The sequence below is a fragment of the Caloenas nicobarica genome, chromosome 13 (assembly GCF_036013445.1).
Source record: "Caloenas nicobarica isolate bCalNic1 chromosome 13, bCalNic1.hap1, whole genome shotgun sequence".
In the NCBI taxonomy this organism is placed as follows: domain Eukaryota; kingdom Metazoa; phylum Chordata; class Aves; order Columbiformes; family Columbidae; genus Caloenas; species Caloenas nicobarica.
In genome coordinates, this window is record NC_088257.1 from 11593988 (window position 1) to 11654935 (window position 60948).

At 43.4% G+C, this 60948-nt stretch overlaps 1 protein-coding gene across 4 annotated transcripts; it reads right to left on the reverse strand.

The window, feature by feature from the left end:
* Positions 1 to 28781: 28781 nt before the first annotated feature.
* Positions 28782 to 58556, reverse strand: P4HA2 (prolyl 4-hydroxylase subunit alpha 2). 4 transcript variants are annotated; one of them, XM_065643922.1, is made up of 17 exons: positions 58475 to 58556; positions 57283 to 57386; positions 50376 to 50475; positions 48561 to 48657; positions 46399 to 46550; positions 44774 to 44911; positions 43449 to 43688; positions 41250 to 41458; positions 40281 to 40457; positions 36313 to 36383; positions 35980 to 36079; positions 34785 to 34838; positions 32839 to 32898; positions 32707 to 32772; positions 30528 to 30596; positions 29765 to 29861; positions 28782 to 29021 (listed from the first exon to the last, which is right to left on the reverse strand). In XM_065643922.1, exons 3-17 carry the CDS (start codon positions 50455 to 50457, stop codon positions 28951 to 28953), a joined length of 1683 nt encoding a protein of 560 aa, XP_065499994.1. In that variant the 5' UTR covers positions 50458 to 50475; positions 57283 to 57386; positions 58475 to 58556; the 3' UTR covers positions 28782 to 28950. The 4 variants fall into 4 exon arrangements, with proteins under 4 accessions (XP_065499994.1, XP_065499991.1, XP_065499992.1 ...); XM_065643919.1 differs by lacking the exon at positions 32839 to 32898; XM_065643920.1 differs by lacking the exon at positions 32707 to 32772.
* Positions 58557 to 60948: the final 2392 nt, after the last annotated feature.

Below are 60948 nucleotides of genomic sequence, written 5' to 3' on the forward strand. Positions count from 1 at the left end.
AAGGAAGTCAGGAGCCAGCTGTACCCAGTCCAAGGAGGGGAGTGCGGTGACTTCGCCACAATGCTGCTGGTCGTGCTTTTGCTGTCCTGTGGAACTCTGTGCCTCGTGTCCCCCCTGCCATTCCCCACCGCGACGGGCTGCACCGCCAGCTCCCTCATCCGGGAAACCCTCACCGACATCCAGAGACTAGAGTCTGAGGTTGTTCCATTTTCTTTGTGCCCCACATCTGACTTTTTTGAGCTTAGTAGAGAACCTGCTAATGTGATTTTTCTCAATCTCTTTCAGGGCAGCAGCAAAATCGTGCCTCTGGTAAGATCACTTTCTGGCTTGCATTGCGATGTTGTGCGCTTGTGGTGTGGCTCACATGCTTTTTGCGACGGAAGGGAAAGTAGATATTGTCAAAGCCCATTCAGGACGTCTGCAGGCTCTTACACTATAAAAATAGGTCTGAGATGGCAACCAAGCCATTCGTGGGCTTTGCAGGAGCGCTGGGCTGGAGGGAGTGAGCTCGTGCGTGCTGAGAGGTGATGAGCAGGGCTCGGCTTCCCCGAGACTGCAGCAAGATGAATCCTCCTCTATGTACAGTTATCAAAGCAAAGTTATCTCCCTGAAAAAGCAGTGTTTGGGGTTACTGCCTTCAGAACAGTGGTGTGTGAAAGCTTCCTCCTAGCCAGCACTGGTTATCTTCCTTTGCATGGAGTAGATAGCCAGAAGCGACCCTCTTCTGAAGTCAAGCGGAGGCAAGTGCCTTCCTGCCATTGGAAAGCGGGGGACAGGCTGTCCCGCTGCCTTTTCTGGAAAGAAATACTCATGTTGTGAGAGACCAATGCCAGCAATGGCATCGGCAGCTGGAGGCTGCCGACGCTCTTCAGCATCACTGCCTTCCTGTGTCTGAGTGCTGCTAAGGGGATAATCAAAACGCAAAAGTTGCCTCATTCTGCCCAGTTTCGCCTCCACAGTCTTGCTCTGCAGCTTTTGAAGGTAAAGTCAGTCTGCAGCAGGAGGAAAGCACTGGGCTGCAGAGGTGGTTCCCTACATGAAGTTTTCCAAAGTTACTGTGAAATGTTGGCCTCAAATTATTGCGCAACATTATTTCTTACAGTAGGCATTTTAACTGCATTAGTGTGATACAACCTGTGCCATCAATGCAGTACAGAAAAGACTGAAATGACTACATTTTCTTATTCCAGAACAACATGATGGAGGCAGAAGGGAACGTTATCACCTATCTGGAAAAATTTACTGAAATCCTAAAAGCCAACAAAGGGAGTTGGAAGGAGAGACGAATAGCCCTTAAACTTCAAAAAATTCAGGATGCCGGAAAGTCATGCCTTGGGTGGATGGTACGTTTGGGCTGGATTTTCTGCTTGCTATTTTATGTCATCTAGATGTTTCCTTTCTAAGAGAACATCCATTATTTGGCTGAGATGTCCCAGTGCCAACAGGGACCAGAGTCCCCCCTGCTGCCCCAGCCCTGGGGCAGAGGCTGCTCTTGCTGCTGGATGGCTGCACAAGGTGCAACTTGCTGTCCTACCCCACTATCTCTCTCAGAGCCTTTGTGGTCTTAAAATTAATTCTTAAGAAAAAACCTACAGTCAGGGAACAGAATGTAACTTATGTGTCTGGCTTCTGTCCTTTTAATTCTTCTCCCTTCTGTCTGCCCCCCAGGGACAGGAGTGGGAGCCAGTGGAAGAGGAAGATTTTTTCAGTAATTTGGAACGTTTATTAAGGTTCCTGAATCACAATGCACTTCCGGAGGGAACAGTGTAGCCTTCAAAGGAGTTTGAAGCACCCCTGGTCCAGCCTGCCAGGAGACCTGAGCTTTGCATCTCCTTGTTTGCCTATCTTTACTCCAATGAGCAAGGCTATTGGGAGCTATTATTTATTCATCTATCTATTCATATTTATTTATTCTATTTATTCATAGAAACTTCACGTTATTTATTTTCACAACGAAGAAACGCGATAATTATTTACTTTAGGAAACTGCTATGTAACGATGCGTGAGGAGGAGCTCTGTGCATCCACTGTGGGGGTTGCTGTCACACTATTTCTCTGGCACACTATCTCCAGCCCCAGGGTTCTGCCGGGACAAAGCCACTCCGTGAGACGGGGATGGGGCCATTGGTGCCAGGCTGGAGATGATGCCCAGCACCTTCACCTCCCTCTTGGCCCCCAGGACCAGCCCCGGGGCTGGATGCAGCTTGCGGCATGGCCGGTGGCCTCAGCTCTCTGAGCCACCACCAGACACGACCAACAATGGACCTCAAAGACGTCAATCTCCACAAACCCTTGAACACACTGCGTGCAAACCCAAGGCTCATACCCACTTGGAGCTTGTGAATGGAAAAATGCTTCTCACTGAGTCTTATGAGCACCCTATGACGATAAACTGCCTAAATACAACTTGGTGACTAAGAGCCTGATATGCACCATATTCCATTTATTTTTCAACCAAATGAAGTCTTCATACGATATAATTTAATGCTGTTGCACTCTGGAAATTTCAGCATTTTGTTCCTGCAGCTGAAAGTTTCCAGATGCCTTCAGATCAGTTTCACAGCTCTTTTGGAGGTTTGGGGCATTTTCAGAGGAGAGTCTTGTAAAAGAATGCAACTCTTACTTTTAAAATTATGCTTAAGTACTTACATTAACTGAAGATAATTACTATGCTACAAATGCAGTGACAATCATTTTAAAATGTAAAAAATGTGAAGTTTAAATTGTGGAAACATGACTGTTCTTACAGCTGTGTGCTGCCAACACATCGCATATATATATTTTTTTACAGTTAAATATTTGGGAAATTTGTATGCACAACTCTATGAAATGTAACCAAACTCTAACAGAACCTATGCAAAATAAATCTCTTGCACAAAGGTATAACTAGTATATCTATATTTTTTAAATTTTATGATTGTTTGTGGAATATTCTATGTAAGAAAAGTTAGATTGATTGAATTAGGGTCATCTACCAGTGAGGCTGTGGCAGTTTCAGAGGGGTTTCCTATTCAGAAATATATCAGTTGATTATATAGTCTACAGATGATTGATACCTCTCTGCAGAGGATCACCATAAGGCCCAGAACCACCTAAGACCATTTGCATTTTCAAATTTAGGTAAAAGTAATGCTTAGATAGCGAAGTGGGATTTTGTGTCTGTCTTTGCTCTCACTTCATGGTGAACATCTCACTGCAACATGTTCCTTTTCCCTCCCCGCTGGGTATTCTGATTTCAGGAAGATTTACCTATACATTTAGCAATCAGCCAGAAAATCCTAATTGGGGCTGGGATGGGGGAGCAGCGCTTGCCTGCAGCTGCGCCCGTGTCTCCACGGACCGTCGTGGCTGCTGGGCACACACCTTCCCCTCCGAGGGGATTCTCCCACTGGAATTTCACCTTCAGGAAGGAATCCCAGCCCAGCCCATCATCTTTATTTACTTCTGCAGGCATCACTGAGCACCTGAGAAAATTTCCCTCAGTACCATGATTCATGGACAATTTAGCAGTGAGCGGTGCTTGTGCAAGCCACGGTGGGATCCCCCGAACACCACGCTGCCTGCAGGAAAGGGCAGGCTGAAGAGGCAGGGAAATCCATGCCTGCATCCGCAGGGATTACTGAAGGCAACCCACATGTTTGAAGAATTAGCTAATATTTTTAATAACATCTGAAGAGATATTTCTTGAGGGCGGGGGAAGGCAGACACAGTAGTCATTGTGTGAACAGGGAGAAAAACAAAAAAGCGATAGTAGGTTCAGTCATCGCCCTCCTGCCTCTCCAAAATAGACAAGAATAAAGCATTAACCCAAACCTACAAAAGTACAGAGTGCGTAGAAAAGGAGGGTCAACATTTTTAGTGTTTTTTGGTCAAAACGGGTCATCCTGTGAGCGGGTGACAGGGCAGAAGCAGGGGGACACTGGGCACATCTGTGCTTTGGGATGAGGCCCATGTTGCCCATTAGGACAGGCTCACGAGAGCCTCGAGGGGATGTTCTAGCCCCACCTCCGCAAGTCTGGCATAAAGCCTGCTGAAAGTCTGGTCTTAAGCAGTAGTTTATGACCTCCAGCTCAAAGGCTGGAAGCTTTTTGAAGAGCTGGATCACAATCCAACACACTGCACCCAAAACAAATTGGAGCTGGGTGCAGAAGAGATGACCTGTTAGAAGTTTCCAGGGAGGGAAGCTGCCGTGATCCTGTGGGATGTGAGAAGAAAGCATGGCAAAAACTCAGTTTGCTTCCAAAGCAAGTTTTACGTTCATTAGCACAAATCTTCTGAGGGGGAGAGAGAGCAGTGGGCAAGGACTGCTGTGAGACGCTGTGGAACATTGCTCGTGGTGGGGAAGGAAAGCTGGGAAATGGTGCCATCAGAGCAGGTTGAACCCACCGTCATCACTGCTGAGTGCTTGGGGAGCGGCAGATGCACACATCCCCAGACACTACCCTCTCTATCACTTGTTAAAACGTAAATATAAATAGAATTGTTATCGCTATAAACCAGGTCATCTCACTCAGGCAACTCTTCAGGCTCATAGGCTGGGGTAAATCCCAGAGTGGGCAGCTCACCCTGCTGCAGTTACCACTCGCACTCGGGATGCGCTGTGGTTTGGCAAGTGTTTCTTCTTCGAAAAAGAGAAATTAAAGATCTGTCTGTCACTAGCAGTGGCTGTTCTCTAGGTGGCAGCCCTTGCCTGCTGCACGTCCCTCCAACGCTGCCCGACCCTTGGCATGTGCCGGGGAGACGGAGGAAAAGAACTGCTGCCAATTTGTTACTCACTCCGACTTTTAATCAATTTTTCTCAGCGTTACTCCAAAGAGCTCAGAAGTGTCACAGAAAGGTGAAGGAAGATTTCAGACTAGCTGTTTTCTGAACAAACCTGGAAAACGGCTTGTGTGCCACAGGTTCACCTGCAGTGCCCCAGAGGCATGCCCTCTTTGTACAGACTCACAGTCTTTAATGTTCATTATTTTTCACTAGTTTGGGGAATTTTCAGTGCTTGCTTACCCCAGCTTCTCAAAACTACTTTTGCCAACACCCTTGGAAAGTCTTCAGCTGGTTACAAGAGTGATCGGTCCTGTTTATAATATCTTTGTTTATAAAAGGTCTTCTTGTTACCAAAAGGCTATAGATGAAAAGGGTTTAATAAAGTACAGCAGATTCTTGCCTTTCATTACCGAAATATTTTAAATCAAAACAGAGCAGATGCAACCGTATCAGGCTAAGGCAGCTCAGAAGCTGCTGGCTGTGAGCAGGACTCGGTACCTACATCTGGCCCCTGCAGCACGGCTGGAAGATGCAGCCTGTGCACAGCCCAGGGAGCTGCTTTCTGTAAGCTTCAGCCTATCAATAACATCTTGCTGCTTCTCTCCAGCAGTTTAAAAGCTGTTTGACTTTAAGCCACATTATCTTTTCCAAGTGGGTGAGTATTAAATGGAGCAATATTGTTCCAAATTGTATCTGGTGTGAAAATCATTCAATAAATGGATTTTGTACGTGTCAGTATTTGCCTCATGACTTACATGAAAGTACAGCCCACACAGTGGCTTGCGTCTGGTGGATCTGCTTATTAAATCCTTGTACAGAATAGTGGTGGTTGAAGCTCTTCTCAGCAGCTTCTCTCGGGGCAAATGATCTATACAGAAGTGGGAGAAGGTAAAGCAGCTGTCCTGCCAGAGCTGACGAGCAGAACAAACTCCCTGGTGTTACCAAGAGATATTGAAGTTTACATAGGCCGAAGTCCAGAGGTATCTTTGTTGGCTTTTTACATCTTTTTGTGCACCAGTTTGGCACATTAAAACATGCATTTTAATGGCTCATTTTAATCAACTCTACCTCAGGTTGTTGGTTGAAAAGTGCCTGCAGATGCCAAATGCTACTTGGTGTTCTAACAGCTTGGTTGGGAAATGAGGGGGCCTGGCTACCAGGGAACCAAGGGCACTTTCATACTAGAATTTTGCCTTTTGAGAAGATGCTTCAGGCCTTTCATCAGAGAGGTGAACCAAAGCAGGGCTGGAAGGTGCAGCCATGACAATAATCTCCCATGTGGTTGCTGCTACAAGAACCTTTCTCTAGTACTGGAAAAGGTAAATACCTGCTCTGCAATCTGGAGAAGTTAAATGAACAGTGAATAACATGGCCATAGTTAACAGGCAGACTCATATTTTCTAGCAAGGACAACCCAAAACATATTTAGACAAAGAACTTAAAGCACCATCCAGTCTCATTTTCATTTAGAAGATGATCCAAAGTGAAATTATCCCTGAATCAACAGCAAAGATTTCCCTAATTGAGTCTGGTAAATCCCACCTGCCGCTTCTGCACTTCATCAGACATCTTCTATGAAATACCATATCTAAAAATCACATATAGATTTAGAATAGAAACTGGACCATATCTGAAACATTTAGGCCAGACCCTCAGCTGGCAGAGGTTGACGGGGATATTTGCAAAGCTCTGCGCTGACATGCTCCAGCTGAGAGGCTGGCTCTTCACTAATCCTTTCCAAATAGCATTTGCCAAGCTTCTGGCACTATGGAGGGAATTCCCTGCAGCTCTGTGCTGGGGTGGGAGCTGGTACCGAGCACACGGGGAGGTGAGGCAGCCCCGGGCGCTCCCAGGGCAGGTTACAAAACCTCCCATGACGCTGCCAGCTGCGGTTGGCACAAACGCTGCCGAGCAGCAATTTCCCTTTTATCGGTGGCCAGAAATCATTCCTCACTGAGAGCTCCCTTAATGACACTTCTTTTATTAATTGTAATATTAATTGTCATCCATCATGACACAAATTAGACTTTTTAAAATTTGTTTCTTTAGAGCTGTGTTATCTTAGAGTTATCTAAGCCCTGGCTCTGCAATTGCTCCGGTAATTCTGCTCTTCAATCGCAGAGTTATCTAGAAGTTAACTCCATTGTGCGTTTATTCTGCTCTTAAGCTGATTGCACTGGGGACAGCTGCAGTCCTCCAAAATCCGGGGAAAACCTGGTTCCCCTCCTGGGGGCATGGCCGTCTCCCAGCCTGGAGCACCCCCGGTTGCTGTACAACGCTCCACCACCCTTTCAGCCCTTCTCCCTTACGTGGTCACACATGCGTATAACACAAAGCACCTGATTACCTTTGTGAAGTGCTACATTAAGGCCCAAGTATCATAAACGAAACAATGAACACTTTCCCGGAGAATGAGAAACTGCAGCTGACAGCTGAATGGCGGATTTGCACAGCACTGTCATAAGAAATTAATTAGGTCAGGGTAAGATCCAGCCCTCACACTTACTACTTAGAATGAACAACCAACCTTCTGTTTTCTTTCCAGGTCGAAGCAAAGATATTTGCCATAAAAGAGCAGCTGGTTTTGCAGGGCTGCTGTACATGTCTGCATACCCCTCTGCTCCCATGGGTCTGCCCAACTCATGCCGTAGAGATGTAGACAATTGATTAGGTCCTGTGGGCTCCATCTTTGGCTGATATTAGCTCCAGAGACATTGACATCTTTAAACTGTAATAATTTACAGCAATATAGGATGTAGTCTCATTGACAGGAACCAATCAGCTTCATGGCTGTATTACTACAAGCAGAATAATTTCCTCAGTTATATGTTCTTCTTTTACAATATCTTGCACATCATTAGTGTCCTTGCACGTTGCCCTGGCTTCCATTGATGCATTGCTCTGCAGTTAGAGGCTTTAGGAAGTTTACCAGAACATTAATCATAAATGTCTCCCAGATCAGATATGCTGCTAATTCAACTGCTCAAGTTGTTGTCGCTTTCTTATTTTAATGATTTATGAAGCAGATAAGATAGTAATCACATCCTGCACTTACTCAGCTTTTCTATATAAGCGAGTTTAGTATCTGCCAAGAGAGACGAGCTTGAATTCAAAGCCTATTTCAGATAAAACGAGTCAAGCTCCCAAATAAAACACCTTTAAAATGTATCTCCACTTGTTCTTGTTGCTATTTAGCTGTGGGGCATCTGGTTACTTTCTTCCTCTGAAGGAAACACTGCATCTGCAGAACAAGACTAAATATGCAATAATTGATGAAATGCTTTGCTTACTTGAAGCTGAAAACGAGCCCATAAATGTAAATAATTTTCCACTTCCCCCTCCCCAGATTTGCTTTTTGAAATGATTTCCAATTTGTAACGGATTTGTATTGTTTTCAGGAGCAGTTCTCCACACCGCTTCACATCAAGGTAAGAAACTGTTGTTTCCTATTCTATTATTATCAGTTAGAGTCTCCGTAGGGAACTTGAGGTGTAACCTCAGGAATGGCAGGTCTGGGGATATTTAAAGGCAAGATGTGAAATACTCCCCAAGATGGGATTTGCCAGCTGGGGAGCCCAGGCAGGGGGGAGCTCCAGGGCTCGACCTCATCCCTATCCATAATTAGAGGCAATTATTCTCCTCTTGCTGTCCTGAAATACTAACATGATGGCATATTTTTAAAAGATTTGTGAATGTGGGTAAAAACCCATTCTAATTGCTCACAAAGATAAGTATACCCGCCTCCATTTTTATAGGTCCTTATTAATGCTTTTCTGGAGAAATTTCTGTTAGTGATTGTAAAGCCTGCTCTCCAAATGACTGGCAATATAAGGAAAAACGGTTAAAGCAGCTCTCTGTAAGTGTTCTACTTCCAAGGCAAAAACAAAAAAAAAAATCACATTCCACTTTAGATGGAATTGAATCAAATTCCCAATGTTGTCACACTCACCATTGACAGAGACTGGACCATTTTTATTACAAATTTTCCAGTTATAGTAGTTGTAAGTACAGCCTTCATAACATGAATTCCTAAAAGAAGGTGAAAAAAGGAAATCAGATAAAAGAAGTTAAGATTTCCAGAGAAAAATAACTGTTTGTAGTTCTTTTAAGAAAGAAAATCTTTCTGGTTGTAAACTAGTACACTATTTACTTTCCCTTCTCCTAGAACCAAAGCTGTGCACATAATAACACTGAAAAATTTATTCATGAGCTGAGAAAGATCTCTGGGTGTAGGTGTATGAAGAGAGTTGAGAAAGACATGGAAAGGCTAGAAGAAAACTGTACCATTTTGAAGGTAAGCTTTTACTACGTATTTGATTTGAGTTTCAAATATTTTCTTCTATTTAGCCATCCATCCAGCTTTTTTACACCTGGTGATATTGTTCCAATGCCTGGTAGCCCACACAGACACATTCCGAGAAATCCAGTGGTTGGAAAACCACAGACTCAAAACATAATTGTATCCATAGATATGCTGAAAAAATACCTGGAGATACCGTTGTGATTTGAAAGAAACTACCAGGCTTCCCTGGAAATTAATTTCCCCAAAGGAATTAAAAAGTCATCACCTGTCACTTAACTTTCTGCCCATTTTCTGGTAAATTCTAATTCAAAGTTTTGAGATATTTTAGCAAATAAATCATTCCTCCTTTTTATTTTGGACCAGCTGTGGCCTCAAGGAAGGATATTGAGGTTTGTTTGTCATGCAGAAATTCATTCTTATGCAGATTATATTAATATAAATCATTTAGACTTGCAGTAATGAAGATTACTAGGTGCGGCTAGTAACAACCTGTACAGCTTGTCCTTCAGGAGGAATAGGGCAATTAATAGCACAAAAGATACATAGCTGGAATACTACAGAGAAAGGAATCTGCCTTTTGAAGACAAAGGAGAAAAAGACAGAAAATAAGGGAATAGAAAATAGGGTTTGCCTGCGCTCTGCCGATGGCTGTACTTGCACCAATGACTGTGCTTAGACATTGCCCTGGAACAGAGAAGCAGGCTTTAGGAAGAAAACCAGATTTGCATCCATTTGCTAATTACTGCAGGTTGCAGAAACAACCGTGTCTGTCACCTAATCAGATGCCGAGCTCCATGCTGTGCAGCTGGAGCCTTTTCTGCCCAGTGCTAGGAATGAGTGCAGTGTGATGCTGCTGGGATCCCACGGCATGTCCTGTACCCCCGTCTCCAGGATTTACTTATTATGACAGAAATGTTTTGACCTGGCTTCCCTTCTTCCAGATAACTTTCCCACTCCAAAAAAAAAAATCTCCAGAAAAATCTGCAGTACCATGAAAGTCAAAGACAAATAGAAAGGTCTTATTTAACTAATGATTTGTAAAAGTTGTGTGAAACGGTTTGGGGCTGGTGAAGGGCAGCCAGCTGGCTTCATCCTCCATCCCACTTTGCTGGGAAAACGATGGAGAACACGCAGCATTTGGGTGGAGTTCCTCCATAACTCATGCATCAGTATCTACTCTTTTCTCTTAGAAATCTTCTTCCGCAGACAGAAGATGCTCGCAGATCAAAAAAACAAATTTCACACTATTTAAAGAGAGTCTGGAAGAATTCTTGAAATGGGTCAACCAGAAGCAATACTGCAGCAACATGGTGAGAACTGAGTTGGGTTTGTATCCAGATGACAAATGCAGCTGCTCTGACCCATGGAAATACCACAAAGGCTTGTTCTAGGGCAGCGAGGAGGCTGGGTGGGAAGGGGAGGGAAGAAATGGCTGTCACAAATCAGAATCTTTGCTAAATGTTAATGCAAGTAGGTGAATTAAAACTGTAAACAGCAATTACAACTGTACACAGCAATTAAAACTTTGTGTAATGAGCACAGCCAAGTATTGTAATTTATATCATGCACGGTTATCGAACATGAAACGTCGTTATGTCACCAGAGATCAAAGAAAGGCTTGAAGTTCGTGGGCTTTTTGTGCAAAGGGACGTAAACCCCACTGTTGACCCACAGACTGGGGCCAGGAAAGGGCTCCCGCAGGTGTGTGCTGCTGGGTCGGGATGTTCAGCCGGGATTTACGGGATTCACCCAGCACAACCCCGCAGAGCAACCCCCCGAGAGAGAGGAGACACGGCACCCATGGTTCACACCATCTGCTTCCACCCCCCAGCACTAAAATAATTGCTTTCAATTTCTACTGGTTTATGATGAGCTTGAAGTCGAACTGACTGAATGAACCTTGAGGTGTCATGTGCCTGCCACTTCAGTCGCAATATCTTCTCCTAGCATACTGAATAGCTTTTGCTTTGAATTTTCCAGATCTTTGTGGCGTACAGCATTGATACAGTTTATGACTGATCCAAACTGGTGCTGAATCACATGCTTTAGAAAAGATACAGAACATAATACTCCTCGCATGAGACCTCACATAGCTCTGCATAAACCAGTAGAAACCAGGTGCCAGGTGCTGTTTTTCTGATATATATTTGTATTTTTGCAAAACAGTCAAGTCCTAGGCAGAGACATAAAATGGAAAAAAATTTTTAAAAGATACAGACTATCACAAACTGGTGGTAAAGAGCAGTTCTGGCCACAGGGATACGAGTACTCCCAGTCTGACCAAGATACCAGACGTAAGAGGTCATGGGTGATGGGTCTCCCAAAGGTTGCTCGCCTGGTGCCTGTTATTTTCCCCACAGTGAAGCAGTGGGATTCACAGGCACCACAGATTTCAAGAGTTTTCTCCTCAAGACTTAGAGAATATGGAGAAGCCCAGACTGCTGACTTCTTTAAATACAGATAGAAACCTAATTTGTCATAAAAGTGAGCGAAAAGGCAATTGGCATGTACCATAATGAACCTAGCTGCTATCAGTTAAAAATCTGTTGTTCTTCTAAGCCCAGCAAAAGGCTGAGGCAGGAATTTGAAACTATGGTGATAAAACATGATGGAATCATCAAATGGTCTTCTAACTCAGAAATACCACAGATACTTGTTTGCAAGATAAATCTTATCTTGGTGCTTAGACTTTTGCTGCCACTGAATACACTTCATCACTCTTGTACCCAAAGCTTACCTAAGTTTGGGGGTTTTCCACAAGCATTTGCGTTGAAGTCACTAACAAACGTGAAAATGACTTGTCATGAAAGTAGGATTTATCCCACACGTAAAACCAGATATAATTCATATACACACACACCAGAAGGTTTGCACCATTTCCCATAATGCCTTAATCACCAACCAATATCCAGCCTAGAGCGGGATGGCAGAACTGATTTTTGCAGCTGACTACAAGGTGGTAAGAGGGAGAGAGAGACACAGCATTTATAAGTCAGGTGGAGAAAAACCTATCACATTTTCTTGTTTCAGTTCAAACATACGCAGTTTTCTAGCATGCTCAGAAGGCCCCGAACCACCAGGCACCTCCAGGTTAAGACAGTGATGGAGACGGGGTGGTGCAGGTCTCAGTTTAGTGTCTGCATCTTTCTGCATCCCATGCAAGATGGGCACTTTGGAAACACCCACATCGCAGTCATCTTTGAAACTTGGAATTAAAGGATAAATTGACAAAGCTCAAAGCTTATGAAATCATTTGAAGTGCCAACATGATCTGAACTGCAGCAGGGTTCTGAAGTGCCATATTCCAACAACCGGGCAAAGGATGAGTTTTTGTGGTTGTGCGTGAAATGATGGGACCTACACAAAGAAACAAACCTGCTGAATTGTTGTATCTGAATTACTCACAGCACATACAGTAAATGCAGCTAACCTTCCACTCAGAGCAGCTGCTGAGTAATACCTGAATTCGCTCATATGCTCAGCTCCACCTCACCTTCTGGAAGACTTTAGAAAGCATCAGGCTTAAAACAAACCACTTTTAAACTGGATATCTTGCAAGGTTTTTCTTTCTTGAAGCCACTGTTTAATGTTACTTATGTGTGATTTTACACAGGGTTTTACTCAAGGGGATGCAGCAATCTCAAGTGCTCAGCTCAGCCATTTCACAGAACAATTCACATTAAAACAACCAACGAAACATCTAAAACCAAACCACACCACAAAACAAAAACCAAAACAAAAAACCAAACCAAACACAAACAAACTACCCCCTTCCCCCCAAAAAAAACCAGCAACAAAATAACCCCAGAAAGCAAATGAAGAGCACTTAGTTTAGCTTCATAAACCCTAGAGATGAACAAACAAGAGTGCTCCTGTTCAACCCCATGACAAAACACAGACCAAACCACAGAATTTTCCTGATGTGGCCTCTTCAAAGACATTCCTTAAAGGGCTGATGTGTACTCGCAGAATCTCACAAAATCAGTGACAACTACACCAGTCAGTGTATGAACTGGGACCATTGACAGGAGAATAGCATTATCATCAGAAAGATATTTATTTTTCAGGAGTCCGTGATTTTAAGGAGTTCTTAATGGAGAACGTCTTATTACCTCCTGTGGTCAGGTTTGCTGAGATATGTTTGAGTTATTTTGTTGAGCACCCAGCCTGTACCAGCACCTCCTCCAAGATATTTGTCTTAATTTAATTCAATTTAACTTTTAAAATTCTGAACATGATGCTTGGGCTTATCTGGGAAACTGTGGTATCCCATTGACTTGATCAGAAAGTCCTGTGGCACCCCCAGCATGATTACTATTTGGATTTTTAAGTTCATAAAGAGGCGAAAAAAAAACCCCAACCACCTACTCTTTCTCCTACTATACCCGCTCTTAACTCTAGGTCATTACCCGTGTATAGATATTTACTTTTCAGTACATCAACTTGCAGCCCTTGCATCAAGCAAGTACAGAAAATGAAACCAACTCAGAATTAAACCTTGGCCATTCAAATGAGGTAGGTCTGGCATTTTCCTCACCAACTTCATGAATTCATTTATTCTCAATTTACAGCATTTCCGACAGATGTTTCCTGTACTCTCACGTTTTTCTTTCACAGCGCCGAGCAGGGCCAGGTCACCTCTGCCAGCGCTGGCACGACCCAAGGAACTCCAGATGGTGATAGTCAATATTTCTTTACCCAGTCTTCCTCCTTCATGCTCTCAAATTATTCATGTAATGAAACACACTCTACCTGAAAACTGGGCCTTGGTTTTGCTCTTAGACCACCAAGGATACAACGGACAGAAAAGCTCCACAGCTCTGGACAGGGAAAACTGATATCCCAGCTTATTACAGAAAAATCATGGATAAAGGACTCAATAATTTAACCTCAGCTTGCAAACTAATCATATACCTATCAGAATTGCAAAGGAGAAATGTGACCTCACCGCTTACTTGCAAAGTTTCACGTTCTGTTTAATAATCACCTTCATTCCAGATCATGTAAAAAAATTCCAATATTCAAACGGAAGCCACAGCGATATCACCCATGACTCCCTGTTTAACACGCTCTGGACACGCAGGTTTGGCATCCCCACCAGCTCCAACACACCCATCATGGGACCCAGGGCATGTTGGGGACCCTATGTTGGGAATGTACTGCGTGCTACTGCGTGCTACTGCGTGCTACTGCGTGCTACTGCGTGCTACTGCGTGCTACTGCGTGCTACTGCGTGCTACTGCGTGCTACTGCGTGCTACTGCGTGCTACTGCGTGCTACTGCGTGCTACTGCGTGCTACTGCGTGCTACTGCGTGCTACTGCGTGCTACTGCGTGCTACTGCGTGCTACTGCGTGCTACTGCGTGCTACTGCGTGCTACTGCAATTTCAGACCCAAGTATTTGAAATAGCAGCATTGGTGCCCTGCCAAGAGTTCTTTAGCAATAGCTTATATGGCAAAAGAGAACTTGGGCCAATAAGCATAGCTAAAGAGAAAACATTTTATTTACCTTGATGAGTCATCATTACAGGTTGCTCACTGGATAGATTGTTGTAAATGACCACGGCTGTGCCATTATGTGAGGCTGCTTGCAGGATTTTCTCTCTAAAAGTACAGTTTCCTCTCTGTAGTAAAGCGATCCACTGCTTGGTGTTTGGCGGAACTTGGAAACGTGTTCGAGGGTCACAGCCCAGGCAATCTGCAACTGAAGTGGGAAATACATTTTACACAGGTGGCAATTTGCTTAAATAGGCAAAAAAGAAAAATACTACAAGTTTGCTGAATTGCTTAACTGTTATGCACTATGAAGCCGCCATTCTCTTGTTAATAAAGGCTAAAGCTAACTGCATTCTTATGAAACAAAGTCTTTAAAAAAAAAATCAACATCTCATACACCATAACCTGTGACTATATGCCCAAGAATTAGGCTCACTAACACAAGCTATTTTTAACTCTAGGGCAGCAAGAACAACGAATTCACATTCAAATCAATAACTGCCTAGAGGCTGAAAAACATTAAAGTATGGTTCATATGCTATTGGCATTTACAAAACAGCTGTTCATCACTCATTCTGGGGAGTACAACTTTTTTTTTCTGATGCAGTCATAAATATCACTGCAGTGTGAAGTCCAACTAAACAAAGGAGACTGTGAAAACAAGATTTCAGAGTTATCTGCCATGTGCAGGCTACTGTAAAGAAAATGGACTGTATTAAAAGCTACTCTTGTAAAGCCCCAGCAGCCAACATCAGCTTTTTACACATGCACGTTTTGTCTACAAGGAAAGTGCATTCATATTCATAGAGAAACAAACTGTTCTGCAAACACGTTGCACTCGGGTTGTCAGGTATTGATGGTATAAAGGAAGAGCAACAGAAATGGCAAGTGCCAGATGTCTGGATTCAACAGTATGCAGAGCTCTTTTGTCCTTTCTGACACAGAACCACACACAGAAGGCACAACATGCAATGCAGATGATAACTTCAACGTACGGCAGCTGAAACTGAGAGACATTTCTGTTTACACAACTGGAAACGCAGTTTGGTTTGATACACTGGTCATATCAAAGAAGTTTAGAAATTTAGAGCCAATAGCAACTTATAATGCAAATAGATTTACCCTTTCAAATGCCAGGAGTTTGGCTACTAAAAGTTTGTTGGGATAAACAGTGATTTTTCAAGGCATAAAAAACCAATTTGCATAATAGCTCTAAAAGCCATAGATCCTAAGAGCAATTCAAATTAAGTGTCCCATAAAATTTTCCTTTTAAAGAAGTGAGTTCTACAGCACAGACTATGGGATTTCAGCAAAAGGTCTACCTCAAAAAAAATAGCCAGTTTAACTTATTAAAAGTTGCTGGAAACAAAAGATCTTTTTAAGCATTCTCAGCTTAACATCTAAAAAAGAGAAAAAAATCTTTTGCTCTCCTCAAGAAAACTGTTGCAGATGAGTCTATATTGTGGCGGTGGTACAGGAAGTCATTACATCTCTTAATTTGAACAAGTGGTGCCTCTCCCTGTTCCCCTGGAAGGAGGGTGAGGAGCCAGATATAAGCACATCCTTTTCACAGTTTACTGTTTAACACGCTTTTCCCTTGCTTAGAGCATTTCCACTTAAAAATACAGAGGGCTGCAAGCAGCAGACTACAGTAGGAAGTTTCTCAAGCCTTGAAAGCTAAAAATGCCATCCATTTAAAAATACCATATTGAAAAGTCAAGGGAAGGAATGGGAATTATTAAATCATTTGTTTGAGCTAACAGCCCATCAGCAATCCATAGACTAGAAGTATGGTTACCACTGACAGTAACCTTATGTAAAGGTATAAAAGTATTTATTTCCCAGAAACCCAACTGAAACCTGAACCAACCCCAGTTTTCTATATCCAATTTCCTAATTTATTCAAATCTTCATTCAGATTTTGAAGCTTGTTAAGTACAATGCTCTGAGTATTCTCAAAAGCAATAGAAAAAAAGAGAGAAAGAAACCTGGATCTTGGCAACAGCACAGTCTTCATTCTAACAACTTCCATAAGTATTGGGCTCTCATGCCTTGGAGCATATTTTATCTGTGATACACTTCACATGCAAAGCTTTTGAATTGTTATTACTTGCAATTACATGTTCCTATTCTGTCCTCATGGCCAAGTCTGAACCTTTGGTGCAGGACAGAATTCAGCAGGGAGCTCCTTGGCTGAGTGGAGTTTTAACCACATACCATGAGCAAACAAATACAGAAATACCAGGAAATTCCTGTTCCTGCCTCCCTCCCCCTCAGCTCTAGCATCTGTAAAAGCACCATCCACATTATCTTGCTGACCTGGCTGCCAGGAATCCCCCTCCCAGACAAGCACAAGGCCCATCCTACCCAAGTCAGCACTAACCCACACCTTTGGGTACAGGTAACTTGCATCCCCTCCCCATAAATCCAACATGTATTTCAAACATAGCAAAATAATGGTTGGTCTTCCTCAGTTTAAATATTGCCTTCAAAAAATTGCATATTTCAAATAAAATGTGAAAAAAAATTCAACAGCTAGAGCCAGAAGGCTACTGGATGCATCTATCTCCAAATTATATCATAGCGATAAGCTTACCTTTTTGCTTCATTTTTGTTGACAAGATGCTACACACAACAGAGTCACTTGTGATCGTTTACTGAAAAACACAGCCTGTGATGGGAGGGCTTTTAAAAGTATTTTAGTTTTTGACAAGTTATAGAGGGAAGCTTATTAGCTAGAAAATAAAAAGAGGTGTGATACAGTGAGTGAGAGCTCTCTGATAGACACACGAGATAAGGCTGTGGTGGAGGAGCAGCAGGAGCCGCAAACGCAGGCAGTGGTCATCGCGCTGCCTCAGACACTCTTCGTCCCCAGAAAAGAGGCATAAAATGAAATTAAAATGATCTTCAGTTTGAGACGAATGCAGTGCTGCTCAAGGGTTAGGGATGGATAAACCTGGGTGAGGAATTCTGCATCCCAGCGATGGGTCCCGCCTTCCGCCACCTTCCCAACCCACAACACCATGACCTGCGATGCCTGCCTGGCCCTGCCGGGCAGGGGCTGTCCTGTAGCATCAGGTCCGCTCTGCTGAGTGGCAATCCCACAGAAAGCAATGCAATTTCCAGAAGTTCAAGTGATTTTTGAGATCTGGAATTCTCAGCAGGATTCAAATCAATCGTTAGAAACATCCTTTATCCTGTTGTTACTCACTGAGCTTCTCGGTTCTGCAGAATGCATCCTTAACACAGCAGCTCTTCTGCAGCTTTCCACTTCCAATAACATACCTTTATCTGAGTTAAAATACATTAAAATGCAATGCTAGCTACTAACTATTAGCGCTAGGGCCAGCATTATTTATTTGTTAGGCAGTTTAAGTCACAGTTGATCAATTCAATAACTCAGCGTACTTGGTAGTCACGTCTACAAGCAATGCACATCCTGTGGAAGGCTTTGCCTATGACTGACACTTGCAGAAACAACAGCTGCTCCACCAAACATTGCTACTATGACACCTAGTTTTAACAAGGGCTGTAGCTGGTCCCAAGTAGTTTCTACAAGCACTGCTTCTCAGCTGGCACAGACCGCTTTTATACTCACAAAACAATAGCTCTCAACAGTAAACTTTCATTTTAATTTCCACCCAATTTAATGGAATTTTAGTATCAATTTCCACATGTAAACCCCAGCCAGGCTTAGAAATTCAGCTGCAGGGCTGCAGCAAGCAGCAGAAGTACAGCTGCTGGGAAAGGACAGGACTAAACGCTTGCAGAAGAGCAGAAAGTTTCCTCTTCGGGGGCCTTGGCCAACCCCACGGAAAGCTCCCCCGCCATCCACTGTCCCTTTGCCCCGCCTGAACGGGGCCACCTCACCTCCTAAACATTTAGTTTTGTCCGAAGCGTTAAACAGCATTTTGTCGGTACTAAGCCAAAGCAGCTGCAAGGTCCTCATTACCCCTGTATTCCAGGAACGCCGAAACGAGGCAGGGCTCATGGTGAGTGATGCTCTCGCTGAGGGGGGGAAAAACATCGTTAAAAATCAGACTGGGATCTGCCTTGCTTTAATGTGCTGAACAAGGCAGGTTTCAGGTGCGCCTCCACCGCAAGATGACTCAGATCACACCCCACAGCCCTCTCAGCTGAGGGCAACCCTACTGTGAGTTATAAAGGCTGCTAGAAGTGGGTAAAGCGTCCTATATTTGCTACAGGTAACAGTGCCACAGAGACAAGGTCCCTTCTGTTTCCCAGCCCCTCTCCAAAAGGATATTTCATCAAGTTACTGCGTATACAGAGCATGATTATTTGATGCTTTGGCTGGTCCTGTGAAAAAATGTTTTTTGCTGTTGTGCAAGTCACAACTGTCACTTTGTGCTTTTGCCCTGGCCAGAGCTTGAGGACATCAGGGCACACTGACCCGCTGCTCCCCATCCCGAGCACAGCGCTGACTCCTCACAGGCAGTCAAGGGATGAGCATCAGGCACGGGTAAGTCGTCACCTTTTCTTAACAAGGAATTCAGTTTTACTAACACTTGGCTTATTTTAAAGATGTTTTAAATTTTAAATAAGAGTACTTCAAATCAAATAAAGAAGGTTTCTAGGAAACAATCCAGCCCTGACATGGTCAGACAGTTAGACTAGATGATCATTCCAGGTTCCTTCCAGCAGAACAATTCTAGTAATTCCCCCTCCCAAGCACTGAACACTTTCTCACACTATTTGAGCTGCAATCTGCAGCCAATGCTCTGGCCAACAGCTCACCCAGCTGGATGCAATCAGCCTCCTCACTCCCTGCAAAGCTTTCGAGCAGCGCTTGTGTTCATGTGGCCGCCTGAGCTGGGGTTGGTGGCACTTGTGCTTACAGATGGGCTTGCGCAGGGGCAATCCCGCATATGCAAGGGTCACTTCAAAGCTGTCTGAGTTCAAGCCTGGGTGAGGGGAAGGTCCGACAGTGCTGGCTCTAAAGAATTTCTCCAAATTAAAATTTCCCAAAGAATTAAACCCAAACCTCAAACCCATTGTGACCCATAGATGGGTCAAGTGTTGAGCTGGCAGAGGCTGTTACTTACGCATTAACAGCCCAGAAAGTTTTTCTTATGACACTAGCATGGTTAGTTAAATCCTTATTTTGAACAAAGATTTCATGGCCATCTGTGTGATCTAAGACATGTGAGGGATTTGATCTGGCAAATATTTAGAAGAAAAGCGTATGAGCGCAGCGCTGCCGGGGTAACTCAGGGTTATTTACAGGGCTGAGCCTCTACCTGCTTCCAAAGCCTGCGGTGAAACTGCTCGGCCTCTCCAGGCCTGGTGTCAGGGCACAGGATTTATCTGACACCCAAATCTGTTTGCACTCTTGGGTCTGCACACCCAGGTCGTGATACTGAGAATGACCAAGTTTTCCCACCTGTAACTGATATAGGTGAGAGATGCGGTTGCCTATATCTGTGTATCAAGCCCAAGAGCCTCACTGGGACGTTTCTTGGAGAACATTTAGTGCCTATTGGTGGTTGCTTTGAACAACAAAATCTGTTGAGCTGCCTTTAAGCAATAGTTCTTAGAGGCAAAAAGCTTACTCATCCATTTTATCTGTTTTCAGCTCTTGCGGTAAATTTTTGTGCAAGTTCAGTAAAACCTGGACAGCTGTCACTGAATAGCCATGGAAATGGGGGAAATGATTTATGCACAGATTAGGTAGAAACATTATGTACTTGTTTACCCCAGCCTGCCATTATCATTTCTGATCTAAACAGAGGGTTCCCTACAGCTTCTACGTAGCGCGGAAGGGTCAGATTCAGCCCATCCTGTAGTGCTGACTCCAGCAAGAGCTGGGGATTTTCTGCTCTGCTAGAAGCTGCTGAGAGGCCCCAGGAGGTCCCAGCTGCTGTAGATGGGTCACAAATCTGTGATGCAGGAGGGAGCAATGGCAATGCTGACACCTCCTGTGATGGAGATGCTACAAACGTGGTGAGTACAAGCCCTGTCAGAAGCCCTGCCTCCACCTCAGCCTTGAATCCATGTCTTGACTCATGTGGGCTCCAGGACTCACTGCCCAGACTCCTCCATAGCCAAGAGAGAGGCAAAGGATGATGGCAAATACGATGGGACATGTGCATCCTCCCATGCCCAGCACGAGTGCTGAAGGAGATCCAGCCCTTGTACTAAAATCACCCGCAGAGCTGGGGGAGAGGAGCACCAACCCTGCTCCGGGCAGCAGGGTTCGACAGGCTGGGGTTTTTAAAATCCCACCTCCCAGCTGGGTACGAGACATTTCTGACTTTCTGAACTTGGAGCTGCTGTTTCTGAAACACATGAAAGTGCAACCACAGCCAGAGCGATGCCTCGGCAGGAGCTGAATGCCAAGCGTAAAAAAAGAGGCATCAATTACAAGAATGTTAGTGAGCGGCTTCTGATCTGTGTGAAGCTTCAAGTTTGTGGTTTCCCAGCTATGAGCTAAAAATGGCTTTAAATCATTAATCGTTTCCTCCTAACTGCTCTCCAATTCTTTTATTGACCAGAGACAAAACTTGATCAAACACCTATGCAAATCAGCCTGTTTAGCAGGTTCACAAGGATTTGCAGGGTAAGGACCAGAAATGACTTGTAAGAACAAACAAAAACAGTAAAAAACCCAAAGAACAAACAAACAAACAGTAAGATCTAGCCACACAAAGCAGAAATCTGCCTCCCAGAAGCAGTATCCCAATGTTGTCAGTTAATGTTGCTCTCACATTCCTCAAGTCTCCCTGCGAGCAGTGGCACAGCAGCGGCTAATGCAGCATTAACTATCCTGGTGACCACCCAGGACACTGCTGCTTCCACTGCACCCATCCCTTGTCAGACACAGCTGGGCACCAACACGCTGCCCCAGCCTTTGGTTCTGCTGCCTGTGGCCATCGAGGTCAAATCAGAACTAACCAGGATGGAAATATTACTCTGAACTCCTGTAAAAATCACCCACTGGCACCGGCTCCGTCCCTGGGAAGTGCCAGCTGAGGGGTGCCTGGTGGGTCCCAGCAGCTCGGGGACCACACGCACACCACTGCTGCTGTTATCCCAGCTGGTGCTGCGAGACACAGCTCTGCTCGCCGAGGAGGCAGGTGGAGCGAGCACAGCCTTCGGCTGCTGTCCTCCACCTCTAAACACACCCAAAGTTGTACAAAAGTTTGTGTACCACTTCAAAACCAACTACAGCTTGCTATTTCCTCCTTCCTGTGAGTAAACTCGTACTTGTTATCTAGAAAATCCAAGTTATCTTTTGCTCAGAACAAAACACAGACACGAAAAACCACAGTGATAAAGCCTGTGCAAAGCTTCTGACTCAAAGTGCCGGGGGGCTGTTTTTCTATCATGGGCAATGTGAACACGAGTGAGCTCTTCTGGGAAGGAATATTCAAAGATGGGACCATGTAACAATTCAGATGCTTGAGTCTTACTCAGTTACCATTTTGAGTCACCAAGCAATCTGAATTTCTATGCAACAGGTTAACGCAGAAAACGTATTTTAAATTATCTATGCGATGCGCAAACTTTCTAGCTTGAATGCGACATAGTAGGATGTTTCCACACAGCAACAGTGCACAAAATCGTATCAGACCACACTGCCGTAATCATACGGCTCTTCTCTGCACACGCAATGTCCCTGAGCTCCTCCGCATCCTCCCAGTGCCCAGGAAATCAAAATAAAACTCCACTGGATGCAAATTACACTAAAACTATATTAAGCAGGTAAGTTACAAGATCTGGCCTTTCAAATATAAAAAGTTTTCCAGAGAGAGACATATTTCATTACAAGGTGAAAAGACTCAGTTAAAGAGAAACTCCTTCTCACTGTTGTTAAAAGATCTGGTCAAATAAGAAAAGGTTGTGCCATGCTTTCTCAGCCTCTCCTCATTCACAGGAGCAATTCTCATTAAAGTTCTTGCTCATTTTTTTCCAGACAAAGACAACAGGTGCCCATACCCCACTTATGCCCTCTATTGCTTATTTTGTGTCCATAATGTCACCCCAAATGAGAGTAAAATGCAGATCTTCATCCATTCTCCTTGGACGCAAAAGATGATGACCCTGTCGGGGAAGCGCAGGGGCTCTGGCAGCCCCTCTGTGCACAGGGACACCCTGGGTGAGCACCCACCACACAGCCCCCCCAGCCTTTCCGCCCCCTCTCAGCCCCAAACAAACAGAATAGATACTCTGGTAATGTACTTACACACAGGAGAGCCTGCAGCCCATCTCCTCCGGCAGCCTTGCTCCTTCAGGTGCTTCTTCAAACCGTGGAAAAGCAGCTGGACCACGTCTCAGGCAGTTCTGGGAGTGCAGGAGGGCAGGTGGCTGGGGCAGCCTGACCCACAGGACTCCGCATCCCTCAGCCCCAGGAGTGGCCAACACCGCAGAATCACAGACTGGTTGGGGTTGGAAGGGACCTCTGGAGATCATCTGAGTCCAACCTCCTGCTAAAGCAGGTCACCCTGAGCAGGTTGCACAGGGTCACATCCAGGTGGGTTTGAATGTCTCCAGAGGAGACTCCACAGCCTCTCTGGGCATCTGGCACCAAAGTCAAGAAGTTTCTCCTCATATTCATACGGAACCTCCTGTGCTTCAGTCTGTGCCCATTGCCCCTCATCCCATCGTTGGGCACCACTAAACAGTCTGGTCCATCCTCTTGACACCCACCCTTGAGATATTTGTCAGCATCAATATGATCCCCTCTCAGCTTCTCTTCTCCAGGCTGAACAGACCCAGCTCTCTCAGTCTTTCCTCATAAGAAAGATGCTCCAGACCCCTCATCATCTTTGTAGCTCTCCACTGGGCTCTCTCCAGTAATTCCTTGTCCTTCTTGAACTGGGGAGCCCAGAACTGGACACAGAACTCCAGATGCAGCCTCACCAGGGCAGAGTAGAGGGGGAGTGTAACCTCCCTTGACCTGCTGGTCACACTTCTTCTAATGCCCCACCTGCACCTTTGGCCAAAACAGACTGTGATGGTCCTTAAGAGGTTTCAGCTGTGACACTGCTGCTGTCAACTCACTTGCTCAGCTCAGCTGCACCGTTCCCTTAATGTCTGTGTCCTCACACCGAGCACCAGCCCCTGGACCCACTAGTGCCCTTCACCAGCTCCTGCTGGCCCAGCGCCACCACCGAGGTGCTGCTCTGAGCCAGGAGCACCCAGCAGACACTCATCTCCCCACCCTGTGCACAAGTCTAGGTGCTCCCCACCACAGGGGCACTAACAGGTCCCAGCTGCATAGGAGATCATGTGGATTTTTGCAAGAGGGGGAGGTTGGTCAGCAAGCAAAGCCTCAGCTGGGCCCATGGGCTTGTTAAGAGATTTCCACCACTTATTTTGCCAAGGGTAAAACTACATGAATAAGAGATTGATGACCTCAGCTGCTCTGTCTGTTAATGCAAAATTGCTCCCTCTCTCCTAACACAGAGCCCATGCGAGAGGCAGAGCTGCACAGAAGGCGGCATCCAACCCCCACCAGCTTGTCCAGAGAAAGAACACATGCTCCCAGCTGCTGGAAGAACAGGGGAAAGCCATGCTGAAAGCAGATGGAACCTTTGCACAGTAAAGGAGGACACAAGCATGAGTCAGACTTGATTACTAACAGGGTGACACCCCACAGACACATGCAGCAAGTGCGGAGCTGCCACTGGCTGGGGACAAGGGGACAACCGCAGCCAGCACCCCATTCCTTCCCAGAGACACAGGTGTGTTGCACATTTTGCGGTATTTCTCCCACCAAAATACATGTGTGAGACCAGAGAACATGAATAAATTCACACTTTTTAAGATGTGAGAGCCTAAGGCCACATGTGGTATTAGGGCTTACAAATTCATATACCACACTGAGTCAGAAATGTTTCATTTGGTCCCCCTCATTCAGGAAGATCAAAGTGGAAGAAATCAATGCAGAACCAAGCAAAACCATTACATTGCAGGAGGTCCTGGGAGACATCTCACTGCCAGTGCGCCCGAGGGGCAGCAGCCATGGCCACACGCTCTGCAGAGCTCAGCAGTGCCGCGTGGACACGGGTGGGTGATGCTCATCAGCTGAGCGCACTCCAACAAAACCACATACAACTGCTCCATGGCCAAAGGAACATGCAGTCCCACAGGCCCAACTCGTCTTCTGCAGAAGACAGGGTAAGTATCAGCATCAGCCACTACTCCAGCTCCTCTTCCAGGTGGTGAATCACTTGGAGACTCTTCTGTCCTGTTCTACAAATGGAGGTGGGGAGAGGATTGCTGAACCTCAGGAGACCATGGCTGGGTGATTCACTCCAGCCCAGCCCAGCCAGAGGAGACTCAAAGTTCATCAGATCCCATCAGGTCGGTTTTTCTGTTAATCTGGGTGTGCAACATGATACGCTCAATCTCCCACCATCTCTGCAGATACAAACTGCAGACACCGTCAGCAATATCCTCTGCAGCTACAAGAAATGATAAAGTGCCACAAAGCCCTGAGAGATCAGCAACCACACAAGGGGCTTTGTGTTTGCTCAGCTCACTCCTGTACATTTTTACACCACCATCAGGCTTCAGATGCTGCAGGGCTTCCACCCCCAGACTGGAGTACGAGGCTAAAAGGGCATTTTGAACCCAGGCCCTGTTTCACAGGTGAAGCATTGAAGGAGAAACCACATCCAAGTCTGCAGTCAAAGAGATGACCCCTCCTAGATTCTGGGCAGCATGTCCCATGACAGAACCCAGAAAATCCTGACAAAATACATGGAAGATGAGGTACCCACCTCTAACCCCATGCTGCTGGCACATCCATGCAAACGCCTCGCAAGAGTTAAGGTGATGTTGTAGACAAGAGGGAGAAGAAAGACTAAAACAGGAGTCAGAGAAGCTGGAATCAGATCAAACATAAGGGCTCCAGGGGCTGCACCAGTCTGGAAGCACTTAACTGGAACTATTCTCCTCTTCTGGTTCACCTCAGCCTCAGAGGGACACAAGACAACCATCCCTAAAGGGCAGCACTGGGGCAGGAGCCACATGAGCACTTAGGATGGAATTATCTGAATCACTACAGAGGACAAATGCTGACCTCTGGTTAAATAAACACAGAGTCAGGGTAGGCTTCTCCCAGCAGGATGAGAGAGATTAAGGACTGAACACATGACATGGGTCTCTCTAAATTCACATCACCTGGAGCTCACAGGGGTCAGGTTCTGGCCCTTTCCAGAGTCCCTGACAGGGATCCCTCTTGCCTGGCCAAAGGAGCGCATGTGATGGTGAATGATGTCCCAGCACCATCCCTGGTTACAGGGGGAGCAGAACGAAGGGGCCTGGGGGACAGCTGTACCCTCAGCTGCCTTTTACACACCCCCACTCTCATCCTCATCTCAAATCACTGAAAGAAGCCCCTTCCTCTTCCCACATTAGGGATTTTACAGCTCAGCTGAGGTACACAACCTGTATGTATAATAAAAACACAGTTCCCTCCCAGCAGAACACCCCAGTTGCTCTCTGCCACAGCTTGCACAGCCATTTCTCCACTCACACTACAGATTTTAGTTTGGATGCCCGTTCTCCCCTCTAACATGATTAGATAGATGATTTTCACATTTTTTCACTGTAACAGGAAAGAGAAAGAACTTCTAATGCAGACAAAAAGATGGTAAGTACTTCACTGAGTCTGTGCAGCTGAAGATTAACGTTTTAGGTGATTTCCTAACCCAGTTGGAGAGCTGCATAATTGCTCAGTGACACAACGCGTGTCCACACAGCAGCATTAGGGCCAGGGGTTAGGAAACCACACGCTCAAAGTGGATGTGGATTACTGGCATGGCCTGGGGGTGGTTGTTGTTCTTATGACTACAGAAACCGCGATAAGAGCCCATCTTTCCAAGAGAGTTCAGAGAGTCTCTGCTTTCATCAGTGCCTGTTAGGCAGAGCCAAGCCGCAGGGCCTCAGCAGCAAGCCACCTCCACCAGGTGTGACCCGAGGGTCTCTCCGAAAGGTCCCAAAGCACTTCAAAGTGTCTGGCAGCCGCTTGTTCACAGCAAGCCTTTGTAGTGCACATAAATACCTGTACTAAGTACTTAAACCCTGTGAAATAAAGAAGAGTCAGCAGTATATTTCAGTCCAAAAAGACTTAAGTACTTACCGTAGAAGTGATCCACTAGCAGAAGCTCCCTGTGTCTAGATGGACCATTATTTGTTCCAGCATGTGAATCTTCTCTCTTTTAGGTCTGCAATTTTAGGCTGATGTATTCTGTTCATCTTCTAGAATGATAGAAGACAGAATAGGGAATAAAATCTGCCAGATTACACAAACCTGTCTGGCAGGTCATTGAATGCCCATGAGTCACATATGCAGTTTTCTCTAAAATAGCTATTGCTCTTCAGATCAGATCAGCAGCAATCAAACCCTGCATGCAGCACAAAAAGCAGCTGAGCATTCGAGCAGTTCTGCACCCACACTCATCACATCCTACTTCAGCGACAGACTGAAGGAAGGTGGAAGGCAACTCAGAAAACAGGATAAGGTTTTTTCCCAGAAAAAATAAGCAGGTAAAATTATCTTTAGAAGTTCAGTATGACATAACACAGCGAACACTTACTTCCCAGCCAACTATGCTATTTCAGGAGTGGGATGTGCAGATTTTTGGCCAGAGTCCTGACATGAACTTTATCTGTCAACATACCACGTTGATATAAAGTCTAAGATTCCTCTTCCTCCCCCTGAAATCCAAAGTCTTCCAACCAGAGACTGTGGGTTTGGCTCATTATCAGCTGTTCTTCACATCTGTGAGGCTGCCTCATGTTGAATGCTTTGTTATAAAGCAAAACTCCTTTTGTAAGTTTGTTGCACTGAGAGATTTTACTAAGAAAACCAGAGGTCAACAATGAAATATTCTGAGCAGCCAGCCAACAACCACAACATTCATGGCAAGAGAAGGAGCACTGCGAGACATTAGAGAGCAGCTATCGAGCTGTGCTGTGCCAGGTCATTAAAGCTTTTAGGGGAAAAAAAAACACCTTGCAAATCCTATAGCCACCTGTTATAACTGTTCACACAAAGCTCATTTACAAGACTAGATGCTCCCCTCATTTCAGTATCACTAACAACCGCAGCTCAACAAGCCTCTGGGCAATCCAAGACCTCTTCTTCAACCAGTTGTGCATGTTTAACAGAAAAACTAAAGCTTTAGTGAATACACATACTTACATGCTGCATCTGAATGACCGAACAAAACAATCACCATTAAGTTCACTAATTGCTCACATGTAAAATTCCAGGGCACAGGAATATCTATTGCTTTGTTACCAATACAATAAATTGATGACATCCATTACACCCAACACAGAAAACCCATCTGTTCCACTTGTCTTTCCAAGGAGGACGCCAGGTTTATCACTCCTAAACCTGCCTGACAGTGGTTTTAGGCATCACCTTGTTCCACCTTTGCACAGCACAGGGCAATGAACTACAGAGGAAACCAGTATTTGTCATATGACAAACATGACAGCAACTGAATGTTTCAGTGTAATGGAAATTTCTTTCACTTTCTCAAGCCAGTTACATATATACTTTTAGAATGAAGAATTGTCAAGACTGTTTAGTCTTGAAAGTGTTCAAATCTCATAATTGCTTGCATCAAAAATAGATAGTACCCCACAACAGAGAAGTTAACATCACAGGGAAAGTGTAATAATACTGAGATCACAGTTGCCATCGGCCCAAAGTGTGCAGCCTGCCTGCTCCCAGCATACATTATAATTTCAATACACAAATTAAACCTTTTCAGCCTCAGTAGAAGGTGCGACAGTTCTGTATCATGTGCTGGAGCCTTAAATAAAACACTGTCCAAAACCATGATGTATTTTGTACAGAAAAAGAGCAAAGCGAAATGCCCTCAATAGAGGTAAAAGGCCCACTGCTCCGTAAAACCAAGTGCTGATACACCTATAAACGACACAAAGAAAAATCACTTTATGGAAAGAACATTTATTTTTGTTTCAAAACATGTGATCCCTAGAAATACAATAAAATCAACATGTACACAAAACTTTAAAAAAGGCTTTGGTTCAAAGAAATATTTAACATCTAAATCTTCTGAGGTACAAAAGGCACAAGACCAGGCACCAAACATTCCACATCACCCACAGCACTGTTCGCACCACTGGTACAGAGAACGTGGCGAGGGTGGAAGGCAGGTCAAGGGGGGATGGCAAGGGGAACATGGAAATAACAGCAACCAAAACACAAGTATGTGTACAATGCCATTTACTTTCTTTCACAGGTGTTACATATCTTGTTCTTTTTTTTGGTAAAGTGCCAGGACTCTCGAAAAAAAGATGGATCATTTCTTAGAAATGAACTGGAACAACCAACAGTAGAAAAGGAGACAGAGAAGCAAAGGCCTGTAGCAGGTTGGGTTTCAGTCAACCTCTGTTCTCCCACATGGTCTTAAGAATTCGTTTCCTCTTTCGTGAAACCATTTGTTTGAAACTGTGGAACACGGATGTGAAATACATTACCACCATGTAATCACCGCAAGTGTATCACCACAACTCAGATGGTTACTTAAAGTAAAATCTCATCCCTCAGTCTGAGGATCCCTGCTCATGCTTCTCTGCCCACCCAATGGGAAAGACGCAGGAAAACACAAAAGGGCTGGGGAAGAAAAGATCTTCCTAATTGCACAGTTCTGGGGCCAACACTAACAGAGCAGTGTGTTCTGCATCTGGTATCATTTACGGATCAGAATGCTCTGACATGCCCAGCCTTGGAGGCTGGGGAAGGTGGTATTTGAATGGATGACACGAAGCTTGAGAAGCTTTCAACAGTTATCAGAAATTCCCAGTATCCACTCACATTTACCTCACAAGGAGTTCTCCTCCTTTTGCAGTTAAAACCATTCACAAATCTTTGTAGGAACAGATCTGGTTTTAGTCAAGTGATAATTCGAGTCATGCTGATGCTGACGCATTACACAAACCAGTGACATTCTTACACACTTTGTGTTGTTACTGACACACAAGAAACTCACTAGAAAAGCTACAGCTGAACCTTGTAGCTACTTAATACTACATGATATTGATAGTGGGAGTTTTCATTATGGCCAAATGACTCAATAGTCAAAATGGCAACACCCAGGTTATTAAAAGCTGTTGTACGGGTTCAGGATATCACCAGCTTTGCATATATATGACCCTTTCTTCAGGTTTTGTTCCTAAAGGAGTATTACTTACCCCATTTACACCCTACTAGTACTGGACAAGCTGCATGCCTCGTTCTATAATCACCCTCACCACTTCTGAAAAGATTGTACCAAAACACTGCTGTTCCCTGAAAAGTGAAATCAGACATGGGTTAGTCAGAACCTAGTCAATATAACTATTCAGGTTACAGTAAGGGGGGAAATGTCTATGAATTTAGCTGCAGGCTCTTAGGAAGCACTTGAACAAAAGTCACCACTGATGGCATGCACAAAACCCCTATAGTCCCACTCTATTAATTCAGCCACAGTCAGACTAGAGAGGAGTTCTGCCTGGACACAAGTTTTTTGTTAATACCCTGATTCCCCAAAAATAAGACTTACCCAGAAAATAAGCCCTAGCATGATCTTTCATGATTTTTGAGGATGCTCAAAAAATATAAGCCCTACTCCAAAAATAAGCCCTAGTTACAGTTCATAAAAAAGTCAATTTAAATAGTGTCCAGGCAGCTATACATGTAAAAAGAAATAGGTTTTGGAGAAAAAAATACAAGACCCTGTCTTATTTTCAGGGAAACAGGGTAACAGCTCCACACAGAAGCTGTTCACAGTACACATAGTAAAACAAAGGACACAGCCCTGCAGTCTGCCAAATTAGCTACAGCTGCCTTGATACACAGCAGCCTGTCGATCAAGGTGCCACAACAGCACTTTGTCACATTAGCCAACTTTTACATGGATGCAAGACTGTGCTAAGGAAGAGACAAGAAATCAAGCAAAACACAAACAGACTTTACCTTCTTGGGCCATATTGCTGCCCCAAAATCTGGGAAAACTGTAGCTCCTCCAGCTTCTACATCGCTCATCTGAGAAAACAAAGTCCACAAACTTTAAACACTTTTTGCACATGCAGCCCCACAAACTAAAGTGCCCCAGGCCTTAACGGAGAGAGATTTCTACTTGCACCTTTACGAGAGGCACTGATGAGGAAAGGAGGCATTTCAACTAGCACGAACCGCAAAAGTTAATACCTGCTCTTGAAGGCTTTAATTTCAGCTGAAGGCTTTTGTTCAGCACTTCATCTAGATTATATATAACCCATTGCACAGAATTAGCCATAAGAAGTTCTATACCTGCGGTGTTAATAATCTAGTACTCTATAATAAGGGAGAGGACTTCAGAGTAAGTCAGTTTCAAGAATTTCATTCCAGTTTATGATTCAATTAGGGGAAAAAAAGCATCTGTTAAACCACACGTTTCCTCATAAATTGAAACCATGTCTTTGGAACTGATTTTCACAATTTAGTTTATGCATCTTGGTCAACCACTTCAAAAACGAGACAAACTATTAGAAAAACCTCATTTTCTGCACTGTTTCTATGCTGCTCACTAGTGATGTTACACCACATCTCAAGCTTTAATACATACAGCTATGCAACTCTGAAGAAAAGCATCTCTCTTTACGCTTTGTCCTTCTACACTAAAATGAATTTAGCCCTATGGAGTTCATCAGTAATGACGAATTCACTCTAAATTCTAGACTTGATGAAAAACCCAAAGTTCCTGGAAACACTCCCATTAAATAAGGTCTTTCCACTGATTTCAGTGAGTTTTTAATCAGATTCTAATTAAAAGAAACAAATGAGTCAGATCCAGCTCCCACCAAATTTAAACAGCAGAACTACTATTAATACAGTCCCCAAGTCCCCTCATTCTCTGTTGTAACTTGGATTTCTGTTTAAAGCAGATGTTATTACCACTCTTGTGTCCTCCTGCTTGGTACCTACAATAAAAGGGCATAAGATGCCACGGGTGCACAGGTTTTTGCCCCTTCCAACTAGAAAGCATGTGCATGCAACTTGGCAAGTTAATACCTACATCTCAGCAGCACAACAACTTTTTAGTAAGGGTGTTGGTACATGTATGATATGTTCTACATGGGACATACAAGGGTAAATCACCTTTGACCATGTACACCTGGCAGAGAATAAGGTGCGTATCATTCACTCTAAATCAAGACTTATCCAAAAGTCTGAGAAGGAACCAAAATACAGATAATTTCAAATTAAAGCCCCTTCACAGCAGACTGTTTCACAGCTATTCATCTTGTTCTGATTCTTGTTTCAGAGATTATTTCCTCCCTTGTCATACCAAGTTGAAAGTATTTCTGGTTCTGTTTTGAGCTGCATTCCAAACTCAAAATAGCAGCTCTGCCATGAATATTTCATCACAGAATTTTAAATTTGAAGTTGTATCACTGAAAAGTTAGACATAATCGATTAGGTGATCCTAGTTACTGATATAGTAAGTATAGACTGACAGATAAAATATTGTCAGAAGACTACGGTGAAAACATAAGGCCACTGGCACCAGTGGCAGTTATGTTTATGATTCCAGTGTACATGGTCTCCAGGCTGTAAAACACATGCAACTAACGAAACTCTTCAATTCTGCATTTGCAAACCAGTTGCACTCAGTTTATTGACTATGTCTCCTCCATTTGTTGAAGCGACAGCTACGCCAGAGTAACTCCAGCTTCGACAAACAGCTAAAATGGAGGTTTACAGACCACAGCATCAAGTGCTGTCAAACAGCGGTGGAAGAACGTGACCGTCTCACAGCAAACAGCTGATAGTCAAGTTCTCAACCAGCATACCACATGAGGAACACCCCACGCACTCGCCTTTGAGAAGTAAGCCAAATTCTCCTCTCCCACCAACAGGGATCCAATGAAGTGGAAGATTTCATAGTAGAGTGGCCGAAAGGAGAAGCTGGGCCCTATACTCAAATTTTCTGCTTTGAGGTTAAATACCACCAGAATTCTATCAACTCAAATGGGACAGCACCCGATGCTGCAAGAATAATGAAATCCCTACTTCCAGATGCCAGGGAAACTCTACAGATAACCAACTGCACAAGCTGTAAACAAGATGCTGCTAAAGTTACACTCAATGCAGAAAGGATCATCATACTTACATAGTTTAAAAAAGTGGCCACACGATTTCCAGTCCCTAACCGCTTGAAAGCATCTGGCTCATCTTTCTATAAAATTAAATGAGAATAACTGCAAACTTCAAGCTCACAGACAGCAGACAAAGAGGTACTTACATAGTTAAGAAACGTCGCTAGCCTATTTCCTTCCGATTTGAGTGTGCTGTCAAAGGGTCGCTGTAACAGACAACAACTTTAACCCCAGTTCCAAACGGGCTCACACTAGAGTTACAGCTGTGCAGCTCTGCAGAGAGATCCTTAAGCCTAATTTAAAGAGTTGGACTAGAAAGGGGACAGTTGATACAGGGCAATGTTAAAGCCATTACAGATTGCAGCCAGGGTGCACAAATACATGCACAGAGCACTCAGGTGCTATAAGTAGCAGCACTGAAGCAATTCTCAGGGCAGAGTAGAATGTTTTCAGGTCCTGTGGCACAGATGTCATCCAAGTGAACAACTGGATCACTGTCCAGTACAGAAATGTCTTAAGTCAACAGCTGAGGTGAATATGAAAAGAACCCATCTTCAGTGGGCTTTAGATGGCATACCATATTCTCACAAATGTAGTAGTGACTCAAAGAATTATTGTCATGAGAAGAGACAATGCATTTTTTGCCAGCAGGCAAACTTGCAGAATAGCAATAACAAACTTTTTTCAGGTGGTTACCTATCTAGGATTAAGGACCACATCAAAAAGATCAAGTTGTCTTTACTCTGTAGGAAGTGTTTTGAGTTTGAAGTATGAGATCACATTGGTGCCAGTTTAGAAGCAAAAAGCACATCTGGAATACCAGTGTGTCTCTGCTCCCTTCAGAAAAAAATGCAATTAAAGGTTTATTTACACTGCTAATAGGAAGTAATTTCAGCCAGGAGACACTGAGGTGCACTCTTCTACACAAAAGCAATAATCTTCGACATTTAAAGCAAATTAGGAAAAAAGCCAACCAACCAAACAACAAAAAACCCCAAAACAAGCAGCAAGGAAAACCACAGCCACCATCTTCAAGATGTTATAGTTCAATTATAGTTCAAATCTACTTGAAGCACATTTCAAGAAATAAAAGGTCTTTCCTAAAATGGGTTAATTAAAAAAAAAAGAGACAGACTTTTGCATCTGTATGTGCAAATTCAATCTAAAAGAGCCTACACAAAAGCACTGAGATACAGGGGTCTCTCTCTGCCACCACTGCCAAATGCAGGTCCAGCCATGCTTTTCTGAACTTCAATATCAACAAAATTTTTTAACTTTTGAGCAAGCAATAAAATCTCAAAATTGTAATATGCAACTATTAGAATGTCCCTGTTTGAGAACTGCAAGGCTGATCAGGAGATGGGGAGTATTTCAGTGCTGAAGTCTGTGATGCACAGAGAGCCTGGAGGACCAGCCCAAAACTATGGCAAATTCTGCAATTGCCTGAACTGGTGACTGCAGCCAAGGTTATGCTCCAAGTGGAGCTCTGCCCCAGCTGCCTAATCCAAAAGTCAAGTCCACACTGGCCAATTTGATGGCTGAGGTCCTTGAGCTTTGAAGAGATTTTAAGAGCATTTGCTTGACTCAGGAAACAAAGCAGTCTTAAAGTTAAGAGGAAAAGTCTCTTAACACGCCAAAGCTAACGAATATGAGATTCCACAGTGTTGAAGTTCAGGATTGGTTTTTTTTTTTTAAAAACAGTGCTAAATTGGGTGGCTTTAATTCAGCACTCGATTACTGGGTTGCACTCTGGCTGCAGCAATCCCTTCTACCAGCTAAAGCCACTGAGACAGCCTGAATTAAGCCAGATTCCATTGAAATGCCACATTTCTACTGGAAACAAAGGCATCAGATTTTATATTTGAAATTACCAGTCACCATAGCTCTTCATTATGATCAGCATGTTCATCAACTGTTTTAGTGTTACGATTAAGAATTTGTTCCTTTTTTCTCCCCCCTTGCAGCAAACCAGGGCCAGGTAGAGACCTCTAGTGCCCACTGCAGATCTGGCACCCACCAGCTGCAAGTTCTCCTGCTCCCTACAGCACTGCCCTCCCACCCCACTAAGAAATAATTGAAAGTGGGATCTTACCCTAGAAAAATCGAAGTGTGGCTCATACTGCCCTCCCATTCCATAGTTGGCAACCTGCAGCATGGAAAAGGGAAAGAAACATCCATTGAACTACACATGACTGCTGCAGAAGGCAACATTTGCGCTCAGAAATCCAAAATATGCTTTAAGAGGCAGCACTCTGTGGCAAGATGTTATCCACAGCACACTTAGTTTCTCTTTAAATTGCCAGAAGTGAGGTACATGGGTGACAAACAACTTAAGCGCTCTTTCCATTTCATAGTTTAAGGATTTTGCTGAGAATATTTCTCTGTATCAAATGTTTCTCGAAGGCAGCACTAACTACAACAGCCTGTTTAACATGCATTAGCAGCAAGTTTTACCACGCTATTGCTCCCTCCTCCGAAGAGGGAGCTGAGTGTGTACTGTTCTCTAGTATGTGTGTCCCAACTAGGAAACAGATTCTGTGTCATGCTTGTATGATTTGTTAGGTACACATGCCCATCCAGGAACACAGATGGTTTAAACTAGCCTAAAAGCACCATTGAACTTTATATGAATATCACATAACATATGATTTAGTTACTCTGAGGCTGCACTCAACATGCCTCCCAGATCACTGCACAATTACCTGGTTTCTGTGGATAACCAGTAATCAACAGCCCTTCCATCAGGCTCTAAAACAGGAATCCAAGGAGCACAGAGGAAGAGAAGCAGTAAGCAGGCTCAGGTACAGCTATTCTAGCAGTGCTGTACCACTTTTACTCTCCTGCCTCTCCCCAGACAGCCAAAGATCAGAATTTGTATAAGAATATAGCAGGACTACAAAAAATGTTTGGGTCTTTGAAAGGCTCAACTAGGAAAGAGGTTTAACTTTTGCAGACTTGGAAATAAGTGGCAGGCATTTCCCTCAAAACAAACCGGTAAATTACAGATTCCTGCACAAATTTACCTTCTATTTCTTTGATATTTTCACCCTTCTCTGCCTGGCACACAAGGAAAAACATCTACCTGCCAGGTCCTTACAGCTGGCAGCAGCTGGGAACACCCTACGCTCTTCAAAAACACCTTACCTGCTCCGTGTGTGTAGTCAGACAACAGAACCCGAAGAGGGACTGGGTAAGAGCCAGCCTGTGTTCACATCTGCATAAGCACCAGATCACCCTGCCCAGCAGCTAATTTTACCAGGATAAAGTCTGATGAGACATGTACCAACCTGCAGTAGTTCAGCTGTTTTCACTGTTAACCCTGTAATCTGTTGCATTCGTTGGTTCACCTTGGCCACAACAGGATCATCATCTTCCTCCAGCCATGAGCTAGAATAAGGGAAGGATCAAAACACATTATTTTGGAATACCAACCACGACAACCCATTTCCCAAGGCAGAAGGAGTTTCTGCCCCCAGTCAGATGGCTAAAAAAGCCATTTACCATGCATTTGCTGGACAAGCTTTTGCTACATGCAAAGCAGTTCAAGTTTTCAGCTGTAGGTAGCAGATGACAGCTGTCAAGCACAAACCCCTTAAAGCTAAGCTCTTTTCTATGCTTACCTTTTTGATACCCTGTAGCTAGCCACTGTAAGGACACCGGTTTTGGGATCACGTACTGTGGCTCGTGCCAGCTGTGTCAAAAAAATCCCAAAGGAGGAAGAATCAACTACATGTTAGAAAAAAAAAAAGCAGCTCTCTCTCATCTTAACCAAAAGCAACACCTGATTTGTCCAACTTCAATAGTTCCAACCTAGACTTTGTTCCAATTTCATGCTAGAACAGTACATGCAGAAACACAAGTGTGATCCATCACCTGCATTTGATCCTGGAAGAGAAGAATTTGACTGACTGCACAAGCCATAATACTAAATCCACAAATATTGCTTGCTGACCAGGTTTTGAAGGTACTTTTTTGAACAGCTGGAGCCAATATTAGCAAGAGGGAACAACAAAAGTTAAAGACATATGAAGCCCAAGTTCTTGGCAAAGAGGAAAAAAAAAAAAAAAATCACTGGATATTCTGAATTTTATCAGTCTGCTCCTCACGTGGACTGAAAAAACCCAGCCTCATTCTTAGATGAAAAATAATGAGTGAAAATGTTTAGAGTGAGTTACAAGTTATGGGGCAGGCAAATCCACAGCAGTAGAAGACTCCTGAGGGCAACTCTCACCATTACCATGCTCGGATTTTCCAGCTGGAAGATGCCTGGAACATCTAATTTGCAGAGACAGTTTGAGATAATGTCACTACATTATGAAGGTAACGCTGCAAGAGCACAGATCACCTACGCATTTTAAACAGCAAGTAATGGATCACCACCCTTAGGCCACATCACCATATTTGTAGGAAAAACTTGGAACTTGGCAAAACCGCTCAGATTCGCTGTGGTGTCAAAGCGACAGACTGCTGCTAGCAAAACACAACAGGTCACTTCGGTTTTATACTTGCAGCTGAGAACAAGAACTGGGACACTCCTTTGACTGTAAACTCAGACCACATTTAAATTTAACTCCTGCAAACCACAAACACTTCAAATCATGCCTCCATCCTTCCACTTAATTATAGGTCACAAAAAAGCCTTTTTATTTGCATTTTCTTCAGAGCATGCAGTCATTATTTCCTTCATTTCTCCTCAAATAACTCTCCAGCCAGCTTTACAATCCAATCCATGTCAGCCGTCCTGTCCCTATACAAGAGTTCTTGGCACAGCTGTTTCTGTAATTGAGTCACTGTTATTTTGTTCCAGATTTCTCCTGCATAAATCATAACAGAAGAACCAGGCTAACTGCATGTTGTACTTCACTTGTACAATGGCACACAGCTTTTAGGATACAATTTAGCTTCCCAAACTTTTCATCCTGCTGCTATTTTCAAGTGTGTGTATGCTCGCTTGATTTCTGCGCCTAGCATTTGATCCAAATAAATCAGAACTAAAATATTCATATTATTCCTTATCTCCTCTGTATGACAGAGAACTTCTCTTTCTGATAAGCAGGCTTCTTCACTTACAACACTGTGGAGAATGCAGCCTTGTAATATGCATTTTCTGGGCTTTGAAGAATCATTATAACACACTGGATTGGTCAGAAGTTTCATACACTCTTCCTCTCCAAGTCTGCATTTAGTTTAGCATGCATTCTATTGTCTTCTCTTTCCAAAATTCTGTATTGCTGAAATCCTATAGCACTGAGTTCAAAGATATTCGAGTGTCCCCCTCCATGCCATATTTTCTCCTGTTCTGATACTTTCACAGCAGACCTGTCCCAGTACTATCCACACCAATAAAGTTAAGAATTTTCTTGACCCTTCCCAGTCAGCTCTGATGTATTGCCTGAAAAGCTGGAACTACTTTTTGGAACTGGAGTAAAAGTGTTTGCATTGTGCAAAACAAGCACGAAAACCAACTCGAATACAGCTGACTCTCAATCATGTACAGATGTTGTTTCCCTACAAAACAAAAAACATTGGCAACTGTGAACTGCAGATAATGTTCAAGCGCTCGGACCCAAAAGCGGAAATTTTTTGCAAATGCATTTTAGAACAAAGGAAATGCTCATCTTTCTGAGCCCAAAACTAACATACTACTTCAGAGTTCTGTATGAAAGCTTCCATGACTACTAACTAAAATTTCCTGGCTGAAATTAAGCCACATTTAAGGACCATTTCATCACAGGACTTGCATTTTCCATTCTTTCAGTAGTAATGCAGAATTTAGAGCTATTCCTGCAGCTGAACTACAGACCTAGGAAAAAATCAGTTGTAAGAAAATGGTTGATTTTTTTAATTGAAAACTTCCATTTGAATCTTAAGACTACACTATCTATCTATGCTTACAGGGACTGTTCCCTACTACATAGATTATATGAAAAACTCCTCTGGCACCAGTAACATAAGAAAAACTCAAGTGAGCAAGACTTAAGACTTCCCATAAAACAAAAGGTTCAAAGAACCTTACGTTCAACTTTGAACAAAAAGGCAAAACGAACCAACCAAAAAAGCTGCCTTATTTAGACTATACTTAATTTGATAAAATAGACTAAGTGATACGCTCTATTTGAATGCTTCCATTTTATCTGAAGCTCTTGAAGTTTTATAGTATGATGTAATAGGAAAAAGTCTCCATTTATGGAGGTGAGAGTCCTCATTGAGACAGGAGTGTTCTGCCAATACTCCCACAGCTGGCTGGTAGTCACAGAAGTCCAGCATCACAAACATCGCAAGTTATTAATGTCCTCAGGAAGCATCGGTTTCTTGGTCTGCTTCTAACTAGATATTTAGGTTTACATTTAGAAACAGATACAGAAGGGTAATTCTTGACTGGAATTTTAGTACCATGTTTCACAGCAGTAACTACAAGAGTCCTAAAATGAACCATTCATCTATAAAAATAGAAATGTTTAGCTTTACATGCTCGTAAAGTCTGACAGAAAAATAAGCTGTAGCATCTAGCACTGAACTCACACTGTCATACTTTTATTGCCAGAAAGGAAATGGTTAGACATGAAATTCCACCTCCATAAAAATCAGACAAGATAATTATTAGCTTTGCATTAGGTAGCTGCTTTTTGTGTGCAGAGCCACTAGAATTCACACCATGAGTAACAGGTGTTGCAAACCCAGGGCTCCCTCTCTAAGCTGCTGCCTTTGAGCTGCTGACGCTGTCACATCTGCTCCTCCGCTGCTCCACAGACAGCTCTCTACCTGGGAAAGTCAGATCTAAAGTGCTCTGGGAGAACAACTGAATTGTGCATTCACCCTTACAAGTACTCTGCTCTTCCCAGCCCCCAGACCAGGAATTATTAAGGGCACAAATGATTCCTGCACTGTGTTAGCTGTATCTCATGATTCCCAAGGAGCTGTGTGTGGCTTCAGGAGAACACTGCAGTTCCACTTGTGGATGCACCATGGCATCTCAAGTGTCTGCACTATAGTTTAAAACAGGAGTAGTGGATTCCAGGCTACCTGAAGCAAAAAAACCCCAAACCTCTTCTAGCACAACATTTAAAAAAAAAAAAAAAGAAACACACACCACAAAAAACCCCGAACAAAAAACCAAACCAAAACAAAAAACCCAAAATAAAACAAAAAATTAAAAAACCCAAACAACAAAACAAAGATTGTTTCGTCCTACTGCTGTTGAGATTTGGGCTTTTCAAATTTTGTTTTGAAGTTCAGCTCCATTTCAAAAAGCAGGCTTAAGGCATATTAGACATCTACTCCTGTCACCGTAAGCCAGTCAGTCATCTACCTTTTCAGATCTAGTCTCTAGTTTCCTAAAAGGTTTCTAAGCCATTTACTAAGAACTTTGCATAATTAAGTGCAACAATGCATAAATACCTTCAGGAGCCTGGGCCTTATGGTCCTACATCACCAGGCAGTATCGAAATCGCTCCCCTTAGGCTCACAGCTGCAGTGTATCATCTGTAGTATGAAACCAGATCTTTCAAATCCTTTTCCTAGTCTTTGCTAATAGAGATTAAACCATGGAATTAGCAGTCATTAGCGAGATGAAAGAAGGGAAACTTACCTTTGGCTTTGCTAGTTGTTTAATTTTTTCAATTTCTTCATCAGACATGACATCATAGTATCGTACAATATGAGGGCTATCCCACTCATCTTCTTCCTTAAAGGGAGCTATGAGCAGATGAGGGTTTCTGTTTCCATCATGGTACCTACAAAACAGCCTTTTCTGTCTTCGAGGTGTCTAAACAAAACACCAAACAGAACATTGTTTGCTCAATCACTTTCCAGGAACTTCAAACAAGCAAGACAAAAAAGAAAGTGAGCTTCATTCTACGAATGCTGTAAAAGCCATTGGCTGACTAACAAATTGAAGAGGTAAGCATGAGTGATGTTGCAATTTACTGCAAATAAACAACATATGCCACTCAAGATATCACTGAGCAACATCTGAAATACTAACTTTTAGGAGAATTAAGTCATAATAGGTTACAGAGTAAGCAAACAACTACACAAACAGCAAGCTGTAAAAGTCTGGTTTTTATAATTAAGACCATGCAGATGAAATAAATTGATTCCTTTCCCTGCACTGAGAATTAAAGTCATGTTTGTCGAGAAGTACTGGCAACTGGTTGGTCAAAATAGTCACTCCAGAAGGATACATCTTTAACATGCAAAAGGGAAGGAATAATGTGATTCCATAAGCCTGGCAAAGCACAACCAGCTCTCAGTGGAAAAAGCCTCCTAGTACATCTGCACAGCTGGCATTTGAAGTGGCTCAGAAGACACGCCGAGGAGAACCAATTTTCAATCACCTTTAAGAGGTACAATTGAGAGCTGTTTTTCTGTCTAGGATTAACAGCTGAAGACAGAGAGGCCAAGACATAAGGTACAAATCTCAACCTGGACAGAACCACATTTAATTTTTTCTTAAAAAACAAGAAACAAGCTTCACAGAAGGAAAAACTTAGTCTCCCACCAAGCCTGATCACCCTTATGCAAAGGCATAGTCAGGAAATTCTTGCCTTTCTCTTACCATTTTCACCCCTTCACCTCTGCAGAGGGCCTCGTAGATATCACGCTCCGGTAAATAGTCAAGAGGCCTCTCATAGGCACCACTTTGCACCACTGGTTCTGTCGTTGTCATGGTCTTGTTTGACTCCTCTTGCTCCTTTTCCTCTCTCTCCTTCTCCAGCAACTTTTCAAAGTACCGCAGATTACTGCCTGCTCTCTCGTGAGTACTGTCTTCATTGGGAGAAAAAAGCAGCAGTGATTTATGTAATCTCAGAAACTGTTAATACAAACAAGCCTTTGTATCAAGACAGCAATAATTTTCCCCTTCTTAAAGCATTATCAGGCAACCAAAGGCACTGGCTCCAGTCTGCACTGAAAACCAGCGCTGGGACGTTTCTGTCCTTGCAGAGGGAAGGTAGGCACAGGCTGCAAAAGAATCTTTGCTGGAAGGACTTATCACAAAACTTGTGTTCCAAGAAAAAAAAAGTAGGAGATCTTGGTCTTCGCATCCCTCCTTTTCTCTCAACTTTTCTGCCCACTTCTACCCCAGATAAGCAGATCACAGAGCTCATCAGCAGACGTCATGCTAATTGACTTAGAATAATTTCAGTTGGAAGAGACCCTCAGGATCATCGAGTCCAATCACACCCTACCCTAACTCCAGCACTAAACCCCGTCACTTGCTGCACCCCTCCTCCCCACACTCTGTCCCACGCAAGGATGCTTTAACCACGGGCTGCACTGGAGGCACAGCCACAGACTTCAGTCCCAAACACCTCCTCCAAAGTCAGGAAGCTCAGAGGGATGTGCTACCACTTAAACAGCCCACCCACAGCACAAAATCCCAGAATAGGTTGGGTTGGAAGGCACCTTCAAAGGTCACCTAGTCCAAGCCCCCCTGCAATGAACAGGGACATCTTCAACCACATCAGGTCATCCTTCTTTAGATGTTTCTAACAGGTTTATTTGGAGGTATCCTGGATCACTAGCATCATTGGACCTACCATTAGTGATTTATTAATGGTGTTGGTATGAATCACTAAACATCATCAATAGATCTTCACCTAGCTTAACTAAGAAAGAGCAATTCCCCATCTACCAGTGTTTCTGGACACCAGCACCCAGAACAGTTTTTTTCCTTCTGGCCCTCCCAAGCTTATTGTGTTTATCTTACAGAACTAAACCAGCAGTAACTGCTCATTAGAGCCCAGACTAATTGTGGCCAGGTAAGGAAGTCAAGCCCAGGGCAGAGGAAGCTGCTGCTCCCAGAGGGAACTGCCGAGTCTGTTCCACTGTTCGGTGCTGATAAGGATTTACATTCTGCTATCAGCGCTAAACTCTGCTGCAGAGGGAACTTGATTCAATACCTATTCATATGCTTGTAAATTTTAATCTATGAATTCCAATGTCTGCAGAAATTAAACTGATCAATATTTTTCAATACAAAGGCTTCACCCATGCTCGGGATGCAGCTATCATCTAAACTAAGAGCTGCAGCTGATTGAAAAAACCCATATAAATACATAACACAGTAGATGCTAACTAATTGGGGAGGATAAACATTTGCAATGCAGGAAGCAGGCAAAGCTGGATAGGAAGCAATGCTTATTTGCTTACTCAGGAGAAATCTACAAACAGACCAAAGATAAAAGGAGCTTTTTAAGAAAATCTGTTATGGATATTCAGAAATAAACACTTTAGGATCTCAGGCAAAGTATTCTTCTGGCATCAAAGAGTACCTGCACTGAGGAATAAAGAGAATTATGTGAAGTCAGTAGGACTTCATAGAAGACAGAGCACTCTGCCTAAGTCCGTGGCAGCCTTGATCTCCACTCGAGACAAGACAGGCTTTAACCATTACCAAACACATCTCAGTGCTCTGAGGCAAAGCACAGCAGAACTGCAGTCAGACACACATTTGGGTTCTTGTGTAAGTAGGCTGTTTGGGTTTTTTTTTGTTGGGGGGGTTGGTTTGTTTTGTTGTTGTTTTGGTTTGAGTTTTTTGTTTTTGTTTTCCTGTTTCTTAGGGGCTTTTTTGTGTTTTGTTTTGTGGGTTTTTTGTTTGTTTTGTGGTTGGTTTTGGGTTTTGTTTTCCTGGGACCTGCATTTATTATAAGTCATCTGGCAAGATATCCTTCCAGCCAGCTAACTGGTATGTATGGGCCATGACTGTTGTTGGCAACGCTCCCCAGCACTAGAATAGCAGGTCTTTTGTTCTTACCGAGGGATATCAGACGTCTGGTAAGCTCCATGGCCCTGTGTAAATCCCCAAACTGGAAAACCGCATAGCTGAGATAATCTAGGATCTCCACTTTGCTGACTGTCGTATCTTCCCCCTCATCGTGTTGTTTTAAAGCTTGTTCCATCCAGAGCACTGTGTGGTAGTAGTCTCCATCATTGTAAGCAGTCTTACCCATACCAAAGCAATCACCTACTGTCAAAGAGGATCTATATTTTGCTCCTGAAAACAAAAGATAGCTTTAAACAATCCACACAGAAGTATCTTTGCTTTCAAACACATGGAGCACACTGAGGAATATCTGTAAATGCATATTTCTATCATCCAAAAAGGCTTCTAGAAGATAGTGCTTAAACAATATTTTATGTTCTGTACTAGACTGATCCTTCAGAATTAAAGATTAAATTCTATCCTAATTCTGTGGCATTAATTCCTTTGGAAACCAAGAGAGTTTAACATAGACATTAGACTGTAAAGTTATTTTGTTTTCTGTTGTAGACAGAGGCAGAGCAGACTAACAGCTTAACAGATTTGACTGAACCTACAAACACACACTGTTAGATGATTAGAGAAGTGTGGCTACATGCAGAGCTGGCTCGTTTGCTCTTTACTGGAGATGTATATTTGTGCATAAGTAAGCTGACAGTTATGTAGCCAAACCAGGTATCCATTGGACTATAACTGTGCACTATCTTCCAGTTGCTTCAGCTCAGCAGATGCACAGATAACTAAGTTTATTGTTAATAACCTACGTATAATGACTAAAACTGCTTTGTCAACTCAACTACCCACAATCTAATCAGTTCAGTTTGTAAACAGTGTGCTGCTGGCAACCATAACCTATTTCAGTAAGTCTGCAGCAGCCAACATTTATCAAGACTCAGCTGTCAAAACACTGAAGCATCCCAATATATCTGTGTACTTTCCAAAACATCCCTCTGTGGCAGAAACTGTCAGTCCTCATTTCATAGGTAACAAACAGAAGCAAAGTTATTCAACCAAATCCTCACTGGAAGACCACAGCAAACAAGAACAGAGTCAAGCTTTGCAAGAGCCACCAGAGCAGTGAATTATGGAACAGCTCCTTCCCCTGGTTCATAAGTTATTTGGGATGGGAAGCACACACAGCATTTGCCTACACAGTAACCGGCACAAGAAAGCATGGCAAGTAGAAAGGTCTGCAAGCATCTCAGCTGCTTGGACTCTCAGCACCACTGTCCTTCCTCGCTATTGTGAAAAGACTTTGAGAGTTTGAAGATGTCACCATATCCTTCCTTTTCATGCAGAGGAGACCTTTATGCACTTACCTGGTAAGTTGCCTCGAGAGAGAGTTTCAGGATCCAGTTTGTACGTGTCCTGCAGGCGCATCAGAGCCTTCGCAGCTCCAGTCTCGTCTTCTTCAGTTGGAAAAAACTGACGCTGAATTGTAAGATTTGCAATAAAGCCTTTGCAGTAAAAAGGAAAGATGTTACTTCCAAGGTTTGAACAAATATCAGTACCAGATTAACACTGAAGAGGAAACGTCTGCTTTGTTTTGGGAATCGTTATTCAATTAATCCAGATTGGAAGCCTCTTGTTAGGCCCCCAAGTTACAAAAACATTTTTTTCCATACTGTCTTAAGAACTACAGCTCACAAGTAAAAGATAAGGGATAAATAACTAAACCACTCAGTTTGCTTGTACCACACAATTACTAAAGTACAATGTGAATCTAATGATACTCATTTTCCTGTAATGTGTTTCTAGCATGAAAACTTAACAGCTTTCATCAGTTCTCTTGCAATATCCATAGAGACAACTGCAGATCATAGTACTGGACAATGATTTCAAACTACTCCAACCTGTAAAGCCATAAGAGCTTTTCAATTTTCAGCTCAAGGGACAGAGACCCTGATCCAGGATGCCCTAAGTAAGTGTAGGACCTTACTGAGTAGGAGGCTTTTAAACCTGACACGTAAACCCAAGTGACATTTAGAAATAAAATTAAATGCATTACATAAACATAGAGGTTACACAGCAGGTCAGTCAGGCAGAATTGGGGGGCAATCCACTGAAGGAAAACTACTTGGCCATTTCCAGTCACGCAGCAAGCATGAATTAATGACAGAAGCACTCAATAGAACTGAGTATTTTATTTCCATTTAGGATGACTATTCCAAAAGGCAATAAAAATCTTGGCTGGAAAAATCTTCCAAGCACCTGAACTTCAGCATATGCAGAGTAGAAAGGGAAAACATGCAGTGTTCTGCCTCAAAAAACACAGCCTCTTCTCCCTTACTTTCAAGAAGTCCAATAAAAATAAACCTGCATTTAAAAAAAAATCTTTGGAAGCAAATTCAGGCAGACACTTTGAGAATCTGATGCACAACCAAAGATTAGTACTGGAAACATTGATTTAGGATAGGTTTACAGATAGCAGTTGTATATATTATCCTGTTATCAGACTGACTACATCTGCCAGCTCTTAATGCTGGGGCTGATACGAATTCCTTCAACAATTCAGTATGGGTCTCATTTCGATTCTTAAATCTTATCTACTGATCAACATGGTCAAAAACCAATGATCACCAAGAAAAGCAACAGACTGGGGGAGCAGATGAGTAAGTTTATATATAAAGGAACATAAAGCTCAAAACTAGGAGTAACACAATAGTTGCCAACACAGCTGACAACTTGAATATGTCCTGTCCTCCCTCTTCCCCAAACCAAGCAGGTAACAGTTTCTTTGAGTCATGACTGAGCTGTGTTTGTGACAAGTTTCACTCACTTGGGTAACCAGTAAACAAGAGATCAGTCACTAGTTTAAGTTTCAGCCAAACTTGGCAATAATATTTAAGCCACAGCTGAATTTGCCACTTTCCAGAATACAATGAGGACAAGGAACTGCGTTGTAAGGCCACCTCCTGGTGTCATCTCCCTTGTAACTCCTTACCATTTGTTGTATCCTGAAGAACCAGGTTTTCCAATTCCAGCCAGTCAGTATTTAAACGCTTCACCAGCTTATACGCATTTACGGGATGTGCCAGATATCCTTCTGGATCAGAGCTTGATTTGCTAGTCAGTACATCCATTTTTTCAGCCCAGCTGGAATGAGAAGCATACACCTCAGTCTGAGAACAATTTATGAATGCATGTCTTCCTTCTGAAATCATCCTAATTGCCCAGCTAGAACCAATTTATTGCTGCTTTCTCCATCATAACCAGCTTTCAACTTCACAAGGATAAAGTGAAATATAACTGATTTTTTTTTAATTACAAGTCTTTTATTTTAAAAGGAATTGGTTTCCCTGCTTACTATTTTAAACCTTACTACGCTAGGCACACATTTCACTTGCAATGAGTCTTAATCATCAATTTTCAGCATACTACGCGACAGAAAATATAGCACACAATCACTGTGTCATTTAGCTATCTCTTAGTTAAAATACAAGTGTAAATAAAATTCCAAGAGCTTTTTAGCTTCATGGAAACTAAACCGTAAGCTTTGATTTTCAGACTGGAAATGCTCAGACGGTATGGGGGCAGTGCTGTCGGTCACCTAGATTACGCTGCTGTTGAGCTTGAAAAAAATCACAGTGGGAAACTTCATCTTCTGTCTTATGGTACATTTGAACTGCCAACTGATGATGCTACAGTGAGAATTTATTCTGTTGCTCTTCATATTATCCCTTAACACGAACATCTGGCCCAGCCATGTGCTCCTCTCTCCAGTACTCAATAGGAAGAAAACTGCTGAGATAAACTAATAACTGAACATACGAAATCCCCTTCCAGTCCATAATCTCAAACTCAGTAAACAATGAACAAACTACGGTTACAAACAACTTTACATAAGCACAGGTAAATATTGTCAGACTACCTGGCTTCTCTGTACCACAATGTTGTAACAGAAAACAGAAGATGACTTTTCCGAGATCCTTCACAGCAATATCAGATTAACAACATAACTCAGACCACTCTCACCTGCACTCCCCTTTTAGACTCTCACTACTTCTAATATTTGTTTTGCAAATCAGTAAATACAGTCAAGTTCTAGTCTCTTTACTCACATGACAATATGACTTTGAATCAAACATCTCTGGATACTGAAAAGTGTTACAATATTCAAATGATAAAATTTAACACCTCTTACAAAGCACACTCTATCAGGGTGCAAGGGCTTAAATATTGACAGTGCTAGAATACTCTTGCTTACAGATACACCAAAATACAAGTCAACTGAAAATTTAACACCTTAAATAAGCACTTGCATATCTCAGTCCATGAAAAAAGACTTCTTTTTTTAAAGACGACCAATTTCTACATGGATTGAACTGGCATTTTCTTTAACAACACTTGAAGAAGAGATTGCTTTTCCTCCACAGGGCAGCTTTTCAAGAAATCAACATTTGTGGCAAGGAGTTCCTAGCACTTCACTACACCATAGCCTTGTCCCTACCCTACACCCACAAAGGGAGATCAAACTACCACATACCACCTGGAGTTTAGAAATTATTTGGAAAGCACAGCTCCATTTACAGGCACTCAGCTCTTCTGAACCTGGACCTCATTTAGACTATTCTAGTGTCACGCCCTATTTCATATTACTTTCAGCTAGAAAAGTATTAAGTGTCTTCCTAAAGGACACCGAAAATATTGGCTGTCAGCAAGAGCCTTTCAAGTGGTCTAAGCAATCAAGATAATGTCTGAGATGTGCTGTAGCTGCTGTTTTACAGCATCAGCGCTGCTCACAACAGGTAGCACGGGGCGTTGGTACCCAGAGGTGTTTCCCTTGCAGGGACAAGGCTCCTCTGACATCTGACATGACCAGTGCCTTCTCCACTAGAGCTCTGTGATGGTACAAGGACAGGGAAAGAAGAGGGAAGCACCCAGTAGACAACAGTTGCTAAACAAGCAGACAAAGCCTGAACGATACATGAAGCAGAGAACCCTCTCTGCAGGTTTGTGGGAATAAATTACAACCAAGTTAGTCCTTATGGTCTCACTGTGATTATCTACTGCAGAAATGTTAACAAGATCTAGCAGCAAGAGTGATGACAGAAAGGTGTGATGTAATTCAAACACAACATTTTGTCACCCGTCCTGTCCCCTCACCTTTTAATCTGAGAGAGCTTGATCTCTTCTGCTCGAATGTATTCCTTTAAAGACTGTACCAAGTCCTTCTCCGCATAAATGAGGTCTGTCATTTGACCTAAAAACAGAGTATGAGCAAACATTTATTAGACCTAAAAAAGTAACACTTTCTAAGAGCTCAGAAGACAGATCTCAGATGCTTTAGGGCTATTAAACCACCATAAAAACCAGACAAATTAAGGGCGTGCACCATAGACCACAAAAGCTATTACACATACAGGTCTGGCATTCAAACGCTTCAAGGGGCTTCTAAAATTGCAACTTCAATGGCCCACACAGCTTTGCAGTGACCCTTCCACTGCCTCCGCATTACTTTGAGTGTTACAGTTATATGCAATACAATCAAAAAAAAAAGGTTTGACATTAATACAGCCTTTGAGTCAATGCAACGGAAGATGCAAATAGTTGCCAAAACATCTGTTCTACATATGGGTAGAGATTAGGTCACACTGATGAATTATTAGTCTAACCATTGGCACTGCTTACAATTACAGCTTTTCAATATGGGTAACTGTGGAAACACAACCTAACATTAAGTACAGAGGAATTTCAGACTAATGGTTATAGACTGACACACACACTCTCTCCTGATCAGCGCCAGTGGAAATGGCCAGCATGTCAATCCTAATTGCCGTGACTAACTTTGCTTTTCAAACACCAAACACCGAAAGACCGGATGAGATTTATAAATGCAGCCACAGCTTTAGTTTCAGCATTCCAAAGTAATTATTAATGAGGCATGATTAAGCAGATGGAAGTCAGACTGCTATTTTCAGAGTTAGGAAAGGTTCAGAAATAGGTAAGTAAAGAAAAAGGTGATCCTTCACGGTAACTTTGTATAAAAAAAAAATCCACTCAGCTTAGGAAAAAAGAGAACCAAATAATGCACATATAATTAAATGCTGTTTAGCAAACTCCAGGGCACAGGAGCATGTGCTGGAGGTCGGCAGTGAAACACTCTCTGCCTGAGCTGTTCCACCCAGCCGTGCAAAATAAACCACGGGGAGTTTTGAGTTTTACCATTCAGGAACAGTCCCACTGAGCTCAAAGCATATTCTGGAGAACAGCCAGGTGTAGTTAATCAATCCTTAATTTCCTTATGGGGGTAAACTCCAAGGTATTCCACAGGAAAATATTGGACCAAGTCAGAGCAGAAAACTCAGTTTGTGCTGATTTTTAGACTCGACCACAATCATGGTACATGGCTGTGTCACAGCTATTAGAATGCAAAAACTAAATTGTCTTAAAAATCCATTATTTTCAGGATAACAGCGTGGACTCTTCAGGATTTACTCAGGTCTTAACAAAACACACAAGGTGGATATTAACTTTTCCTTCTGACACCTAACTCGAGCTTTGAGAAGACAGGACATTTCAGGTGCTGTGAAAGAAAACGTTTCACATATTTGTCACTTAAATTCTTTTCTAAAATCATAAATTCAGGACTAAGTTTTCTAGCATAAGGTTTGTGCTGTGTTCAAGACAACAACATGTGCACTAATCTTAATAAAACACGGGAACCATCTTTAATGACAAAGCCCCCAGAGAAACTTTGATTACGTTGGTCACAATGTGCAAAGTCACCCAACAGCAAACAAATCACACTGATGCAAGACTTGCAATGCAGAATGGATCAAGGATGCAAAAGAGCAGCTTTTCTTAATGCAGTGTTTCATAGGGCCATATGAAGAAAGTCACATGCTTCAAATGTGAACTGCAGCAATTTTGGCAATCCATTAACTAAATCACAACATCATGCATTGGTTCTTTCCTTACCTATGGAGGTGAAGAACTCCGCTTCTGTGTGCCAGATCAAGAGAGTACAGGTAAAGAACACCAACTGCAGCCAGGGCTTCATCTTCCAGATAGCTCAAACCTGTAACAAATTAAAAGGAAAAGGAGTAGTAAAGAGGATTAACTTACTTGTGAGAAAAAAAACCAAGGCGTTAATTTTCATCTGCACTCATTCCAACCTCATGAAAATTATATACATCCTTGAAGATGGAATTCTAATCAGTAAAGCTTGAAAAAAGTCTCCTTTAACTACAGGAGCTGTTAATTAACGGTCTCAAACGCTATCTGGCAAACTCCTGCGGATTCACATGGAAGACACTGCAGTTCATGGAAGGCGCACGTGACAGAAGTAATGGAAGCAACATATTTGTCCACAAAATGAGAACAAGATCTTCTGCAAGGGCGGCTCAATGCCTTCCACGCACAATTACAGCTGGAAAACAGGAGAGCATACAACGTTATATAATTTAGACTTTTATTATTATTGGAATATAAAACAGTCAGACTTATAGCATGCCGTGCAACTCGGTTACACAAAAGCTGTCTAGAAAGACAAATAGTGAGAAAGCCAAAGAGAGAAATATAGCATTTTGTAGTGTGGAAGTGGCAGCGACGGTTGGAAAAGCTGAAAGTGAAATTTCCAACTCTGCTTATTCAAAATGCATCATCCCAGCACACTGGCCTCAGGGCACAGCCCTTATGACTTCTGTGCTTCAGAGGCTCTGCCAGCTCAAGAGACTGAAAGCAGACTGTTCCGTTTCTAAGAGCAAAGCCCACGGAGGGCAGGGAAGGGAAAGCCGGTCGGAGCAGACAGGCACAACAGTAGACAAGTGAAATAAGGGATGCAAGGTCCGTACAGAAGAACCTCCTGGGGGCTGCAGCTCCCCTGGTACATCCAATGGCCAGGACTGTCTCTTGCAGGGAACCCGAGGAGCCTGCGCTGCACTTGGATCAGCCCCCAGCTCACTCTGAGCTGCCTGTTCACCAAGCAGAACAGCCAGAACAGCCCTTGCTGCTCAAACACAGAGCTCTCACAACACCCACAGTGTCAAAAGGAGGATGACAACTGCCTACCTTCATCTAAGTAGCAATTAGTTACTCTTTTCTTCTTGCTCATTGTAACTGTGTAAACTGGTAATGACCACTTACAACCTGCTCTTACTCCAAATACATGAAACAATGTGCCGCTATTGGGGGCAAAATGGAATCACTTAAATCTGATGAGAAAGGGGGCTGGAGGGGAGAAGGGAAAATACATGGAACATCCTAAAATTTTAAGCAATGCAGCAAGTGGGAAAGTATTAAACTAAGATAAATCTGGAATAACTCCAGCTCACTGCTCCCCTGGGCTCCACAGACAGAATCATATCTGCCTGCACAAGACCAGACAGGAGGTGGCAAAGTGGACATCGCCCTTTCCTTCTGGGTTTTTCAAGCCCACAGTGTGATAGAGGCCCTCGCCCTCAGCTGAGCTCACTGGTGCCATGGACATAAACACCAAAACACGCCATCAATAATACTGCCATCGTTAAGAACATTAGAAATAACTCCATTCTCTGTTATCACGTGGCATGATGATCATTTTCAAATTATTCTTTTGATTGCTTCAAAAGACACGAGGAATCAGAAACATTTGCCACCACAGTTTGCAAGCATGAGTAAGCAGGAAAATGTCTCACGGCATCATAAGTCATCTTCTCCTTTCCCTCTTCTGTTTCTCACCCCCCTGCAAACCACATATTCCCAAACTGCTTGTTTAAGTTAGTTCAGGACTAGTACATGGGTAATGTGAGAATCAAGTAAAACTGAATGAATAGTACCACACAGAGGTCTGCCAATACTAAAAGCCACAATAAGCGATGTAGCAGAAAGCACAGCAAGTTGAGAGCACTTAGGAAGTGCATTAATTTAGATATATTAAGCCACAACTGTCCATCTGCATATTCTGTCATCGTTTCATAAAGCGCTTTTTGGATGCACTACACAAAGCCTGGCAAAACAATTACCAGGGAATTTTCCAGTTAAAACAAGACAACTCTACATTCTCCGCCCTGCCCCTCCCCACCATGTTTTCTCATGGCTGAGGATATCTGCCAAGAAGAACACTTACTACAGCTAGCAGCTTGTCTTTATAGCAGATCTTTAACAGCTTCGCCATCCTACTCAGATTTGCCTGAGTCAATAAACAGAAACTTCAGTAAACAGAAATAAGCTCTTGCTTGAACAAGCAGGACACCTGGCTGCAGGGCTTTCAAATTGCTTCTACACATTCTTTTCACAGCTGTTACTTGGAAAATCAGCACAAATAATGAATTACAGGAGGCTGAACATAATGTTATAACCGCATCCCTGGACAGCACGAGCATGTGTGCATACACACACGTACACGTGCCCACCCCAACCAAACCATCTGCTAACAAGGAGGGTGAGAGAGGCAGAAGGCTTTAGCACCTCCTGCCTCAATAACTGACACAAGCATTTATAAATCCAGTGTGTTTTACTCAAACAGAGAATGGAAGAACTTTTTTGCATGGAAATGCCAGAAAACAAGTCTGTGCAGGATACTAGCTGCATTCGTGGCTTTTTTTCCAACAGCATCTTCAAATGATGAAGACGATGAGCACTTACACCCCTGCCTTGCCTGAGAGTTCTCACCGTTGTAGCTGTTCCAGCAACACCAATAGAACTAAACTTCTCTGCATACAGTAGAAGAGATATTGAATATTTTGCTTCTTTCCTTAAATGTGCCCAACCAGTAGAGCTAAAAAGCCAACCAAATGGATATTGTGCAAACACTTTACTTCTTCAGAGTGTAAGACCTCAATGAATCATAGCTCCCACTGGAAAGCGTGCTGTCAGACTTTAGAGAGCACTGGCGCAAGGAAAAAAGGTTCTTTTAGACACAACAGATCAGGATGGAATTTTTCTCCACAAGTTAGACTGAAATAGTATTAAATAAGCTTTCTAAAAATTCTTAATCAAGAAGCTATAAAAACATGGACCCGACCTACAGAAGAGAAGTTTATTGCATATCTACCAGGGTTATCAGTTGCTCACCCACTAGAAATTTCATTTCCAGTCATGGGGGATTCAAGCCAGCTCCCACACAAGCCAAAGGAAGGACTTCATTTTCATGTCAGAAGAGGAAACAAATACCTGTTAATCATCCAGTCCCATTAGGACTCCCACTTCTGATCAAACTGATAGGCTGGATTCTCCCGTGTAGCCACAGAACAAGGGCAGGATCCTCAGAGTCTTCCTTGGGACAGGAGGCAGCACTTCTGCCCACACATGCTGAAAAACCTCTCTCCCCACTTCACCTCACAAAAGAGCCACAGCAAGTACCACTGAGCACAACTGAGTGTAAGTGGACTTGACTTGCATTCTGCAGCTTTTCTTAAAAAAAGAAAAGTAATAGTAGCAGCACCCAGGATAGGTAACTGAAGACATGAGTTGCACAATCTCCTGGCTGATTATGCACTCCTGACATCAGTTTTCACTCCCAGACAAATGTGTCCTTAGAAAAACAACGCAAGTCAGAAAAAACCCTCCAACTGCTTGACAGCCTACCTAAAAACAGGGACTAACAAAAGCAAGTCCTTCATCCAGGCTCCAAATAAGCACAGACCTCTCATGCAGAAGAATTAAACTAAGTGGAACCAACATACACTCAGTCTGTGTAATTTAAAGTCACACCCCTTATTGCTGCTTATTATGACAAATCAGGCCAGAGTGTGACTCTTGCTGTATTGTGAACTCTCATTTTGATCATATGAAATCCAGGAGGGGAAAAAAAAAAAAACCCGACACACAAAACCAAACACACCACAGCATTCTTTCACTCCTCCACACAGACATGACAGCACTCCCTTTGCTGTCGGGCTTCTCCAGGGACAGGTGTGGAAGTGGGGTGTGATCTAGCTGTTCCAAACTGCTACCAGCAAAGTCACCTCTTTTTCCAAAGAATAGGTGGGAGGAAGAAGTTTCACAGGGCTAATTTCAGCCTCTGTGAATGCATATGTTTCTACATTTGTATTTCAGTCTCCCATCTACAAAACTCAGATCACATTACCTCACAGCCACTCCCAGACAGTTCACATTCAACATAGCAATGCAGTTGGATAACAGCTCAAACAGGTATTAAAAAAAAAATCAAAAGTGAGAACAGAGACATAAGCGTGCAATACATCGCTGATCCATATGAAATTAGTCAAAAACTTGCATTCCATCCTGGCTCAGCAGACTGCCAGCTCACCACTTCAGAATGTTATCCGTATGAAGCCCAGATCACAGCAGAAATCACTGCTCTGTCACTATCTTCCATCATCAGACTTCCTCTGTGACATGTTTCCTTCAGAACAAATTGTAATTACTCCTAACAGATCTAGTTTACTATTTCTTCCAGGTTTTTTGTTTTGGTTTGTTTGTTTTGCAGGTTTGTTTGTTTGGGTTTTGTCTTTGTTCCCCCCACCCCCCAGCATACAACAATGATTTCTTCCAAGCAATTAAGTTAGATTACTGTTCCCTAGATTGGTTCCATTCTACAGACCCACACTTTGCTAAAGGGGAATAAAATTCGTGAGACAAAGTGTCATAACTAAATACTGTCAAAATCTGATTAACCACCATTTTTCTGAGCCATCACAATGCAACAACTTACAAGCTGATGACACAGACAAGGGTTACAGCCTGTCTCCTCTTCTGTGCTTGCCTGTGCTATTAAAGACACCTGGAAAATCACTGCTAGAACAGCTGCTTCCACACGTATCTAAATATAAACTATCATGGTGAAATCTAACAAGCACATTACTACTTCAAAGCCACCTCAGGCCACAGATGGGTTCTTGGTGCTACGCAGCTGAGGCCCACGTGGCAGGTTCTGAAACAGCAATTTGAGGTTGGACTCTTGGATGAGCCGGGTCTGTCCGGGGTTTCTCCAAACAGCAGTGCTTTCCACCCACCACCTTACTGTAGGCACAACATGAAGCAGTGAACTGACTGTGCAGCTTTGTCCCCTTCTCCCTCCACAAACACCAGAACTTCAAAAGCAGGCAACAACCTGCTAGCAGTATCGATGGCTGTCGACAAGGCTAATTATATTTAAGTGGAAAGTAGTACAGATAAAAAACTGCAAGATTGCTTACATACTTGTTCAGAGCTAAAAGATGGGCTTAATTGTAAACAGATTTTCAGGATGTTGCCAAGGAAGAGCTTCTCTCAATATCTCTATAAGAAAAACAGCCATAAAAATCATCCAGCTTGTAGCAGTATTTCAGGTCTTGCAGATTAGCCTGACACATTTGCCAGGAGAGGCCTGGTACATGATAGCAGCTATAAAACCTATTTAAAAATCACGAATACGAAGGAAACATATTAATTTTATCCTAAGAAAGCAAACCTTCACCATTGGCTGAAGACTTCAAAACAAGTAATTCAGGGCCAAAGTTAATTATCCACAGGAACCCAGATGCTCCAGTGTTCACCCACTCCTCTGACACAAAGAACTTTGGATTTAAACGCCTGTCAGTGCCATACCCAGACCGCACTGTTGTGTTGTGAACCTCACCACAGGATTCATGACACTGCCAGTGCCACAAATAGCAAAAGGCATTGATTGCTCCCTTCCAATATCAGGTGCTTCCTCACAAGTCAGTTCTCTTCTCTCTTCATCAAACAACTGCTTCCTCCAGCACACGTTGGGATTTACTGCTCAAAGCAGTTTATGCCAACATCACCACCTTTCCTGCCAAATGGTTTAATGTGCATCTGAAAACAATTTTAAGTGCCTAGCAAATAACACGACATGATTGCCTTGTATTTCTCAAGGCAAGCCAAAAGAAAAGTAGGAAAAGCTGTTAGTTTGCACGCATTAACAAGGATACAGTACACTCATGCGAAATCACATGCATTTCTTTCAACATAGAATGGCTTGTGTTATCCCTCATTAGAACAACCTTAGAAACTACAAGCATCTTGATTAGCTCCAACAAGTTTTTTTTTTTTTAAAAACAATAGCAAAGAATATTTCTTCCACCCTCCAGCAGGCAAGAAAATTCATGCTAGTCTAAGGCACAGCAAGTCTGGCTGCATCTTACTCTGCAGCATCTGCAAGCTCATCCCATGTGAAGCAGCCTGGTGTCATATTCCACACCATTAGTAAACACAGCAAGACTGCCGCCTTTTCCACTAAAGCTCATTTTTCCAGCATTAAAATTTAGACTCCATTTTACAGTGCAAAGCCCATAATTTTAGCATGATACTTAACATAACCTTCCATATCCTCATACAACATTAAAAAAACCTTCCTGTTCAAACAGGTTTTTTAATATAAAAAGGTCTCCTGTCAGTGAACTGTTTATTTCAATTAACATCAGCAATTAAAATCAGACATTATCTCAGATGTGTGGGGGCTGAGTCTATTCTAAAACCACCTAGAACATGCCCTCTACCATACTCTGTGCTCTCGTTCCTCAGACATATAGAAAAACAGACACAAAAATCAGAACTAGTCATAGGAAAAGTATCTATGTTTACAGCTCGCTTCTTTGGAGGTTTGCCAATATGCACAGCATGGAAATTACAAACAGACTGGATTTCTGTCTTAAACCTAGACTGAAAAAACTTCTTATCCTTAGTGGTAAATCATGCGCCCTCTGCTGTTACTGTCTTTGAAATACATAATCATACTCTGGGCTCATACTTCCTGCACTGCTTTCCAGAGTATGATTAGCCACATTAAAAAAATAATCTAAAGAAATTACAGCACAAGCAAGAAGCAAAATTATTGCCTGCTAGTGTCACAGCAATGCCATTTTACAGCTGTGGAACAGTATTCTGCCTTTAAAATACGAGTGGCAGTTATTTGTTGCTATATATACTTACAACATACCTGCAGGATTGTTTCCTAGGTCCTTAATGCCAGAAAGCTGAAGCGTTACTCTGGTGAAGACAGCTGTGGTGGCCTTTCAGCTCAGCTTCGCTCTCACAGAACACCTAGAAAATAACACGGCAAGAGGTTTTGTTACAAAACCATCCTATCTTCAGTACTTAGTGAGAAACAGGGGTGATCACCGGCTAGAAATAAATACCAAACATCACAAAGCCAGACAGCTCCAAACATAGTCTTTATTTACACATCCTCTTTCCTCCTTGCTTCCAGGTTACAAGGACATTCTTTGCTGCTTGAAATAAAATTATTCCTGTCTGGTCAAAAGCATGTTTTGCATTACTATGACACAGCAAACTATCGCGCCCCAGCGGAGCTGTGCTAACACCCTGGGCAGCGCCTTCAGTTTTCACACCAGCCTGTTCTTCACTGCCTTTGCACAACTCCTTTCCACCAAGGCTTCAATTTCTGCATCGTACCACTCACGCACAACTGTTCACCTGGCTTCCACCCCAGCTCAGCTGCACATCTGTGTGCTTTGACAAGTTTAAAAAAGTATTTTTTGGAAAACAAATCTCACGTTAAATACAAAATGCGATAGGAGTAGAACAAGTGGGGTTTGAGTGAGTTTATGAAGCTTAAGACACCACTTGCTCTTCCCTGAGCCTCCAGCGGCTGGAAGCGCACACGCAGCCAGGTAATTCAGCGCACACCATAACCTGTGTGGTGCTAACATCAGATAGATCTAAACCTAAAGGGCAAGGAAAAGGGGAATCAGTCCTTGCGCACTTTTTCTTTTTTAAAACGCCACTTTCGGCTCTTTCCCCAGCCCAAGCTGCCGCTCCCGGCAGAAGCCGGACGCTGCCGCCTGCTGACCCCGCGAGGAGCCGCCGAACCGCGGGGGCCGCTCGGGGCTGTGCCCGGGACCCGCGGACACCCCGCGGCGGAGCGGGCGCCCTCCGGGACCGGCCGAGCGCTGAACCGCGGCACCCCGCAGCCGGACCTCCCCGCTCCGGCTGCCCCCAGCCCGACTCCCAGCCCCGCCGCAACCCCCACGCTCCTCGCAGCGGGATCCCCGACAGCCCCAGGGGGCTGCGGCACCGGCTCGCCCGCCCTCCGCAAGCTGCCGCCCCGCGGCCCCTCAGCGCTGCGGGGCGACTCCAGCTGCGGCCGCCCTCATCCCCGCCCGACTCACCCGGCCGCACGCAGCCCGGCTCAGCCGCGCTTCTAGAAGCGCCCCGACCCTTCCAGCCGCGCCGCCGCCTGGCCAGGCCGCCCCGCTCCTATTGAGCCGCCGCCACGTTTGAAGCCCCGCCCAGAGCCCCGCCCCTCCTGCCGTAATGCCGCGAGTAGCGGCGCGCGGCGACTCGCCCCTCCCGCTCCGCCCGGGATCACCTCAGGGCCCTGAGGCGCGGCCGCGGGGCCAGGCCTGGCGGGGGAGCGGCGTGTTCTCCGGTGGAAAGCGCGTTGCACAGAGAAATTAAACAGCACTTTAAAAGGCTGCTTGCTTTCTAAAAACTGCCCACATGGTTCTGAACGCCTTCCTTGCTGGCTTGCTGTTCTGCATCTCCAGCAGTGCCCGCACATGCTGAGCCACAATGAGGCGGGGTGCTCACTGCCCGACACCTCCCTGTAAACCTCGGGCTGTCTCATAAGAAGGAAAATTAGGTTCAAAAATGAAATTATGAGGTTATCTCCGTACTGGCATACAACCAGAAGGCGCGAGCAAGATGTGACAGGCCAGGGAAGGAACGGCCGGGCTCCATCTTGGCCTGGGCCCTCCGGGGCTGCTGGGGTCGCAGCAGGTTTGGGCAAGGACAGGCTCGCGGGCTGAGGCGTGGGCAGAGCTGGAACAAACCCGGAGGAGATCGTTCCCCAGCTCACTGGGAACATCGCACTGCGTTCCCCTACACAAACCACTATTCACATCAATTCAGAGCAACCTTCATCATTACCAGTCATCTTAATGATTAACTTAGCCAAAAATAACATCTTTTGAATATTAAATATAGCCAGAAACTGGATCAGACCATACGAGACACCAAGAACAAGCTACCTCTTGCTTTCCAGATTAACTCCACCGTCACAAGTCCATTCGCTGAACAGAGATCTAGCAAAATGCGACTGAAAAAGCGAGGTTTTGGGAGATGACTCACCATATCAGAATCCATAAAGAAAATGGAAAACAGGGAAATAAGTATCTAACGTAAGGGTGCAATTTCACTGAAGCTCTTAGCAACTGCTAATATTGTAAACTATAATAAAAGTGTCCAGCTGTCTAGTCACCAAAACATCTTAACAGAGCTCCGTATGTTGCACATACAAAGTGTCCAGCTGTCTAGTCACCAAAACATCTTAACAGAGCTCCGTATGTTGCACATACATACACTTCGTACATAAACATTTATTTGGGTGAAGTTAATTTTCATCACATATTTAGAAAAGTCTGCATTACCGCCAGTGAAAGAAGCAATCTGTAAGTCTGTGATGGCACTAAAGATATTAGTACATTTCAGGAACTGTAGAAACTGCATTAGTCTTCAGAGATAATGATGTGATACAGAGCCAGGTTTCCTACTCAGTTCTAATGCTTCTTGTTTAACCTATTTTTATGACAGACTTTTTGCTCTTATGGATAAATATTTTTTTTCTCTATTTAGTGGAAAAGACTGAAAGTGTGTTTGTAGAGGGAACACAAGTACACAAGAATCTGTCTTTGCTTACGTGAATAACCAGCTGTGCAGTGCTTTTGACTGTATATACAGAGCATATGATGTAGTATTAGCACAAAAGGCCTTTTTAATATTTCTATATACTATATTTTTTAATGTTTCTATATACTATAGTAAGTGTTACCCTTATAAAATACCAGTTTTGCTTTAGCTATATTGGCTTTGAAATTCTTTTACATGAAGCTGCTGGGCTTGCAGAGTGGCCCTGGCCGGGACCAGGAGCACATCTCAGGCTCCTTTGCTGGGAGAGATCTCCAGTAGAAAAGAAAGAGGAGACACTGCTCACTAAACCAGGGTCCAGGGAGAGGAGGAGGCAAATGGCTGGAGGTGGTTCTTTAACATCTGGTTCTATCAGTCCAGGTTGATGTCCCTTCAGCACAACCCCAGATGGCACCTGGAGAGCTATGACATGGAGATCTGGTTTGAAACCAGGAGAATCAAGCATCTTGTGAGTTCAAACCCTTACCTTCCTTAAAAGTGGAGTCAAAATCCCTTTTCAGAGAGCTTGGCTGACAAATGCACATACAAGTATTTTTGGATGCCCCCTTGTCTCTCATATTACAAGGCTTTTGTCTGAGACCTTAGCGGGAGAAATATTAAAACTATGTAAGAGTACTTACATAGTGCAGTATAGTATTTCCCCTAAAACAATGCATTGAGTCAGAGCAGAGGAGGCAGGGGTACGTCTGGGTAACAGAACTCTTTCTGACCTCAGTGTAGCTCAAGTTTCTCCTCGCAACTTTAGCTAGAAAGTACATGTGTAAAAAGACCTCATACATTAATAAATGCAAAATTTAGCTGTGTGCCTTTGGCTCTTCCTTTGTTTTTTTGTGAATGAAAAAATAATCATACTAGACCCTAGAAGAGCAAGAATGGAAGCCAAAAACCAGGGCATGCCAACATCCTTCCTGCGCTCTTCAAAGATTCAGCCACGAGT

What these genes read in the sequence shown, in the direction of transcription:
- P4HA2 (XM_065643922.1), bottom strand. Translation starts at nt 50,457, where the DNA reads ATGAAGCCCTGGCTGCAGTTGGTGTTCTTTACCTGTACTCTCTTGATC. An exon ending in GAGGTGAAGGGGTGAAAATG is followed by an intron (nt 40,458 to 41,249) that starts GTAAGAGAAAGG and finishes TGTTTTGTTTAG; the next exon opens with ACACCTCGAAGACAGAAAAG. An exon ending in CAGCAATATGGCCCAAGAAG is followed by an intron (nt 29,862 to 30,527) that starts GTAAAGTCTGTT and finishes TTCACTTTTCAG; the next exon opens with GGAACAGCAGTGTTTTGGTA.